The sequence below is a fragment of the Papio anubis genome, chromosome 15 (genome assembly GCF_008728515.1).
Source record: "Papio anubis isolate 15944 chromosome 15, Panubis1.0, whole genome shotgun sequence".
Lineage (NCBI taxonomy): Eukaryota > Metazoa > Chordata > Mammalia > Primates > Cercopithecidae > Papio > Papio anubis.
Genome location: NC_044990.1, coordinates 56,402,235 through 56,474,323, shown reverse-complemented (window position 1 = coordinate 56,474,323; position 72,089 = coordinate 56,402,235). Strand labels below are relative to the sequence as shown.

The 72,089-nt window shown below is 37.4% G+C and overlaps 1 long non-coding RNA gene across 1 annotated transcript; it reads right to left on the bottom strand.

The window, feature by feature from the left end:
- Positions 1 to 15,394: 15,394 nt before the first annotated feature.
- On the bottom strand, positions 15,395 to 48,627 carry LOC116270603. The gene is made up of 4 exons (XR_004178754.1): positions 42,421 to 48,627; positions 25,114 to 25,272; positions 23,188 to 23,308; positions 15,395 to 17,974 (listed from the first exon to the last, which is right to left on the bottom strand). It is a non-coding gene; the product is annotated as an uncharacterized LOC116270603 (long non-coding RNA).
- Between the last annotated feature and the right edge of the window lie 23,462 nt (positions 48,628 to 72,089).

Below are 72,089 nucleotides of genomic sequence, written 5' to 3'. Positions count from 1 at the left end.
AGATTTCTTAAAGATCTTAAAACAGAACTACCGTTTGATCCAGCAATTCCATTACTGTGTGTATACCTAAAAGAGAATAAATCATTCTCCCAAAAAGACAGCTGCACACATATGTTCACTGCAGCACTATTCATAATAGCAAAGTTATGGAATCAACCCAGGTGCCCATCAGTGGTTGATTGAATAAAGAAAACATGGTACATATGCACCATGGAATACTATGCAGCAATCAAAAAGAAGAAAATCATGTCCTTTGCAGCAACATGAATGCAGCTGGAGGCCATTATTCTAAACAATTAATGTAGGAACAGAAAACCAAATACCACATATTCTCAATTATAAGTGGGAGCTAAACATTCAGTATAACATGGACATAAAGATGGCAATCAATAGACACTGGGAACTACTAGAGCAGAGAAGGAGGGAGGAGGTCAAGGGTTGAGAAACCATTGGGTACTATGCTAACTACCTGGGTGATGTGATCAGTGATACCCCAAACCTCAGCAGCATGCAATATACCCATGTAACGAACCTGCACATGCATCCCTGAATCTACAATAAAAGTTGAAATTATTTTAAAAATATTACAAATAAAGTCTTTTGGCTGGGTGAGGTGGCTCATGCCTGTAATCCCAGCACTTTGGGAGGCCTAGATGTGCGGATCGCCTGAGGTCAGGAGTTCGAGACCAGCCTGGCCAACAAGGTGAAACCTCATCTCTACTAAAAATACAAATATTAGCTGGGCATGGTGGCAGGTGCCTGTAATCCCAGCTACTCAGGAGTCTGAGGCAGGAGAATCACTTGAACCCAAGAGGCAAAGAATGCAATGAGCTGAGATAGTGCCATTGCACTCCAGTATGAAGAGTGATACTCCTTCTAAAAAAAAAAATGCTTTTAATACTAATGTAAAAGTTAGCTTTGAGCCCCTATTTCTTCAGTAATCGTGGAGCAGCCATGGCGTTTAGAAGATCTGAAATCCCAGGCTTTCTTTTACTTGTTCTTTTATGCCTTGGTCTCACAATTCTCCCTTTAACATTACACGTCCAGTGTTATGGATGCTTTGAGATTGTCCTCATTTTTTTTTTCTTTTTATAAGATTGGACTCATTGAATAAGATGAAAGTTTCCTAATTTAACTTAGTCTCAATTTTGGTAAATTTTTTCTCCCTTACTTTATCCCCATAAATTACTTCTACCAATGATTTTGTTGGTAAAAATTCCTTACAACAACGATAACTGTTTAACAACTTGAATTCTTGTTTGAAGAAAAGTTGGTTCACATGCTACATAAAATGTTAACTGTCAACTTCAGAAAAACAGGAGATTTTTTAAATGGTATATATGAAATTGTTCTGCGTGGAAGATGTTTGTTTTTGCCAAGTGCAATAAGAATTTATCAAACATTTTACCTTTCAAGCCCCTTTGAAGATTATCTGAATCATGACCCTTACATTTCCATTACAAGCATATTGTCAAACATGATATTCTCATAACATCAAGAGCAAAATGGCAACTTCTCATGTTGTACTTATTGTGGTTGTATCCCATGTATTCCTGTATATCTTTGTATACTATAAATTCACAATAAACCTTACAATATACAAAACTCCAATAACTCTGAGACTAATGTATTATAATAATCATTTTCTGACAATAAGGAACTTTTTTTTCCCTAAGAAAAGAACATTCTGTACATTATCCAGGGTGGGGCATGGGAAATGAGTCTCAAGGTTAAGTTATCTCTGGTTCCCGGACATCTATAATTCCTTTTCTGACAAGTTCATTTGTAACATACAATACACATTGATAAGTTATCAGTCACGTGAAAATTTGAAGGAAGAAAAAAAAAGTACCCATTGAATGAAAGATCATTAATCTTTTATAACAAGGTTTCAAAGTATATTTAAAGTATATTTTGGTCCTGCTCGCTGAATGTCACATTGAGAACATCTGATCTTTGGCAGACAATGAGGTATCAAGCCCAGGTTTCCAACAAATAAAATTAAATAAAATGTCATTAAATTCAGCAAACAAATATTTGGAATCAACAAGGTATATGTAACAAAGTATGTATTTCAAAAAGTAACTTAGCAGTCTTACTTTCATTATACAGAGGAAATTGCACCAAACTCTTATTTCATTCTCCATCCAAGGGTCACTGAACCACTTGCCTAAGTAAGAGTAGCATGAGCATCACTACTAGCAACTGTGATATCCACAATACTAATTAGTTTAATGAAATATATCTGCCATTTCCACTTTATCAAAAAATGAACAGTATCCAGTTCCTGTGTTATAAATTCACACCCATTTCCCATCAGAATTTTAATTGAAGCAAAATACAGGAAATCAGAAAGATAAAACCACTTTCAAAGACAAAATATCCATGTTCTGGATCAGAAATAGAAATGAAACACAAAGTAGATGGGGCTTGCTGGTTCCAGAAATGCAAGCAAATAGAGCCTGCTGGCAGTTTGGGTTCCAGTGCATGATAAAAACTGAAAGTGCCCCACTGGAGATGGGACTAAGTAAGACTCACAACCTCAAATGAGGTGCTTCAGTGGGGCTCTCCCCACCATGATGGAAGCTTAGAACAGTGGTGCCCACCATGTATGTGAATCAATGGTTAGAGCTATTATAAATTTGCATCACTAGGAGGAAAAGAGGAAGTAGATAATGCCAAGAAATGAGGCGAAGCCTACACCACCCAATAGCTTGGCATCTGGATTGCTCTATTTACAATATCGATGTGCTATAGAGGCCCCCTAGCCACACTACAGAACATGACAGGCTTCCAGTCAAGATGGATCTGGAAACTGGTTTCCCAAAATTCATGAAGAATACCAATTTAGGAGCAGCAGCTTTCAGTCTAGATAAAATATGAAAATGTAATAGAGAAATATGAAAATCAGTTTGAAGCATATATGTTAAGGATCTTCAAAGAGATATAAAAAGTACAAGACCACTGGGGGAAAAAAAGAAAATATAAAATAGCAAAAAAGAACAGAAAAAAATAGGGAAGTAAAAATCTAACAAATAATATAGTAAATGAAATAAAAATCAAAACAGAAAACCTCTCAATTAGTTCTAGTAATAGAAACAGCTAGTGAACATGAGAAAATCCTGAGGCATTCTGCCAGAATATTGCAGAAGTATAAAGAGACTAAAAATATTAAAAAGTGGTTAATGGAGATGGAAAAGAGTTTGAGAAGACTCAACACATTCTAATTGGCACTCAAAAAAAAAAAAAAAAAAGGAAGGAAAGAAAGAAAATAGAGGGAATGGCAGAAAAATGATATTTAGAAAGTGAATAGCTAAGAACTTTTAGATTTGAAGAAAGATACAAACTCAGACCATGAACATCAAGTACCAAGAGGGTTAAATAAAAATAAGCCTGTGTTTAAATATACCACGGCAAAAAATAAAGGTTATTAAGGGTAAAGAGAAAACTCTTATAAAGTGATACAGACATCATATTCGGAGATACATGGAGATAGGGGTGCAGAATAGGAGGAAGGTTTAATGTAGTACCTTGTCTTGTTTAAGAATCAGCAGGAGGCTGGGTGCAGTGGCTCAGAGTGTAATCCCAGCATTTTGGGAGGCCGAGGCTGGGAGATTACCTGAGGTCAGGAGTTTGAGACCAGTCTGGCCAACATGATGAAACTCTGTCTCTATTAAAAATATACAAATTAGCCAGACGTGGCGGTGTGTGCCTGTAGTTCCAGCTACTTAGGAGGCTGAGGCTGGAGAATCGCTTGAACCCAGGAGGTGGAGGTTGCAGTGAGCTGAGATCATGCCACTGGAATCCAGCCTGGGCGACAGAGTGAGACTCTGTCAAAATAAATAAATTAAATAAATAAATCAGCTAGAGATATAGAATAGCTTCTGAGTTATAGAAAGTTAGAGTCAAATATGTATGTGATAATAAAATATAAATACAATGTATGGTTTCCAAACTGGTAGAGGGAATAAAGGAGAAAAATATTACCAATTTAACAGAAAGCAAGAAAGAAGAGAGGAAAAATTTTAAAAAACCATCAAAATTAAGCAAATCAGAAACAAAGAGAAAACAGAAAAATTAGTAGGTAGAATTTCAAATAAATGAGTAAGCACAATAAAACTTGGTGGATTAAATTTTCTGATTAAAAGGTCAATTATTGGATGACACTGTTAAAAAGTAAATACACTTCTAAAATGAAATGACTCAAAAAGTTAATAAAAAAGAGAAGGAAAACAACACGCCGCATAAATAACAAGAAACAAAAATTGAATGATCAATATTATTGTTGGAGGCAGAATCTAAGATATTTCTAACAGTGGAATACCATTTGTCTATATCCAAGTATAGAGACTGATTTCATGGTGTTTGCTTCATCACCAATTCACAAGTACGGCTTTGAAATGAACAGTTAATTTCACAAGAAGTAAGGTTCAGCTTTGTGTGTGTGTGTTTCAGGGGGTTTCTGAGAAAGGAAGGAGCAAAGGACACTTATGATGACAAGCATATTTTAAAATACAGCATTCAAAGCATTTTAAAATTTGATACAAAATGTTCTTAATCTGAGCATTGGTTAGCTTTCTTCTCCTGGTATCATCAAGTTTTTAAAAATAATACTGAGTCAAACTATCTGTAATTGTATTGTGTTTTCAATTAATTTCAGTAAAAGCTCTTGTTCTCCATCTACCCCTGTACTCATTCCCTGTGACAAGAGATGTTTGCAGTCTGACTAAAGAGGATTATGTATCCCCACCCCCTAGACTTTGGTTTCTGTCTTGTGACTTGACTTGCAATGGAGTGTTATTGGATGTCACATGAGCAACAACATGAAAAGTGCTTGTATTCTTGAGCTAGCTCTCATTCGCCTTTGCCACTGCCACAAGAAAAACATGCTTGTTTGGGAAGAAGAATTCAGTCAATCCAGCCACATAAAACCTACAAGAACTCACCTCCAGCTGAACCCTAGACAAAGACCAAGCCCACTTGAGATCAACAGAGCCATACAGCTGAGCCCATCAGTGAGCCCACAAATCTATAAGATTAATTATGGCTGTCTTCAGTCCCTGGCATTTGTGAGTAGCTGGTTATGCAGCATCTTTGGCAGACAATGAGGTATCAATAGCTAACTGACACACACTGCACTATATTCAACTATGGTAGCAATAGTTAACCGACACGTACTGCACTATATTCAACAATCTTTTATTCTGCCAAAGATTTTCACTGACAAATGCTAATTAGAGGCTTAGAATTTGGCTTCAACCGTTACCTAATAGCCAAACAGAATTTTTAAAAATCAAGAACTGAATCACAGAATACAGAGTATATAATAACTACATTAAAGAAAATGACACTTAAAATTTTCTCTCTCCATAGCATTTAACTCAAGAAACTAGAAAAAGAACAACGAAGTAAACCTCAAAAAAGTAGAAGGAAGGAAATTATAAAGTAAGAGTAAACCCCCCAAAAAAAAGAAAACAAAAAAGCTGTTAAAATGTCAATAAAAACTAAAAGTTGATTGTTTGAATAAAGTGATAAAATACATCTAGCATCACCTATTGAGAAAAAAGAAATTAATTAAAAACACAGCAAAGAACGGAGGAATATAAATGCAGATACAGTAAAGAAAAATGAATAACTGTAATGGAGGTAAAAATAATTGGTGAGCTAAGCATTTATGAAATAACATTTTGCACCTTCTCACCTTGACATATACACCCTCCCTAAGTAATCTTCCTTATCCACATAATTTCAATGACTGTATATATTCTAAAAGTTATAAAATATTTACATCCAGAACATACTTCTAAGATCTGGATCTACAATTCCGATTACTACTTATTGGACAACTAAAATTGAACGTAAAACAGTATCTCAAAACCAACGTATTTTTCCATCTCTACTCTCCTTTCCCCTAATTATTTCTTGAATTTTCAATCTGGGTTTCAGTCTGGGTTAATGAGATGACCACCTGTTTACCCACACCAATAGATAAAACCTTAATTAACTCCTCTCACGCTGACTTCATCAATTTGGTAATTTGGTTCTTTGGATTCTTTAATTAGCTTTTACAAAAAACAGTTTCTCAATACTTAATAAACTGCAGTGTACAAAATATGCACTGACAATATGAAAAATTTTTTGATGACAACCTATAATATCCTTATGTTTTATTTAGATAGTGTGGATTTAATGTAGCTTTTGTTCTTTAAAAAGACATTTTGCTTTCAAAGAAGTGAATGGTATATTAAAAACTAAACAAAATTAAATCTACGCCTCACTGACTTAACCTTAAATATTTGCAATTATCTCTTTATAGATTACTCACAATGCTAAATATTCCTTCCATGTTGCCAAGATAAAGCAATTGAAGCCGGGCGCGGTGGCTCAAGCCTGTAATCCCAGCACTTTGGGAGGCCGAGACGGGCGGATCACGAGGTCAGGAGATCGAGACCATCCTGGCTAACACGGTGAAACCCCGTCTCTACTAAAAAATACAAAAAACTAGCCGGGCGAGGTGGCGGGCGCCTGTAGTCCCAGCTACTCGGGAGGCTGAGGCAGGAGAATGGCGGGAACCCGGGAGGCGGAGCTTGCAGTGAGCTGAGATCCGGCCACAGCACTCCAGCCTGGGAGACAGAGCAAGACTCCGTCTCAAAAAAAAAAAAAAAAAAAGCAATTGAAAAATACATTAAACCACTTTAAACAAATTTGGAGGAGCGGTGCATTTAGGTGGAAAAAATTTCCTGTTGTTCATTTATTAGCGTATTTTTCCATTCAAAGTCAGTGAATATTATATCCTAGGTATTGACTTAATGGAGATTACATCTTAGTCCTATGAGACAAACAAATATACAAATACATGTATACTATATTTGATGGGGATAGTGTAATGAAGGAAAATGAAACAGGGTAAGAGAGAAAGAGTTTTGGAAGAAGTAGTATACGTAGTGTGGTTTAGGAGGCCTTTCTGATCAAGGGATATTTTAAGCAAAAGCTCGAAGAAAATGAGGCAGCCAGCCATCCGGATGACGGAAGGAAAAGTATCCCAATCATGAGGGTAGCAATTGCAAAGGCCTTGAGTGCTTGGCACGTTTGAAGAAAAGGAAATCAGTCCATGTGGCCAATAAGAGTAAGATACGGGGGAGGGGGATGGAAAATGATGTTGGGTAGATCATGGGTGATGGGGGACTGAAACAGCTGGATCAATCATGAAAGACCCGACAGACCACAGTTAGAGTGTTGCCTTTTTTACTGAGTTAGATGGGAATCTATTGATAATCCAGATACAATTATTTAGGTCATACTAGAGTGAATTACCAGAAAGAAACCAGATCATGAGATATTTGAACACTCTTGGATATGTATTTAGTATTTTAGATGTAAATGTACAAGTATGTTTATTGACTATACCAACTAGAAAAAAAGTCTTTCAACAATACAAATATAGCTTTCTTTACAACAAACCGGTATTTTTCTTTTAATTATCATAAGACAGTGTTGAACAAAGGTTTTGATTTAGAATAATCAGCCTATTAAACCCACCAAATATTTCCTTCCTGAAAAAAGCACATAGAGATATAACAAAGATAAAAGCTGAGCAACAGTGAAATAAAAGAGGACACAAACAAAAGGAAGAACATACCATACTCATGGATAGGAAGAATCAATATCGTGAAAATGGCCATACTGCCCAAGGTAATTTATAGATTCAATGCCATGCCCATCAAGCTACCAATGAGTTTCTTCACAGAAATGGAAAAAATTGCTTTAAAGTTCATATGGAACCAAAAAAGAGCCCGCATTGCCAAGACAATCCTAAGTCAAAAGAACAAAGCTGGAGGCATCACGCTACCTGACTTCAAACTATACTACAAGGCTACAGTAACCAAAATAGCATGGTACTGGTACCAAAACAGAGATATAGACCAATGGAACAGAACAGAGCCCTCAGAAATAATACCACACATCTACAGCCATCTGATCTTTGACAAACCTCAGAAAAACAAGAAATGGGGAAAGGATTCCCTATTTCATAAATGGTGCTGGGAAAATTGGCTAGCCATAAGCAGAAAGCTGAAACTGGATCCTTTCCTTACTCCTTATACGAAAATTAATTCAAGATGGATTAGAAATGTTAGACCTAATACCATAAAAACCCTAGAAGAAAACCTAGGTAATACCATTCAGGACATAGGCATGGGTAAGGACTTCATGTCTAAAACACCAAAAGCAACGGCAACAAAAGCCAAAATTGACAAATGGGATCTAATTAAACTAAAGAGCTTCTACACAGCAAAAGAAACTACCATCAGAGTGAACAGGCGACCTACAGAATGGGAGAAAATTTTTGCAATCTACTCATCTGACAAAGGGCTAATATCCAGAACCTACAAAGAACTCAAACAAATTTACAAGAAAAAAACAAACAACCCCATCAAAAAGTGGGCAAAGGATATGAACAGACATTTCTCAAAAGAAGACATTCATACAGCCAACAGACACATGAAAAAATGCTCATCATCACTGGCCATCAGAGAAATACAAATCAAAACCACAATGAGATACCATCTCACACCAGTTAGAATGGCAATCATTAAAAAGTCAGGAAGCAACAGGTGCTGGAGAGGATGTGGAGAAATAGGAACACTCCTACACTATTGGTGGGATTGTAAACTAGTTCAACCATTGTGGAAAACAGTATGGCGATTCCTCAAGGATCTAGAACTAGAAATACCATATGACCTAGCCATTGCATTACTGGGTATATACCCAAAGGATTATAAATCATGCTGCTATAAAGATATATGCACATGTATGTTTATTGTGGCACTATTCACAATAGCAAAGACTTAGAATCAACCCAAATGTCCATCAGTGACAGACTAGATTAAGAAAATGTGGCACATATACACCATGGAATACTACGCAGCCATAAAAAAGGATGAGTTCGTGTCCTTTGTAGGAACATGGATGCAGCTGGAAACCATCACTCTCAGCAAACTTTCACAAGAACAGAAAACCAAACACCGCATGTTCTTACTCATAGGTGGGAACTGAACAATGAGATTACTTGGACATGGGAAGGTGAACATCACACACCGGGGCCTATTATGGGGAGGGGGGAGGGATGGCATTGGGAGTTATAACTGATGTAAAGGACGAGTTGATGGGTGCTGACGAGTTGATAGGTGCAGCACACCAACATGGCACATGTATACATATGTAACAAACCTGCACGTTATGCACATGTACCCTAGAACTTAAAGTATAATAAAAAATAAAATAATAAAATAAAATAACAGAAATGTATTCTCTCACGAAAAAAAAAAGCTGAGCAAAAATCAGGAATATTGTATTTATGAAAATAAAATTTGAGCAATGTAGTGTATCTGTATATTATCTCCTATTGGACAAGCTCATATAAATTTTATCCACGCAGCTGGCCGTAGTGATCTGCATTGATTGTATAATAAGGCTTCAGCTAACCAGACAGCAAATAAGCTGAATTACTCACAATGTAGCCCCAGAGAACGAGCGAGGAGACTGCACACAAATTGTATCATAATGTAGTAATCATACTTTTTAATTAAAAATATAAAAAAAATTTCTCAATATATTTCTCAGACAGTTCAAATGCTGATGGATCCAATTCAAAACCAGATATTTGGACACTCTACTCTTAAATAATTCTTAAGTTTATTTGTTTCTCATCAACCACTCTTTTACCTATTCTATTTCAATAGTCCCTTCACCCATCCCTGATCCTCTGCACTACAGTAGAATGTACCCAGGCAGTGACATGTAGAAGTTAAGAGAGCAGGCTTTGTTTAAACAGCCCTGGTTTAAAATCCCAACACGCTGTCACTTAATAGATGGATGATGTTGGACACATTCCTTAACTCCTTTATTTATAAAATGTGAATAATGGTAGTATTTCATTCACAGTGTGTTTTTAAAGATTAACTATGATAATGCATATAAGCAAGCATTCAACTGATAACTTGATGATGATTGCCAAAACAATTTTTTAAAATATAAATTCAGTCCAGCCCTCCTTTGCTTAAAAAAAAAAAAAAATCCTTCAATGGCTTTCCATCACCAAGAGACAAATAACAAATCCCATGGCAGGTAGAGTCCCTCGTGATTGAGAGGTATCTTCTCTTTGAGCCCCTTCCATCATTGTTTTCCCTATTAAGCACATGTCAGCCACACTGAATTACTATACTTGTACCTGTTTGGGTGAAGGAGAAAGGACAAGATGAAGGAAGGTGAACAAGAAGGCATAATCCATGTTGCTTCCGGGTTCTTCCTCACCAACTTTCCCGCGCGCGGGAAGATGCAGATCAACCGAGCATGCGCCAGGTGATGTCAATCCGAAGAGATCGAAACTTACCTGGCCACGCCTACGGAGACGCCCCTATCACGCCCTTATCCTGCCCACTGCCCTCCCCCTTCCAGTACCAAAGCATAAAAGTCTGCCACTGGCAGGAGCCAGTGTGACTTCTTCGGCCCCCGCATTTGTGGACCGGAGAACATCACCCGAGAGCGCCAGCGCAACTTCCCTGGCCCCCCACACCTGAGGACCAGAGAACTTCGCCCGAGAGTGTGTGCATATTTGCAATAAAAGACTGCCACTTTCTTATGTACTTTGGCCTCATGTTTAATTACTTAGCTCTCCTAAATTAAGTTACATTAAATTAAATCAAAACAGTACCCTATCACTTCATACATACTACCTTTGTACATACCATTCATTTTATTTGGAATGTCCTCTCTCCACTCTGCTTCTTCTACACGGCAAAACTAACATTACAAATTTAACTTAAACATACTTTCTCATTGAGGAGAGTTCCCTGAATTATTGGAACCTCTCTCGGTCTCTCTAGAGGACTCTATGTTTCCCATATCCACATTCTCATTATCTGGTAGACTGCCAGACATATACTACACACCTGATTATTGTCTATGGAATGAATTTAGGCTTCAAACATCAGTGAAGTTTTTTTCCTAAAGAGAAATTTATCTTATGAACAGCTGTTAGATCTCAGAACAATTTTAAAGATGTGTTGAGTTTCATTAACACCTCTGCTATCTAAACTGATAGAAATTATAAAACAACAACAACACAGATATGTTTTCTAAAAATGTTGAGAAATAATTTGCATATTAGGCATGTTTATGTTGGGGTCCGCGTGTTTCCTAAACAAAGGAATGAACACACAAGACAACACAAGACAAGACAAACATGGCGGCCGACTCGAATGGCGCGCTCCGCTTTATTTTATACAGTCGTTTGTGGAATGTTGCCAAGTCACAAGACACATTGTTGTTTTTCTGACCTTTCCCTGACTTTCTGGATTTTCAAGATGTTTACATATAAACAGGCCCCCAACGCCCTGCTTCATTTGCAAGAGCAGGACATGTCGGGAACGCCCTGCTTCATTTGCGAGAGCAGGACTTATGGGGAACACCCTGTTTGTGAGCACGTAGTCCTCTACATTTCCCCTTTCCTTATTTACAAGTTTGAATTTTTTTTAAAACCATCATTACATGTTGGGCTCGCTGGGATTCGGTGTTTGCCCTTTGGCACCGTCTCCAGCAGACTGTGAAAAATGACAAAGGCAAGAACAGCAATCAATACATTACTAGAAACAGAGGACAGCAAAGTTTTTACAGGACTCATAGGGTTCAAAGACGTCAAACTTTGTGCAATACCAGTCATCAAATCTGCACCAGTCAGCAACAGTAACTGATTGCGAAATGTTTCAGAAATGTTCTGTGTTAATTCTTGTATTTCTAGGGAAAGATTATTATGACCAATTAAAAGTCTCTTTATCTCAGTCCAATTATGTACAGTGCTGTTAAAAGGAACAGGAGTAATACAAAATTGGGTAGTGTTCCAATCACATTTCAACAAAGCTCGGGTATTCAACACTGTTAGCTGATATCCCAACCAAGAAACCACTTGTTCCAGATTATCTACTCGTTCAGTCAAATGAGCATCTATGTCTCGTTGCTGCTGCCACAACAAATGTGATTGTTCATGCCATTGTTGCACAAATTCTGCATTTTGTATATTCTGGTGTAGAGCTAATTCAGCAACAGCGGCGGTGGAAGCAATTGCTACAAGTCCTATCACTGCGGTCACGACAATTCCAACCATCCTCCGACTGCAGTGGACAAGATCTTGCATAACCTTGTAAATTTGAGTAACCCCAGCAGATTCACTCCAAGTATGTGTTAAGTTTACAGGTAGCCAGGTTTCTTTTCTGGCTCTTAGTATATATAAATCGGAATGAGACTCATTCCAATTATTATTCCACCAAGTAGTATTTATACAACTTAAGAATGTACAATTGTTTGTACAGTTAACTACCCCTGTATTATTATCCCATTTAAAAATTCCTGTCAACAACAAGTAAGGCTTTCTTACACATGCAATAACATATCTAGAACTATTTCGATGCAAAGATATATGGAAAGGGTTAGCAATATTAGTAAGATTTAAGGACATGTTTCCCGTGAAAGTGAACATTGGTTTACCAGCAGCTAGCAACTTCCAAATATGACCTTGTATTTGTGAGGTATTAGCCAAATGTGGCAAGGGGGTGATAGACCACCATCATGCCAAATAATAGTTTCATTGCCATCTGCAGAAATGCTGTGATTACCTTATGCCAACGCAGGTTGACATGGCTGAATTTAGTCTGAAAATCTCCATGTACACTCCAATCTGTAACAAAGTATTTACGACTCTTCCCTTTTACTTCTAACAACAATTGTGGCCCACTACTTCTACATCTAGTCCACTCTAGTTGGGAAACACCTCCGGACACATCAGGGATAGGGCATAAAGATAATGTACTTCGCAGAGTTTCATTAAGTACTGCAGTATGATTATACTTGAAACTTTGAGCCACAACAATCATAGTAAAGGCAGAGATATGACTATGGTTATAGCGAACAGCCCAAGCCTCATGAGAAAGATGCAGACAATGCGGACTACCCCCAAGACATATAGGTAACCCTTCAACCCCAAATTGATATGAACTATTTACTGTGCCAGTGTCTAATTCAGGATCCTGGTTTAAAAAAGGCGATGGCATCCAAGCAGTATCATTAGTAAATACTGGGATTTCTCTGTCTCCCCAGGCCACACCTTGATATAAGGGTGGAAAAGGAATATAAGCCCAGTATGTAAATTCTCCAGCTGTTACCTGACAATTTACTATGGCCAGCACAGCCAGGAATAAAGTCAGTGGGGTTTTGGGCTGCCCAGCTTGTTGAACAACCCCTTTAGCTTCTTAACTGTTTCAGTTGTCCCCATGTTGGGGGCTCCGCACGTCGAGTTCCGAAGGTGAATGTTCTCTGAGCACTCAGATTTAGCTCCTGGAATTCCTTCAGGAACTCTTTGGATCGGCTTCTCTTCGCCATGGCACTGTTTCAACAGTCGAGATGGAAACCAATCGTCTCCGGCACCTGTACGGACAAGAGCATAGCCTCGGTCCCATTGTAAAACGTTTCCTTTTAAATATTTCCCTTGTAATGAAGGATAATACACCCACAGATTACTGTTTTGTGGCTTTTCTAAAGGCTGTTGAAAATGTTTCACCGCTGCAGACTGCTGTAATTGGCGCCAATGGTTGGGAAAATTTAAAGTAAAAAGGGCTTTCAGAATTTGATGTTTTGGGGAATCTCGCCCATTTCCCCCTTTTTGCTTTAAAAGTTGTAATTTTAAGGTAGCATTGGCTCTTTCAATAATTGCTTGACCTTGACTGTTAAATGGAATACCAGTGGAATGATAAATATGGTATAAAGAGAGGAAGGCAGCCAATTTGCGAGAGCAATAAGCAGGGGCATTATCAGTTTTTAATTCAGCAGGGACTCCCATAACTGCAAAGCAAGTAAGTAAATGAGTAATAACAGAGTCAGCCTTTTCAGAGGGTATGGCGTAGCCCACTGGAAATGTGACCACGTATCAATAGTATGATGAACATATTTTAAACGACCAAAGGAAGGAACGTAAGTTACATCCATTTGCCAAATGTGATTTTGTTGAATGCCTCGAGGATTAATACCTGGACTTAAAAAAGGTGCAATAATAGGAGCACAAGATGGGTAGGCTCTGACAATAGCTTGGGCTTGACGGCGTGTTATAGAAAATCGCCGTTGTAATCCTAAACTATTAGTATGATGTAGTTGGTGCTCATCCTGAGCCCATTGGACACTGCCAATAAGTAAAGAATCAATCTGACTATTGCCAAAAGATAAAGGTCCTGGCAAAGCTGAATGAGAACGAATATGAGTGATAAAAAGGGGGGCAGTGCGGGAAGTAAGAGTTACAAATAATAAAGAAAATAATTTTTGTAAAGGAGTTTGAGGAAATAATGGTAAAGAAGTCTGAGAAATATATTTAGTTACATATACAGCATATTGGGAATCACTAACTATATTACAAGGGGTTTGAGGCCAGTCTTGTAGAACCATAAGAATGGCAAAAAGTTCTCCTTGTTGTACTGATTCAAATGGATAGTGAGAAATTTTTGAATTGTCTGAAGTCCAGTATCCAGCCTTTCCATTGCTTGAAGCATCAGTAAAAAAGGTGGGACCTTTAACTGGAGTGTAAGAGATAGGATTATATGGCAGTAAAGAATATTGTTGCAGAAAAGCAAACAATTTATTACTATGATAATGCTGAGAAAAAGAACCAGTATACTCAGCGCAAGCCACTTGCCAACCCTCATGAGTTTCCAGCAGAGATTCAATGTATTGATTAGATAATCGGGTAATAATTTTTACAGGGTCAGCACCAAGCAACTGACGAGCTCGATGTCGTCCTTTAATAATTAATTCAGCCAATTTATCAATATATGGGTGAATTTTCTTAATGGCTTTATTAGCCAAAAACAGCCACTCCAGAATATCATTATCTTGGTGTAAAACGGCCCTTGGCGAATGGGGAGTATGAAAAAGACACAATGAAAGTGGAAGATTGGGTGCAATATAATCAAGGTGAGCTTCACTAATTCTATTTTCTACAAATGACAATTCTTCTTCTGCTACAGGGGATAAAGTCCCCATAGGTTGAATACAAGTATTTACAGCTCTAAGATCAATTAATAAGTGCCATTTTCCTTTTTTTTTTTTTTTTTTTTGACAAGACAAACACAGGGGAATTCCATGCAGAAGTACTTGGTTCAATATGCCCCTCGGCCAATTGTTCCTTAATTAAATTATTTAAAGCCTTAAGTGTTTCTTTAGATAATGGCCACTGTTCCACCCGAACAGGAGTTGTAGTTTTCCACTTCAATTGTAAAGCTTGAGGCTTGTGGACAGTGGCTAAGAGTTTAAAGGATTGTAGCCCATTTTGAACATCATATTTTTGGCAGCTGAAAAAATATGAGGAATGCTTAAAAAGGCACCAAATTGTTGTAAAAGATCACGGCCCCAAAGGTTAATATTAATGGGAACAATATAAAAGTACACTTTTCCTTGTTGTCCTTCAGGTCCTACACAGCTCAGGGGCTCGACAGTTTGGTAGACTATAGAAGCAGTACCTAGGCCGGATAGAGTAACCAATACTTGTTTCTTTTTCCAATGATCAGGCCATTGAGCCAAACATTATTATATACATCCGCTCCTTTGTCGACTAAGCCCTCAAAAAGTATCCCATTAATTTGCAATGAACATAAAGATTTTTGATCAGAAACTAAAGTTTCCCAGAAAACAGTTTTCCCAGTACTACCGAAACCTCCTTGACGAGACACATCTCTAGATAAGAAAGGAAAAAAAGGCAATAAAAGCAATTATGCAATACATTCCCCTGCCTCTAGGCGCATAAGTTGTGAGACTTGTACCATAATAAGGATTTCATCAGTAAAATCAGGATCAATAATTCCTGGGACCACCATTAACCCCCGCATAGCGTTGCTGCTTTAACCTAGTAAAAGTCCTACATGTCCCTTTGGCAAAGGACCACACACTCCGGTAGCCAACTTATATATTCCTCTATTAGGAGATAAAGTATAAGGTTGGACAATAGCTAGGTCAGCAGCGGCACTCTGCTTAGTGGCAGCAAAAAGCTGAGAAACTGGGGTAGGGTAAGATGTCTTTAAGGAGGACTCGAGGTCATTCCTTGATGTTGTAAGCCACTGCTCACTGGGTACTGGGGTAGGCCTGCATTGTAGTTGTTGGGGCCCCAAGCCTGCGGGCCCCGGCTTCCGTTTCCCGAGAGGGGTGACAGTACATTCCCACTCTTATCAGTTTTTGAACGGCATTCATTGGTCCAATGTCGACCCTTGCCACATCGTTTACACATATTAGATGGTAACCTTTTTTTCTTTTAGAGCAGAAGAGCCTAATTTTTTCCAGCATTCCTTTTTAAAATGACCGGGTTTCCCACATTGATAGCATATACCTTGTTTAGAATTGCCTTTTAAAGCCTTAGAAAGTGCCCCAGCAAACAATTGAGCATTGTAAATAGCTCCTCCAACACCTGCACAAGCCCGAATGTATTCAGCTAAATTAGCTCCACTAGCTTTTAGAGGACGCAGCAATTTTTGGCACTCAGGATTAGCACTCTCAAAAGCCAGAGTATCCAAAAGAATTTTAGCAGCAAGGCCTGAACCTACAGTCTTTAATACAGCATCTTGAAGACGGGCTACAAAATCTGGATACGCTCAGTGGCTCCTTGTAGGATCTTTACAAAAGATAAAAGAAGTTTTACCCACTATTTCAACCTTAGTCCACGCTTTTATAAACAAGGCTTTGATCTGAGTGAGAGCAATATCATCTAGGCCTGCCCGAGCATTAAGAGTGGCGTATTGTCCTGAACCCGTAAGCTGCTCTTCAGTAGCCCTGGGGGATTTTGCGTAGCATTTTTTCTAGCTTGTACTTTTGCTTCCTCTTACCACCAACTTTTTAATTGAAGCCATTGCGAACGATCAAGGACAGCCTGTCCCAACGTTTCCCAGTCAATAGGAATCATCATATGTTCTGAAGAGAAGGAATCGAGAAGGCCAAGGACAAACGGTGATTGAGATCCATAATTAGAAATTGTAGCTTTCATTTCTTTCAAAAATTTAAATTGTAAGGCTGTAAAAGTCACATTCTGGCCACCGTTTGGGAACTGAGCATTGGGGCCAAAAGCAGCCCGTGTTATTGGGAATAAATCTAATTCCTCGAAATCATCCTTTTCCTTCGATTCCTTCTTTTCTCCTACCGGAGGAGGAGGCACAGAGAAAACCTGACCTGACATAGGCAAAGAGGTTGGAGGTGGAGGCAAAGGGAAATCCTTTTAGCAGAAGGGAAGGTAACAGGGAAGGCTCATGGCGGAGAGATAGGAGAAACAGGAGCAGCGGTATCTTGCAATTTTAACAACTGTTGTAACATCTCTAAAATGCGCTGCAAATCAGAATTTCCTTCAGATGAAGAAGGCATTAGCTCTTTTTCCAATTCCTTGTCCTCAACAACCAGGACATAAACATGTTCCTCTCTAAGATCATTCCTCTCTAAAGCTTCAGATGCCTCACCTCCTGTGGCAGTACCGCCACGCTCCGAGTCAGTTTCAAGTAACTCTAATGCCTGAGTAATGGAACTACACACAAAGTCCACAAAGTCAGAGGCATCATTTGCCCTCGCTGATGAGCTCGACGCAGTACTTTAACCACTTGTAACCATTCCTTTCGATTTAACTGCACTTTGGTTTGATATTGAAACCAATAACAATGTTGTTCAACATGGGCAAACAATCACTTCAAAGTCTTATGTTCCTTAACTAACTACTACTCCTATAGACATCAACAGTCCCTGGAGTAACCGCAAATATTCAGAGGCCAGAGAGGTGGAATTCCCCATAATTTTCCCGTGGGTCCCCCTTTCTTTATTTACCTGCCCGGGGTGTTCCCCCTCCGGTTCCTTGCTCTCGTGGAGCCACGGACCCTGCTCACTGCGCCAGATGTTGGGGTCCGCGTGTTTCCTAAACAAAGGAATGAACACACAAGACAACACAAGACAAGACAAACATGGCGGCCGACTCGAATGGCGCGCTCCGCTTTATTTTATACAGTCGTTTGTGGAATGTTGCCAAGTCACAAGACACATTGTTGTTTTTCTGACCTTTCCCTGACTTTCTGGATTTTCAAGATGTTTACATATAAACAGGCCCCCAACGCCCTGCTTCATTTGCAAGAGCAGGACTTATTGGGAACGCCCTGCTTCGTTTGCAAGAGCAGGACTTGTCGGGAACACCCTGCTTCGTTTGCGAGAGCAGGACTTATGGGGAACACCCTGTTTGTGAGCACGTAGTCCTCTACATGTTTAAACACTGACTATTGCTCAAGACGAAGTTGACTAAAAATTCTTGAACATTGCTATCGTTTTGATGAGAATCATAAAAATAAAGGACAAATTGATTAAATGCCAGAATAATAGACACAATTAAATGATACAGCTATTCTATTCTTTTTTAAATATTAGTTTTAGCAGCTATTTAGACTTTAAAGAACAAGCTTGCTATACTGTTCTGTAGAAAGCACCAATTTATAGTCCCCAGAGATATTATGAAACTAAAAGTAGCATAGATCTTTTAAAACAGTATTTTTTTCCTCTCTAAAGAGTAGTGAGATTCAGGAGTCACCTGTTTTTTGGGGTTTTTTTTTTTAAAGACATTATAAAATAACTTGAAGAAAATAAATTTCATTTTAACTGTTTTGCTGGTAAATTTTAAAGTTTCCTAAAATGATGCATATCTTGAATAACAGTTCATTAAAATTTTTAATATGCCAGCTAGAGCTAGTCACGTTAAAACTTTGGGCATATGATGACTGCAATTTTTAGATCTTTTAACTGTGCAAAGGCCAAATAACAAGGTTCAATAGAAAAATAATATCTAGTGTTTAAGTTATGTAATGCAAAAATATTAAGAATTTTTTGACCACACATAGGATAGGATAGTGGGATTCTTGATCCTCAAAGCATACAAAATCATCCCACTATGAATGTCGCTGCATGGAAAGACAAAACACAAGCTCTTTGTCTCCATGGCCTGCCTGAAAATGCGTTTACCCAGCCAAGGCTGTAGTTACAGAGGAATTAACTTTCCCTTCTTCAGACCACTGGAAGTTTGAGAGGTGGGCTACTCATGTGGGAGTTAACTGGCAGCACTGGCAGCTCCCTTTGCCTTCCTTAAATCTCAGGAAAAGTGAAGCGAGTGGTGTCCTGGCAGAGTGAAACTCAATCCCAACCCCATCCCTCAAACTTCCTCTGCACTTGCAATGCACATCGCTTTGTGTAAAATAAGGCAATGGAGAATGAGGATTTACTAAAACAGGAATTGCACCTTCTAGTCAATGAGAATGAACATATCCTATTCAACGTATTGAGAAATATCAGAGCTGTATTAAGATGCTTGTTGTTTAACCAGGCAAACAGAAAACTATGGAACTAAGCGTTCTTACAAGTTCTGGTTAATGCCTGTTCCCCATCTGAGATATGCCAGTTACGTTGTGCCTATGTTGACACTTCTGTTCTCTATGTGGTTTATATTTGGGTCTTAAATTGAGTTAATTGTAGCCAGGTTAATTATATTAGCCATACATATGTACATACAGACATTATAATGGGAGGGAAAAAACAAGATCTTTGATGTTTGTAAATGATAATATTGACCATAAAGAGGCTGTCTTTATTGAATAGGAAGCCGACCACAACCACCATCTACATATAAACATCTGCCCAAGTACACAGTTTACAGAACAAAATCTATTCATAGTCCTCACGTAAACAAGATTTCTTCCTAAACAATTTTGTCAATATTTCTTGGCACTCACATCTGTCACCAACAAAATTTTCTACATGCTCAAACTGTCTTCTGAGTGTTCCCTTCACTTTCCTTATGTGAGGGAAACCTGGCTCTCCCCTGAAATTCTTTCCCTGGCAGCTCTCTCAAATGGAGCATTGTTTCCTCCCACAATCATCTCGTCTTTAGATCCGACAATCTAAAGATCACCAGAGAAGTTATTACTGATAATTACCATTTCCAAATGCTTACCTTCCTTACTCCCTAAAAAACCTCATTTTTGAAGCTCTTTCTGTCCTATTATAAGATTTGCCACAGTGCATTTCCCTGGGCTATTCCTGTCATTTGTTAAAAGTTTCTTTTAGCAGAGGACTGTCACTCTATCCTATGTGATTGTCATTGTTCTTAGCAATTTCAGTATCTATGTGGACTGTTTTTCCAACATCTTGGCCTCTCAGTTCCTTGACTTCTCTGCTCCAAAGATCTTGCCCTCTATCCCACACTAGCTACCCACTCTCATGCTAATATCCTAATATTGATGCTTCCAATAACTGTACCCCTTCTATTATCTCAGGTGCAATCATCCTACTTTTTGACTAATGGTAATACTTCCTATTTTTCTAGCTCACTGTCTCTAGTACTCAAATTCCAATAATTCCTTGATTATACTGGAATTTTCTACTTTGTCTTTGACCCTAATTCCATTGAAATTTTTACTTTCCTGTTTTAAGTTTATATTCCTTGAACTCTGCGTATAACTTCCTATTATATATCCTCAGTCACCTGCCACTGTGCTCTTAGACATACTCTCCTCACCAAACTCCAAACTTAGTTGGATCCAACTCTTTGCCTACTCTATGTATAACAATGCCCTAAACATTACTGGAGAAAAGTACTCAACCATGCTGATCTTAATTTATATTCATTTCTTTTATTTATAGTATTTTTATTCCATCTTATTTCTTACTCTCCAATTTTGACATTCTATAATTACTTTTCTTGCTGTTGATGTTTTTTTCATAAAGCCTGTGATGATGTAAATGAGCCCTCATGTTAACCAATATGTCTATATTAATAAAATCATACAGCGTATATTCTTTTTTGGCTGGCTTCCCCTACTTGGCATAATTATTTTTAGATTCACTCATACTGTATCATGTATTAATTGTTTATTCATTTTGTTGGTGAGTAGTATTTCATTGTAACATAATTTGTTCCTCCATTCAGCTGTTGATGGATACTTAGATTGTTTCTAGTTTTTAAATATTTTAAATAAAGCTACAATGCACATTTATCTACAAGTTTTTTGGGGGCTCAGGCGACCCTTCTGCCTTGCCCTCCCAAAGTTCTGGGATTACATGTGTGAGCTATGGCACCCAGCCAGATCACATCTTTTTATCACTAAGTAACTTGAAACCCATGAGTGGTAATTACTCAGTAAGATCACTGGGTAATTATCTGGATATACTGCAGTTTGTTTATCTATTCACTTATTGCAGGATATCTTGCTTCCTTCCAAGTTTTGGCAATTATGAATAAAGCTTCTGTAAATACTTACGTGCATATTTTTGTATGAATAGAAGTTTTCAACTTATTTGGTTAAATACCTAGAAATGTGATTGCTGGATCCTACAGTAAGACTATATTTAGCTTTGTAAGTAATCACCAAGCCGTCTTCCAAAGTGGCTGTACCATTTTGTATTCCCACCAGCAATGAATGACAGTTTCTCTTGTTCCACATCTTCATCAGCATTTGATGTTAGCAGTGTTTGGATTTTCACCATTATAATATGCATGTAGTAGTGTTGCATCAGTGTTTTACTTTGCAATTCCTTAATGACATAATGTTCATCATATCTTCATAGCTTCTTTGCCATTGGTATATCCTCTTTGGCGAGGTGTCTATTCAGATTTTTTTGCCAATTTTTCAACTTACATAGTTTTCTTAAAAAAATTGTTGAATTTTAATAGTTACTTGTGCATTTTGGATACAAATCCTAATTTTTTATTATGAGTTGATGCTTTATCTGTAGGTATACTGTGAGGTCTAGGGGGAAAATGTGTCATCATTGACTAGAATTGTGCTTGCTTCTGTTCTACTCCGTGGGGCAGAACAGATCCCTGATAAATTCAGTTTCTTAACTAGATGTCAACTAGACATCTCTGTTGTAGTAAATTCAAATTCTATAGCTGAATGAGAAAAGATTGTAACTGCAAGTTTTTGGGAGGAACCTATTTTCCCATCCTTAGCTGGGGCTGAAACTGACAAAGGCCCCAATGTATTAGACAGGGCCCACCAGAGAGACCGAACCCACAACATCAACAGCAACAACTATATATATATATATATATAAAATATATATTTTAAAAATATTTTTTCCTTTCTTTTTTTTTTTTTTGAGACAAAGTCTCGCTCTGTCGCCCAGGCTGGAGTGCAGTGATACAATCTCGGCTCACTGCACTCTCTGCCTCCCGTGTTCAAGTGATTCTCCTGCCTCAGTCTCCCAAGTAGCTGGGATTACAGGCACCCACCACCATGCCCGGCTAAATTTTGTATTTTTAGTAGGGATGGGGTTTCACCATGTTGGCCAGGTTGGTCTGGAACTCCTGACCTCAGGTGATCCACCTGCCTTGGTCTCCCAAAGTGCTGGGATTACAGGCATGAGCCACCACGCCTGATCTAAGTCTGATTTCTCTTAAACCTTTGCAGTCCTTACACAGAGTAGGCATTCAATAAAGGTTGTTTGACTTTTAAAAAGTCTAATATTGAATGATGAAATAAACGAACGATGTGGTTGACCCATCATATAGCTAAGCCAAATAGATCCTTAAAATAAAGTTTACTTTTAAGCTGAGAGCTTGCATTCTCACTAGTAATTCAAAATACAGCCTTCAAATACAGCTGGGCATTTCTATTTGGGGAATAGCTTGTGAAGCTCGGGAACAATGTTATATATTAATTCTCTGGGAATGCTTGGTATACAACCACCATACAGGTGTTTCCTGTTGAGACTCCAAGTTCCCATGCAAGAACTTAGAGGACAACTGAGAACAAAACTTAGCCTGCTTAATTATATCTGCCAAATGTGCTGCATAAAAAAGTCATTGACCAAAAATAACATGTTTAAGTAATGTTCAAGTTGAGATACAGAGCAGCAGCAGTCAGGAAATTCAAAATTAAATCTGATCTCCACCCTTCACTTGCCTCATTGTGCCCAGGCAGCACCAAGGTCAGAAATTAATTGGAGAAACTGCAAAACACATAGCCTGCAATATTTCAGCACAGTAAGGTCAAGGGGAAAATTTAGTTAAAACCTTATTACAGTAGTTTACAGAAACACATTACTGTGAATATGAAATTAGAGTCTTGGCTTGATGGATGTGTCACCTACCAGGGTAATTTGTTGGGAATAATTTGAAATGTAAGTGAACATAATTAAGCTTCTGTTTTATGGTAGTCTGGTCATTTGTCTCCAGGTGCACTTGTCTCTGTAGATTTGACACTGCAGATGCCTAGAATATAATGAGGCATGTTTCAGTCACTCAGTTTTAAGTTAGTATTTGGGCAACTGTGGATTAAAAGAGGACCTTAGAGTTGACCATAAAGTTGCAGTTAATATTTTCATGCATAATTTTTTTTCTGTAGAATCCTAAGTATAGGATAAAATCTCAAGGGTAATATTACCTTGAAAGCCAGTGGAATACTACAATACTACAGTGAAGCCCTTAGTCAGACTTCCCTAAAATGAAGGAAGCCACACCTACCTGGAATTATAAATGACTACCTGATTATTAAGTATGTGAAGAAAAGTATTCTCTGGATTTTAGACCACCCTTTAGGTATATTAGTACTTTTCTTTTAGAAGTCTTTGTAATTCTGGCCACGTTTATCAATGTCTTTCTATTTATTTGAGACACTGCTGCTTAGTGTTAATTGCAGTATCTTCTTTAACTACAGAAAACAATATATCTTTTCTTTAAGAAGCTTAAGGAAAAGAGTAAAAGGGAAACAGTTGTAGAAAATCAGAGAGTATCAGAATTTGATTTCTTTCATACAACGTTTAGTCATCTATGATATACTAATTGAAGATTGTTATTTGATTTACACTAAAGATTCCAATTATGCCTACAAAGGTTGAAAGTGAAGATAAATATACCGTTAACTCAGAATAGCTGTTTCCTAAATCATTGTTATTTCTCTTTTCATTATAAAATTTAAACTAGAATAATTTATTTTGAGTTTAAATCACCTTTATTTATTTTTAATTATTCAAAATAAACATTGTCCCAAAAATAGATTTAGGTAACTTTTTTAAAGACATATTAATTGATATTCATATTTGTAATGTGTCTTTCAAAGTGAGATTGAACATTTCTAATACATTGTGCTCCAATTAGCAACTGTTCATGGATGTTGCAACTGCCTATATTACTTGGTATGGAAAAGATAAAATAAACCAGAAAAAGTACCATAAATTAAATATTCCTTTAAAAGTCAGATTAAGTAAGAAAATATATTTCATTGCTCTACAATATTTTTTAAAATACAGATAAACCTAAACTTGTTTCAGAATTAAATCTGTTGTTTAATTTCTACATCACATGTATGAATGAGTTTGACTACCGGGGTTGCTGTGTTTATTCTTTTCTCAAGAGATCTGGGAGAAGGGATCATTATGAGGTTGTGCCATGTTGCTAGGCAGACGGGTTCAGCATTCAGATATTCTAGCTGTTCTAGCGACTTTTCAGTTCTCTGACTTTCTCATTAAATTTTTGTCTACTGTCTTCTATACTTCTAAATAGCAGACACACACATAATGATAAATGTGTTATGGGAATGACTAGTTCCCTCTCTACCAGGGAATTACATAAGAACAATTCTGTATTCACCATTTTCAGGCACAAAAGCAGAATAAAAGCCTACCCCAGTGTGACCTGCTGCACAAAATACCTTTTGTTATCAACTTAAGTGCTCTTCTGAATCCTCAAACCACCCATTGACAGATTTTCTTTTTCCCACATACATAATTTATAAGTCGTCTAATTAATTTTTCATAAGTTAAACAACTGTTAATATTAGTTCCTGGCCTTCATGAATGGCAAAAATTAATTTTTTCCCTAAATGCATTTGCAGTGCCTTCTTCACTTTCTCCAATGCTATACAGAGCGGAGACTTGAATATTTGGAGCTTTAAGTTGAGGAGTGGTTTTAGAATTCAGTCTCTGGGCAGACAAAGGCTTTCACACTGTGAGCGAGTCTTAGCGGAAGATTGCTGAAGGGAAAATCCTGTACCACATGATATATCACTGACCACTGACCTTTCTCCTCTGTCCTTGTTACATAGAGAACTGAACCCCTTCTCTGTCTCCATTTATGAAGTATTTGACAGTGACTGATACTTTTGTGGTTTTCGTAGTTGCCATTGCATTAAAATGCAGTTGCTGTTACATGGAGTCTCAGAGAGCGACAGAGTAAATCTGAAAGGAGCAAGGAAAAAATAATACAAAACCTTCATGTGTCAGAATACATCAAAACACACCATCTCAAATTATGAGTAACTCTTAAGTTTCTGGTACATAGCAGGAACGAGGAAAAAGCATCGACTACAGAAAATAAAACTATTTGAAATACAAACTTGGGATGGTCTCCTGGCTCCTGGGTTGAAGGGGAGAGGTTAGATGTTAGACCACATTGAGAGACTTTGATGGCTTTTCTCTTCTCATTTGGGTCTGAGATAGGACTAAAATCCTCAGTTTGAGATCAGACAAGGGGCTAGTAACCTGATCCCAAGAGTTAAGTAGAAACCCACTCAAAAAGTGGTTAGAAAGTACAAGAAGACCTCAGCTCCTGCCTCTCCTCTCTAAAGTCACTAAATCCAATGGACACCCTAATGTGTCTCTTGAATCTGTTTGCTTCTTTCATACTCACAGCCACTACTCCAGTTTGGCCACCATAATCTCTTCCCTGGATTCATTCCATCACTGGTAACCTGACAGCCCATCTCTTCTTTCCCTACTCTCTTACATGAATAAACATCCTGCAGCACAAAACTGTGTCTCTATCCTGCTTAAAACCCTTTATTAGCTTTCCAGTGCTCCTAGGATGAAGACCAAAACCCTCCACGTGACTTATAAGGCTGTGTGTACTAACTCCTGTTCACACCTTGTTCCAGCAGTGAGAAGGTCTACACAAACCTACCTCCAACAGCCCAGGAAGCTGAGACACTGAAGAAAGAGACTGACAAATACACTTTCTTAGAAATAAATATTTAATAGGGACATATGAACAGAAGCCACGTCTGCATCTCGGTTGACCCTGAGACAAGATGTTGGATCTTCTCACTGTTACCTCGTATACTCAGGGTTTATAAACCATAGAGAAGGAATGTGTAGGATAATTGAACTGGACCCCTCAATGAAAGGCAAGAATGCTATGTTAATCTGCCTAAGGGCAGGATGTATGGTCAAGGTTGTTGTGACCTCAGGGCAGAATTTACAGTGACAGCAGATGAAGTAGAAATCTCAGAGGCATTCTCAGAATCAATGTTAATTAGAAGTCAACATGGCAGATTTGCATCCAAGATGGAGTTGCTTTAGTCTTCACGCACTGTAACCTGGATGTTCCACGTTGCCCTCAACCCCTGCTGTACTCTCTCCTAAGAAACCTCCTTCCTTGACTCTGCACCTGGCCACCTTTTCATCAGCACCTGGGCTTTAATACAAACACAATTTCTTCAAGGAGATTTCTGACCTCTCAGTCTGGGTTACCTGCTTCTTCCATTACATGCTTCCTTATCATTGTTTGTGCTCTCTGTAGTGCGCTACATCATACTGCATTATAATTGCTACTTTACTTGTTACTTGCCTGTTCTACCCACTACACCGCAAAGAATTTAGTTTTCAAACCATTTGAAAGCAACACCTGCCCTTCCAGAGAAGGCTATAATGAATCAGGACATAAAACTCAAAGGCAAATTAAGTAATAGTAAAACATTGTTATTATCAACTTTTATCCATTGACATTCTTATATAAGAAAATATATTTGAATTTATCAGATTATCCCACTTCAATTTTTCTGATTCTTAAACTTCTTTCACAATAATATGTAGTCTTATGAGTTCTCTGAAAAGTTTCTTATATCATTTCATATTTCTGAGTGGCATATGGTAAAGAAGTGGCCTTTAGTAAAGAAAACACAAACTATTTTGTTTTATATTCATTCATTAATAAAGATTCATTATAGGGCTTATTTTATAACTTTTGGACCTTTCAACACAGTTAAAGAAAATTCTGGACTTTTTTCTATTTAAGTGATGCATGCTTATTGATTTTTTAAAAATTAGTTAAGAAGAAAGCATTACTTGTTGACTACACATTTTTGTTGAATTTTTTGGTTATATCATTTTTGTTTGAGGGACAAATATTTATTAAAGAAGATTGAAATTTATGTGTTATGACATCAACAACAGATAAATTATGGAAGCAGAAACTGTTTACTAGAGCTAAAATAATTATCTGGTTATGTTTTTTAATGATAAAAGAATACAAGCAATGGTCTACACATTGCAAGTAAAGATCTGCTTCATTTTTCTCAAAATAAAAACCAAAATTGAAAATGACTTTCATTTCACTTTCTGTTTGTAACATGAGTTTAAAATACTAGTGACATCTTGATGCCTGATAAGAGGATTTTGATTAGATGCATGAAATTTTCAGATTATAAAGATCATTATAAGCAACTGTTCAGAATGACTATATTTTATACTTTACACACACACACATGCACACACGCACGCACATCTGTTACTTTAACACAATGAAATTTACTTGACCTTTGTTATAGTCCAATGTATGTGTTCCTAGTCAGCCTGCCGTCTTCCATGTGGTTATTTGGGGACTCAGACTAGAGCCTAAGAATCCTCTGCCTATGGCTAGCAGATAAAGAAAAGAAACCAGACAATGTACATTGTCTATAAGTGAGACCAAGTTACACAGCCACACTTGACTGTAAGGGGTGCTGGGAAATGCAGTCCTGGCCTAGGTAGCTGCCTCTCAGTGACACGTTTGAAAGAAGACACACAAATATTTGGTAGACAGTTGCCATGTCTACTGCAAAGAGAGAAAGAGAGAGAAAGAGAAAGAGAGCCAGAGAGAGAGGGAGAAAGACCATAAGCATGTACATATTTTTGATGTATAGTTAAAGGATGTGACTTTACTAGTAACAAGTTTGTGTCACTTCTTGATGATCTGATAGTACACCACAAATAATTTAGTTTTCAAAAAATCCTCCAGAAAATGATGTTGAAAGTACTTAATGTAAACTCCCCATACAAATGTGTCACACACCAAATTCTAACGTATTAGAGACACCCAGTGGGTGAACATGCACTGCCAAGTCGGCTTGTTTTGGAATATTTATTCCCTAGAAGTTTTTCCAACTACTATATAGTATATATTCCGTATCAAAATGATGTCATTGATTAGAATGTTGCTAGTTCTGCACTGGCTCTTTTAAAAATAATTTACCACCACACACATTCACTGACTTAAAACAGTGCTCACAAGAACATTCCCACAACCCAGGTGCACATGATCAGTTAAATACTAATTATAACCCAGGCAGGTATATCTTTTCAGCTCACATTTGTATTTGTGCATTAGGAGGAGGACACCAATATCTCATAATTGCATGATACTGTATTTATTTTGTGTTAATTGGAGATTTGGGATGCTTTTTTATAAGAATGAATTTGAGCAAATATTAGATATTATTCATTATGCAATGTTCCAGCTTAAGTCGTCAATGATTCTATATTGATACAGACAACAAATTTATGTGCTCTATGTCAGTTAGTCATGTAGCTTCCAGGTGTGTGCTGTCTTATTACAGGGAAGAGAAACAGTAGGAACTAGGGCTGAAGATGCTTGTTTTCACACAGAAGAAAAGATCTGGTTTAACTCTCCAGACAGGACCCAGTTCCACCTCTTCTCTTTACATGAATGAATAACTGAAAGCCGGGGTTTTGCAGAGTTATCTTTGTATACCTCCGGTCACAGTGCCTGGGATGTCATACGCACATTAGTTTTCTAACAATGAGTTACAACTTACCACAACTTATTGGCTCACACCACTACCCACTCATTATCTCACAGTTCTGTAGGTCAGAAGGAGGGAGAGATTCAACTGGGTTCTCTTCTTAGAGACTCACATGACCAAAATTAAGGTATCAGGCAAGCTGTCCTGTTATCTGGAAGCTCTGGAGAACAACACACCTCCAAACTCATTCAGGGTGTGGGCCAAATTCAGTCCCTTGTGCTTGTAGGACTAACATCCCCATTTCCTTGCTGGCCTGTTTTCTTTGCCACGTGGCTCCCTCCATCTTCAAGCCAGCAGTAGTGCATCAAATCCTCACGTTTGCAATCTCTCTGACTTCCTCCTCTGCCACCAGGAGAAAACTCTCTGCTTTTAAAGAACCCGTGTGATTAGGTTAGGCACACCCAGTACTCTCTATTTTAACGTCAACAGATCAGTAACCTTATATCTGCAAAACACCTTTTGCCACATAGCATAACTTAATCAAAGGAGTAACACCACGTAACAAGGGGCATGGGAGTCATGATAGAATTCCACTTAGCACAGTAGAGGTAGGGTTTGTAACTCCTCCCACTGTAGTGCTTTGTAGTGGATATCATCTTGTGGAAAAGGAAGAAATTCTTCCTGATGTCCAAGGTACAGGGGTATGCCTTATGTAGATTAGCACTACTGTCCCAAAGCAAGCATAATATTTCTCCTCTGCATCATACAGGGAACCTCCTACTCTCGGATTTATACTGTTGTACCTGGAGAAGCTTCCTGAGACAAGTTGACCTTTCTGTTCAATTCCTAGCACGTTTCTACTTAGGGATCAATTGGTCAAAATTCCTTATAAGTCTTCAAAACTTCTTTTCTTCTCTGTCTAAACATCTTCTTCTAGGTAATCTCAACCTGACCCCAGTTTTAAATACAAGTATATACTGTGACTATACTATATAGTTCTGATTCCTTTTCTGAAATCTATTCCACCTTCTTGAGATGTCCACCTGGATATTTATAAGATATATAATCCTTCACTCTTATTTTCCACATACCCTAAAACTGCTCTGAGCCTTCTCCAAACCAGTAATTGGCAATACCATCAACCTAACTTTTTAAGCCAAAAGCATGAGTCATTCTCAATTTTTCTCTTTCTCTTCCTCTCATCAGAATTCCATCAGCAAGTCTTATCTATGCTATGTCGAAAATATGTTTCAAAGCCATCTATTTCTAAATAATTGAATTACATTATCACTATTTTGCAACTGCTAATTTAGAGATCTGAGTGATGATTATCAACAATTGTTAACATCCCGGAAAGAGACACTCAGATATTGTGTGCCTCCTGATGGAAGGACATTTGGCAAAGAAAAGAAAAAAAAATTAAACCTGAATCCAATTAAACTTTTAGCTCTAACTTCTTACAGAAAACACAGGGGTTAGAGGAACACATAAAATAACACCCTTATGAGGCAATTAGGTCAGTCCAAATTGACATACACTCTTAATGAAGCCACACAAATTCTTTAATGAATAAGTTACAAGGAAAAGAAAATAACAAGAGAGACATAAATGTGACATCAACCAAATGCAATATATGAACATAAGAACCTTGACTCAAATAAATCATTAAAAAGTCATAAGACAAAGAAATTTGAACACTGACAGGATATTTGATAACACTAGGGTAGAGGGGAATAGGGAATGAAGACAGAATAGAACAATTCATAAGTTACTAGCATAAATAAAAGATAAATATTTAAGGTGAGGGGCATTCCAATTACCATGATTTGACCTTTACACATTATATGAATGTATTAAAATATCACATTTACCCTTAAAATATGTACATCTATTATGTATCAATAAAAAATACATACATACATACATAAAATTAGACATATTAGCAGTAAAGTTGTACTTGATAAAAGTTGTTACCGATTAAAATCTAACAGAAGAACTGAAAAAAAGGTAAGGATTATTGTCCATCTTTAGGCATAAATTAGTATAGTATTCAAAATATAAATCCTTGTCTATTAAACATTTACATTGTAATATTTATGGGTGAAATGATATAACATTTGATATTTGCTGCAAAATAATCTGGAAAATTTGGTGAGCTATAAAAGAAACACAACTGGCAACAAGTTGGTAATGGTCAAATGTGAGTGATGGGTGTGTCAGAGTTTGTTTTACGATTTTTTTCTAAATTTGTATACATTTGACATTTTCCTTAATAAAAAGGCCTTTAAGACCATCACTTCTTGCCAGCTCCACTATTGCCACCTCATCAGTGCTGCCATCCTTTCTTACCTGTGAGGCATATGGGAGTGCCTACCTGGGTACTCCCTTTATCCATGGTAGCCTCCTTTAATCCAGCCTCTTCATAGTCAGAGTGATCATTTACAACTCAAATCAGCCAGGTGTGGTGGCTCATGCCTATAATCCCAGCATTTTGGGAGGCCGAGGTGGGTGGATCACCTGACACCAGGATTTCAAGACCAGCCTGGCCAACATGGTGAAACCCTGTCTCTACTAAGAATACAAAAATTAGCCGGGTACGGTGGCACACGCCTGTAATCCCAGCTATCTGGGAGATTAAGGCAGGAGAATCGCTCGAACTCAGGAGGTGGAGGTTGCAGTGAGCCAAGATTGCACCACTGCACTCCAGCCTGGACAACAAAAGAGAAACTCTGTCAAAAACAACAACAGCAATCATATCCCATCTTCTTCACCTTGTCTCCTTTAATGACCTTCCCCAAACTTCTCATTCAACTGAAATAAAATCTAAACCCCAGACCCACAAGGTCCTTTGTAATCTGGACCCTGAACGTCTCTTCAAACTCATCCTACATGTCTCTTCCTGATCCTCTGGTCACCCGGAGGTTCTTTCTGTCTCTCAAACATGCAAGCTATTTCCTTCTCAGGGCCTTTGTCCTGGCAGTTCCCTCTACCTGAAAGACTCTTCCCCGAGCCCTCTGAGGGGCCTGCTTCTTCCTGTTCTGGTTTCAGGGAGGCCTTTCCTGGTACCGCCAAGCAAAAGGGCCATTCTGTCATTGTCCATCACACAAGTCTGTTTCTTTGCTATTATTTTATCACTGATATTTAGGTAGCCAGTTTGCTCATCTATTTTTACCCACTAAAACATAAGCCTTATTTGCACCAAAAAGAGGACCTTTTTCTATGATATCCCCTGTACCTAGAGCTGCCACTCAGCAAATACTATTTGAATAAATCAATGAATTAATTTATACAAGATCTAAGTTTCTGTTTCAGTTCTACATTTGTATGAGTCTTGTTTTAGTTAGCATGTGACCAGGAAGACTATACAGAAGAGTTGAGCTTTCATCTTGTAGGCCTGTGACTTTGGGAATTAGCTTCTCCACACTTCTGCCTATTTCTCTGTAAAAGGAGGCTTCTGCTAGGTTATGAACATTAAATAAAATTTTATCCTTCATCTATCTATATTCCAAGTACCCCTTTCTATTGTCAGTAGTACTTAACACATTTTAAACTACATGTGAATTTATATTTGTTTAAGTTATATACATTATATAATTAATATCTAACTCATCCTTGCTGTGAGAGCAAGGACCATATTTGTTTTCACTTGCGGTTGTATCCTAGTAAGTATCACAGTAATTGGCACATTCTAAGCTCAGTACTCATATATAGAATAAAGGAATAAGTGAGTAAGTGGATACCTATACTATGCCCAATATATAACAATTCCTCAATAAAGGGTACTTTTGTTATAATGGAAATGGTGACAGTTCTCTTACCATTAACCCAAAGGATCTGGTGACTGAGGCCATACAACTAGATCTCTGAAATGATCATGTATCTCAAATGCCCCCGTTGCAGGCAAAGAATTAGATGATAGGTTTCCCACACACCCACTGTAATCTCTGATGCCAACACTCCTGGTTTGACAGCTGAATTCTCATTTCCTTTGTCTCTGAGTCTGCCATGATCATCTAAGTCAGCTGGCCTGTGTGGCTTACTGCTCTCACTTCCTCTTTGCTTACTCATTATTAAACCATTTCCTGACTTCTATGTTTTTACCTCAGCCTGGGAACCTAAAACTGACTTTTCTTTAATTACTACCTGGCTTTCTAGGGCTTAAAATCCTGCCCTAACCTCTAAGTGCATGACAGCTTTCTGACAAGAATAAAATAATGAAATAGAGTGGTAGAAACAAACACAATCCTCTTCTTTTATAGAATAAAATAGTAAGGAATGCTTCCTAGTACCTAACATATTTGGTTGGATCACAATATCACATTGCTGCATTTCATAAAAGCATTCTATTTATACTGCCTATTAAGTGCATTGGCATCAAAATGTACTTTTTATTGTATCTAACTAGATTTGTGTTTAAACTTTTTTTGCCCTCATCCACCTTAGATTGGCCCTTACTAATATCTTTTTTTAAATGAACCAATTTTCTCAAGGTCATTTTGTATTTTGTTTCTGATTTCTAGAATACTGGCACTGTCACTTAGGGTAATATTTTCTCTCAAGTATAATTTCTATTACTTTCATTCATTGAAATTACTATGCGTTTGAGCAGTATGTCTGTCTAAATTTGGAGAAGATCAATTATGTTAAATACTTCAAATATTTGAAAATGGAATTAAAGAATCTTTCAATAACAGTAAAATGTTCTCTCTCTTGAAACATATCTGAATTTGCCTACCATCAGAGACTTAAATGTAGAATAGACAAAACATAAGAAAAATTATTTAAGGAATATTTGTTTATTATCTACAAGGACTAGGTTAACTGATATAGGATATGCTTTTTTAGTTTTACTTTGTGATTTTATAAGTCTTATTTATAGCATCTCTAGGACTTTCTATCTGAATACAATTCATTTAATTGCATCCAAGTTATTCTCCTATTTAACACACAGGAGTTTTCATACTAATGTAGCATACTGATTTAACATTCCTTTTAAATACCATTTCATAATCTTAAGTTTATTTCTGAAAAGTTGATAAAATATCTTAAAGTTGGGTTATGTACATGTCCCACTCAAAATTTATATAGAAGGCACAAGAAATAGCTTCATTCACTGCAGAACAATTTTGACATCCTTGATAAGAAAGCAAGAAGCCAAACTGCATGCTGGGGTAGTCTTTCTTGAAAACAGTCCATGTTTTCACCCAAAGAGTCATCTGCAAAGACGCACAGACAGCTGCAGACCTGTTCTGCCCAGAGAAGAGCCTTCCACAGAATCCTGATGAGGCTGCTGCCTGTAGTCCATGGGGTAATGGCTGACCTCCGACCCTGCCTGACAGCCAGCACTTTTGTGATCTTTCTGTGCAACAAGCCGAATTAGGCTATAATTGCTGCACAGACAATAGGCTGTAATTACACATTCACGTCCCAGAGTCTGGTAGGAGGGAGATGATTGAGGCTGGAAGGGGACAAGGAGAAGTCAAAAAGTCAAAAGACAAACCCACTTTTTGATACTTTTCTCCAAAGTGTGGCTGTACTGTGGACTCCTCAAAGAGGAGAAAGAATCAAACCACACTGGAGAGCAACCACTCTTATTCAAAATACCATAAAGACCTTACTTTCATGGACTTTAGTAGGTATGATACACCAGATAAAAGCAAGGACAACCGTGGATCCCACAACTGTGGTTCTCTGCAGTTCTCTGCAGATGCTGTGTACGGTGACTAATCTATTTTAACTGGAAAGAGAAGGAAAAATGGAGCTATATAGGACTTAGGAGAGACAGGACACGCAGTCATATTTTTCAATATGTTTTACCATATCAACTACTTTAATTCTGGGAGTTATTCATTAGAGTGAGTCAAAGTTATTCTAAAAAAAAATTAAGCCTTATTTTTAAATATGCAAAACATTTACAGTAGCAAATTAAGTACCCTGAACAGCTTAAAAACACCCATAAAAATAGGTCTGCCTTTGCTGCCTTTGAGACCATCTGCAAAATTATTGGCACTTTTCACCCTCCCTATCCAAAGCTGTGGATCTACCAAGTAAGTTATAGTTTTCTCAGGAATGAGATAGCTTGTATTTGTTTCTGACATTTCTTTTCTGACATTTGCTTTTCCAGCATCTTCTTGAATGCCTTTAGAGCTAAACACTGACCTCCTAATGAGGCAGCCCATGCCATCTTGAAATAGTTCTGTTTGTTAAAAATATCTTCCTCAAGTTAAAAGAAAATGTTCTGGTTTAGTTATCATTCATTCACCCTAACCCTATAGTTTGTATACCAGTCCTTGGTCACATTCCACTTGGAAAATCATTTAATATTTAAAGATAGCTATAATACTATCCCACCCTCACCCCAGCAAACATTCTCTGTTTGTTTTCTCTATGACATGACTTCAACTCTTTTAGCAGTCTAATATGAATATATACCCATATGCTTTAAGGCATCTAGAACTTAAAACAATATTCCAGAAGTGATCTGATCAGGGCAAACAGTCTGGCACTGTTTGCACCATTTTTCTATTGTTCTGTTAATAAGCCTGTGATCACAGAGATTCTCTGAGCACCCACACCAAAGTGTTGCCTCTCTTGAAGTTTACTATAAGCCAAAGCCTCAGAGTGTTTTGTCTACATGCTAAACCAAATGTATACCTTCTCTCACCTGTTTTTACTTTGCTTTCTTGGACCCAAGGGCCAGTTCTTACATTTATCTTCATTAAATTTCATATTGTTCACATCAACCTAATAATACCAACTTTCACTATCATCCTAGACCATGATTCTGCCATTCAAAGTATAAGTACCAATCGAACGCTATTAATAGAATAAATTAAGCAAAACTGTCAGTAATACAAATGATCTATACTTTTGTACCAGAGGTTAGATAAAAATTATATGATTATACAATAAGTCATTGGGACTGCCTTCTATATTTCATTCAAGGAAGTAGTTAAATGAACTAATCAGAGCCAAAGTCAACACTAGACATCTGCTAACATGATATTAATCCAGTGTTGGGGCATATGGCTTTGGAGTCAACCATCTTTTCATATACTGGCATCTCCTTTTACTTGCTTAGTGACCTTGAAAACTTTAATCTCTAATCTGCATTTTCTTTGTCTGTAAAATGACAATATATCTCTCATAGATTATATTAAGTGAAATAATGTGTACATTTAATACAATGCTGGCACATAGTAAGTGCTCAATAAAAGGTAGCTACTAGATTATTATTATATAAACATTCCTTGAGTAAAATCATTCAACTCCTTTTAAATATATTTGTTTTATATCTAGTTCGTATTTTTCAATCTCATTCATTAAAATCTCATAAGAAAACTTGTCAAATGCCTTGCTAATGTCCCTAAACATTTGTCATTTATCTGCTATACATTCCTGATCTTTTAGTCAGGTAAGCCCATAAAAGCTGAACAAGAGTGTAGCTTAATGTGACTTCTTCCAAATGTCTTTGGGAATCCATGTGATAGCTTGGTAATTTTGCTTTAAATATGTATAGTCCTTTAAATGCCCACTGAGATGAATATTAAGTTCGTGTTTGAAATAAATATCCTTACAAAAAGTGTAAATTAGTTCAAGTTGTTTTCTAAATATTCATTCCCATATATAGTTCTTTAACCAAAAATCTTCTTAAAACTTATTTTAATGAGATGAAACAAAGAGTATATTCAGCATTTTATAATCATCTACTATACAACTTCTCATAAAATTATTTTCAGAATCCACCACAAAATTATATTTCAATCAGATTTCTTCTTCTACAAACCAGAGTAGGTATCCAACACGGGCAAATATGCTGACTGGAAGAATTAATTCATGGACTGATTTCAGTGAGATTGAGTATTGTGTACAATCTCCACAACTTCTGGCAAATATCTTAATTCATGAATTGATTTCAGTGCAATGAGTTAATCCCTAATGGAGCAAGTCCCAAGACTTGAGAATAATTAATGTTACAAATTTAGGTAAACATAAAAATATATTGTATATACTCATCATCTGCCAACAAACCTCAAAATATCTAAGCAAATTTTAGTGTTATGCACCAAGGAGTGCACTGACAGAAGATCTGGGTTTAGCCACCATCGTTCAATGGATTTTCACCTTGAAGACACATATTTCTCATAAATTAAATGAAATAAAATGTTTGGACAAAATAGAATTGAAAAAAATTCATATTAATGACAAAATTCATAACTATTATGTAATTACTGCCATTTCTTCCAGTTCTAAATTTTTGTCTTTGATTTTGTGACTTCCATGGACAAAATGACTCAGAGCTAATCGAGCACAAGTTAGAAGACATCTTTCACCTTGTCCAAGACTGATATGTCAATGTTTGTGCATCCTTTTCTGCCTACTTATCAAAACATACAAATATATAAAGATAGATGCATAGAGGAAAAGGGAGAATATTGAATTCTTAATCGCAAAGCATTCCTCCATTAATCTCCATTGCTCTTCTCTAGTGATTTTTTTTTTTTACATTTCAACAAGTAAAGTTCAATACTACCTTCCCACCCTGACCTTGTCTACCTCCCACCCCTTCCTTGTGACCACTATTTCCTCCCCAAATTGCAAAAAAAAAAAAAAAAAAAAAAAATCAGGAAAACAGTATAGCATGATTGAATAAAGATGGAGATCAAAGTAAAGCCAGATGAATTGTCATGAGCGTGATTTATTCAACCAGGAAAAATGGTGGTGGGGGCAGTAATGTTACAGAACCTTCAATTCTGGTTGCAACTGACTGAATACTTTATGGAAGATAATAACGTCTCACTCTAGGAGAAAGAAAAGCCGGCTGGGCACAGTGGCTCACACCTGTAATCCCTGCACTTTGGGAGGCCAAGGTAGGTGGATTAAGAGGTCAGGAGTTCAAGAGCAGCCTAACCTAGATGGTGAAACCCCGTCTCTACTAAAAGTACAAAAATTAGCCAGGTGCAGTGGCAGGTGCCTGCAATACCAGCAACTTGGGAGGCTGAGGCAGGAAAATCTCTTGAACCCAGGAGGCAGAGGTTGCAGTGAGCCAAGATCGCACCACTGCACTCTAGCTTGGGTGACAGAGCAAGAGTCCATCTCAAAATAAATAAATAAATAAATAAGTAAAATAAAGAAAAAAGAAAATTACCAACAATAAAATGTCTAGGACCAGATGGATTCATAGCTGAATTCTATCAGACATTCAAAGAAGGATAGGTACCAATCCTATTGACACTATTCCACAATATAGAGAAAGAGGGTATCTTCCCTAAATCATTATATGAAGCCAGTATAACCTTAATATCAAAACTGGGAAAGGACATAACAAAAAAAAAAAGAAAGAAAAAAAAAAAAGAAAACTGCAGACCAATATCCCTTGGGAACATAGATGCAAAACTCCTTGGCAAAATACTAGCTAACAGAATCCAATGGCATATCGAAAAGATAATCCACCATGATCAAGTTAGTTTCATACCAGGGATGCAAGGATGGTTTAATATACACAAGTCAATAAATGTGATACACCACATAAAAAGAATTAAAAACAAAAATCACATGATCATCTCAACAGATGCAGAATAAAATCTAGCATTGTTTTATGATTAAAACCCTCAGCAAAACTGATATACAAGGAACATACCTCAGGCCGGGCGCGGTGGCTCAAGCCTGTAATCCCAGCACTTTGGGAGGCCGAGACGGGCGGATCACAAGGTCAGGAGATCAAGACCATCCTGGCTAACACGGTGAAACCCCGTCTCTACTAAAAAATACAAAAAACTAGCCGGGCGAGGTGGCGGGCGCCTGTAGTCCCAGCTACTCGGGAGGCTGAGGCAGGAGAATGGCGGGAACCCGGGAGGCGGAGCTTGCAGTGAGCTGAGATCCGGCCACAGCACTCCAGCCTGGGCGACAGAGCAAGACTCCGTCTCAAAAAAAAAAAAAAAAAAGGAACATACCTCAATGTAGTAAAAGTCATCTGTAACAAACCCACAGCCAGCATAACACTGAAAAGGGAAAAGGGAAAAGCATTCCCTTTCAGAATTGGAACAAAACAAGGATGCTCACTCTCACCATGTCTGTTCAACATAGTACTGGAAGTCCTTGCCAGAGCCATCAGGCAAGAGAAAGAAATAAAGGGCATCCAAATCAGTAAAGAGGATGTCAAACTCACTGTTTGCATAGGATATGTTTGTATACCTAGAAAACCCTAAAGACTCGTCCAAAAAGCTCCTAGAACTGATAAATGAATTCAACAAAATTTCAGGATGCAAGATAAATGTATACAAATCAGTAGGTCTGCTATACACCAACACAAACCAAGCTGTGAATCAAATCACGAATTCAACTCCTTTTACAATAGCTGCAAAAAATAAAATAAAATACTTAGGAATATACCTAAGCAAGGAGGTGAAAGACCTCTAGAAGGAAAACTACAAAACACTGCTGAAAGAAATCATAGACAACACAAACAAATAGAAAAACATTCCATGCTCACGGATGGGTAGAATCGATACTGTGAAAATGACCATACTGCCAAAAGGAATCTACAAATTCAATGCAATTCACATCAAAATGTCACCATCATTCTTCACAGAACTAAAAAAAAACAATTCTAAAACGTATATGGGACCGAGAAAGAGCCTGCATAGCCAAAGTAAGACTAAGCAAAAAGAACAAATCTGGAGGCATCACATTAACTGGCTTCAAACTATACTGTAAGACCATAGTCACCAAAACAGCATAGTACTGATATAAAAATTGGCACATAGACCAATGGAATATAACAGCGAACCCATAAATAAACTCAAATGTGTACAGTGAACTGATCTTCAACAAAGCAAACAAAAACATAAAAGTGGGGAAAGGATCCCCTACTCAACAAACAATGCTGGGATAATTGGCAAGCCAAGTGCAGGAAAATAAAACTGGATCCTCATCTCTCACCTTATACAAAAATCAACCAAGATGGATCAAGAACTTAAATCTAAGACACGAAACTATAAAAGTTCTAGAAGATAACATTGGAAAAACCCTTCTAGACATTTGGCTTAGGCAAAGACTTCATGAGCAAGAACCCAAAAGCAAATGCAACAAAAACAAAGATAAACAGGTGGGACTTAATTAAACTAAATTAAACTAAAGAGCTTCTGCACAAAAAAAGGAAAAGTCAGCCATTAGAGTAAAAGACAACCCACAGAGTGGGAGAAAGTCTTCATCATCTATGCATCTGACAAAGGACTAATATCTACAAGGAAGTCAAACAAATTAACAAGAAAAAAAAATCCCATCAAAAAGTGGGCTAAGGACATGAATAGACAATTCTCAAAAGAAGATATACAAATGGTCTTCAAACATATGAAAAAATGCTCAACATCACTAATGTTCAGGGAAATGCAAATCAAAACCACAATGTGACACCACCACCTTACTCCTGCAATAATGGCCATAATCAAACAATCAAAAAATAATAAATGCTGGTGTGGATGCGATGGAAAGGAAACACTTCTACACCACTGATGGGAATGTAAACTAGAACTAGTACAACCGCTATGCAACACAGTGTGGAGATTCCTTAAAGATCTAAAAATGGAACTACCATTTGATTCAGCAATCCCACTGCTGGGTTTCTACCTGTAGGAAAAGAAGTCATTATACGAAAAAGATACTTGTACCCACGATTATAGCAGCAAAATTTGAAATTGCAAAAATATGAAACCAGCCCAAATGCCCATCAATCAATGAGTGGATAAAAAAATTGTGGAATATATATATATATATATTCCATATATATATATTCCTATATATATATATATTCCACAATTTTATGGAATTAAATGTGTATATATACAATTTCACTGTGTGTGTATATATATGTGTGTGTGTGTGTTCTCACTCATGAGTAGAAGCTAATTTATGAAGATGTAAAGGTGTGAGAATGATACAATGGACTTTGGGGACTTACGGGTCAAGAAATCCCTTTACTGTTTGATACGGGTTGGCTCTGTGTACCCACCCAAATCTTATCTGCAACTGTACTCTCATAATTTCCACAAGTTGTGGGAGGGACCCTGGGGGAGATAATTGAATCATGGGGGTGATTCCCCCATACTGTTTTCATGGCAGTGAATAAGTCTCAGGAGATCTGATGGTTTTATCAGGAATCTCTGCTTTTGCATCTTCCTCCTTCTGTCTTTGCTTGCTGCCAACTATGTAAGATGGGACTTGCTCCTTCTTGCCTTGCACCATGATTGTGAGGCTTCTTTGTAAGTCCAATTAAACCTCTTTCTTTTGTAAATTGCCCAGTCTTTCTTTATCTACAGCTTGAAAACGAACTAATACACTGTTCCTCTATACTTTTACTTACAGTTTGTTTCCAATTGTTTGTTATAAATCATACTGTGGTGAACATATTGAGACACAATTTGTTCTCATTATTTCCTAATGATATATTCTCAAAAGTGGAATTGCTGGGCCACAGTTATATGTTAAGCAGCATAGTAAGGTTAACAGACAATGTAATTAAAACTCCAGATATGGGAGTTCAAATTCCAGCACTTTTTTCTAAATTACTTTGTAACATTGGTCAAATGAGTTCATTGATCTGGTCTTCAGTTTCCTCACCTACAATATAAGAAGGTTAGACTAAATTATTCGTATTTTAGGGTGCCTACCTTTGTTATCTATGAGTGCATAACAAATTATCCACAAAACTGTGGCTAAACCAACAATTATTCTGTTATTTTCGATGATTCTGTGGGTTGACTGTGTCTCAGCTGTATCATCTTCTGCTGGTCTTGCTCATAAATCCTTACACAACTGCAGTCAGATGGGAGCTCCATATTCAATATCCAAGATGGAATGTCCAAGATGGATACACTCATGTAGCTAGCACCTTAGCAGGGATAGCTGGGATCAGCTGGGATCCTAGGAAAACTGGGCTTCCTTCTCTCTCCCTGTAGCCTCGGGGTGTCCCGTCTTCATATGACCTCTCTATAGAGTATTTTCATGTTGTCTCTCCATGTGGTCTCTCCTTCAGGGCAACAGAACTTCTTATGTGGAAACTCTGGCTCTCAGAAATTCAAATATATCATCACTTCTACCACCTTCTCTTGCAACAGCAAGTCACAGGATCAGCTCAGCTTCAAAATGAGAGGGACAATGCGAAGGCATGGATACTAGAGGCCATCTTTGGCAAACAGCTATCACATAGTACCTGACTGCAATAGGGTCCTTAGAGCTCTAGGACTTTAATTATGTGAAAATTTGCAATCCGTATGTGGCAAGTGCTATGACAGTCTGCGTATCACATTAGGGACAATGTAGTGAATCTCTCTTATCAAGGATGTTTATTTTACTAGAACACTCAATTTATCAACCCTTCCAGGAAAGAAGTGAAAGTATTCACAGAAAGAATACCGGAAGCATTCTTTTACTTTTGGGAAAAAAAATAGAGAAGATTTACTCTACTTGTATTAAAATAATTGCACTATCCTCTTTGTGCTGACAATCTCTACATTTACATGTTAGCTATCTGCTGCACAGAAGATATACATCAATTGAAACTTCCCACACCCTACCCCAAGAAGAGTACCTGGTGGAAGATCCAACAGAGTCTGGGAGTAATGGAGTTTTCTCGCATGGAGTTCAGAAGACAGTAATTCTGACTGGGTTTTACTGACACTCCATATGACTGGGGAAACCAAAAAGAGATTAACCAGAAATGAGCCTTCAGAGCAATGAAAAATGAATCTCTTTTGCCCATCCTCACCTAATAAAATATTCTGTTCCTTTCAACAGATTAATTTTATTATGCAATAGCTGGGTATATACACTAAGCCCTAGAACTAAAACTTCCAGGCTGTGATAAAACCAAATAACCATTGTTACAGACGACAAAGCCAGACTCAATAATATTTTATTAATCCTCAATGCCAAATTATAAATGCTTGAGAAAAATATCCTTTTTCTCTCATACTATGGGAAAATGTCAGCTTTTCATTAAGTCTATCTCTTAACACTTAAACATTTGCTCTTTTTGCTGCCTAGCAGTGAGAACTGAAGCTTCAAGAGTGTTTTATTTATTTATATGGCATTTGCCTTGATGTTGCCCAAGTAATAATACATAGTAACAGAGACAGATGAGAGTTCTGTATCATCCTTTCCCGCAGGGCAAACCAGGCACAAATAGACCTCTAATGAAAAAATCCACAGAGCAGAACAATAAGTAACATGGAATAAAATGAGAAAAAACTTTCTAAACGCAGGCTTTGAAAATTACAGAACAGAAAAATCTCCTACTCAAAGTGGAGTAAGGCCTCTTCAGCTTTCACATTATACAGTGGGTTTTAGTTTCATTACTTGAATGAAGCACTTTAGCATTAACCAGGTTACCTCTAAATCTAATGTAACCTTTTTTGGCTTCAAGGAATAGCAATGACTTCAATGGTGCTTTACTCATAAAATGGTACTGATTCCTAAGTAGCAGCTGAAATAGAGTTTTTTGGTATACATTTAGAGGGTACAAATGCCGTTTTGATTCATGAGTATATTGCACAGTAATGAAGTCTGGACTTTTAGTGTAACCATCATCCAAGGAGTGTGTGTTGTAATTTCTCATCCTTCACCCCCCTTTCTCATCCTTCACCCCCCAACACACACACAATTCCAAGTCTCCAATGTCCATTTTTACACACCCTGTATCCATGTGTACATATGACTTAGTTCCCATGCATAACTGAGAACATGTGGAATTTGACTTTTTGTTTCTGAGTTGAGATATAGAGATTTAAACAAAATATAAATATGATTACCCCAGATGTGCTTATTTCCTGCAAAGCAACTACCGATTTATTCAACAAATACCCTGTGATTGCCAACTACATGCCAGACACCATGTTAGATCCTAGGAATACATGAGAGAATAAGATATTGCTTTTGTCCTCAGGAAATGTTAGTCCAAAAGAAGCAATAGACCACTAAGCAGGCTGGGGCCCAGGGAAGTGATATCCAGTCAGTCTAGAGCTTCAGGGAAGGAGACCCAGAACTAATAGGTTCTGAGAAAGGAAAGATTCAGGAAAATTGGTCAAGGAAAGAGGAATGAGGTGAGTGAGCTGTAGGTAGCTGTAGGGGTACTGGCCCTCAGGGAGGAAGTTTCAAGCAAAGGAACATGAAGTGTAAAGGTGCTACGAGCCAAAGATGGCTCTGGGTGACCTCTAGACTTCTTAGATTCAGAAGCTAACACCTACCAGTGTGTACTTCAAAATATTCTATTCTATTTTATGTCTGAGAACAGAAATCACACATCCGTAAGGAGCCCTAAACATGGGTACATACCCATTGTTGTTTTTATCCTTATGTAAGTAAATCATGTTTCACCAGCTTGTCTCCTCACTGGCTACTAAAGGACCCTTTGTCTTCCACAAAATCCACTCCCTTGACCTTGTGCCATTATTTCTGTAGATCACCAGAGGGAATTAAAACTGTCCTCATATATTACTGCTTTCCAACCAGGGATGTTTTGCTTCCCAGGGGACATTGGGCTATGTTGATGAGAAAACATGTTTGGGTAGAAGCCAGGGATGCTGCTAAATATCCTTTAGTATGTAAGACAACTACTACCTCAAAGAAGTATCTGGCCCAAAACATCAACAGTCAAGTGCTGTGGGCCATCACAGGTACTTCTGGAATATTGGGCAAGTCTAAACGCAGGACCTCTTACCTGGTATTCCATCCATGCGGCTATTTGGAGCTATTCCCCAGACCCTGGGGCTACAGGCCTCCTGTCGTCTGCTCTTGAGTGCGTGTCACTGGTGGCTTATGCCACGTTGGGTTTCATACCTCTGATGCCTCCACATGTCCTTAGCCTTTGCCTCTAGAGGAGCTGCTTGCCCAGTATCTGCAGTTCCCACAGGTAATATGGTTTAAGTGGGCTTCATTAAGACATAAAATAATAATTAGGCTTTCCAGGGCATGTATTCCTTGCCGTATTTTGTCAAAATGCTTTAAAGGTACAATTTCCTTTCTTCCTAGAGCAAAACAATACTTTTTATTTATTTTACAAACAAAGCTATCAACACTGATAGAAGTTAGGTAGTTTTCCCATCTTATACTGCTAATTTGAAAAACCCGAGCTTTAGATTACAACCAGCTCTGTTTGACTCTTAAACTGTGTTCTCAATCAGTTCACTAAACTGCATGAATTCCAGAGAGGTGTCCATCCTCCATGATTGGTTTTGGCTTAGCCAAAGTCCATAAACAGACTCTTCTCACATTCCCTAACCCTCATTCTAAAAGAGACCCAGCTTAACTAAATGCTAGCAAATAATATAGTTTGTGGAAAATTGAAAATTTTTTCTCTGTGATATATTTTTAATTTCCTTTAAACTATATTTGCTCTTTTGCAAGGCCCATTTTAAAGCAAATTTCGGTCCTTCTTAACTGCACTGATCTGTCCAGTAAACAAATAATCTCTGTAATCTCTTTTATTGTCCTAAGCAATTTAGCTTCAACTCTCAGCTTTGTTCTATTGTCCTGAGCAATTTGGCTTTGACTTTCAGCTTGCAAACCTCAAGTGAAAAAAATAAAATAAAGTAAGATGTTCTTTTCTACCTTAAAAGGCATGCCATCCATTGTTTCTTAAGACTGGCTGTTGGGGGTTTCTGTCTCAGACCTCATCAAAGTCTTCATTCAAAAAAATTTTTTTTCTTTATAGTATTTAGGGAATAGGGGAATGGAAGAAGATTTCATTGCTAATTTTTAAAAAATTCTTTTTATAATTTTTTCACACATAATTTATCCAACCTCTAAATTAGCTTTTAAGATTTGCTCCACTGAGCATAAGTTCCTTAAGGAATAATGGTAATCATATAAGCCACTACTCATGATGTTCCAGGCATCGAGTTAATTCATTTATGTAAGACAAAGGTCAGCGAACAACAGACCACAGGCCACATGTGATTCATTGCCTGTTTATGTATGGCCCACAAGCCAAGGATGACTTTTACATTTTTAAATAGATAATACTTTAAACTAAAAGTGTTTAAAAACAAATGAAAGTTTAGAAAGCATATTCTGAAAAGGATCAGCTATTATGATGATATAAAGATATGTGCCATGCACTGTAATTTTCTATTTTTATAAATTTTAAAACAAGTTATATCTTGATGTGAGCTTGGTAAAGATCTCTCCTCCTCTCCACACTTTTTTTTTTCCCCAAATAGCTATGAATTCCAACTTCTTTTTATGTAAGTACAATTTAAAATGTCAAGCCATGTAACATAATTAATAAAATTGACTTTCTTTGTATTGTCTAGACATTTGTTTAGAGACAAAGAGTAAAGCAAGATAATTGAGTTGAGTTGCTACTACATAGCCAAGAAAAGTGTGAATGTGCTGCAGTGATGGGATGGTCCCAAGGGCAACACACTCAGCCAGACTGAAAAAAAAAAACAGGAAAGGAAAAGAATGAAGACAAGACATTTTTTTGTCCTACTGAGTCTCTGTATGTTCTTTCTGGCTGTCTGTACCCCTTCTCAATGGCATATTAGCTAGATCTTTTCCTTAATGCTTCAGTTCCGTTTCTCTGCCTATGTAAAGTTTCTCTCTCACACACATTTTGGGACCTCAAGGTCTTCTACTCTGACTAACAAAATTTTGAAAATGTAATTAGCATAGGCCATTCTTGGAAATGTAACCCTATCTAAAGGAACCCATCTCTTATGGTGGAAATCTAGTACATGGCAGGCAATGAGAAAGCTTTTCCTAGGAAAGGGGTGCTGCTCAGATCACCCTGAGGGCTTCATTGGTCCTCTGTGCTGGTGAAGATGGAACTGACTACATCACATGGGTTACTCAGACTATAAAACAATAGGAGACGGGAGAAAAGGAGAGGAAGAGAAATCTCCTTTTTGCTTACTACCTATAAAACATTCCTTTTGCCTCTAGTGGGAGGTGTGTGAAAACAGGATGTACTTGGTATATGCAATAATTGGGGATTGGCCGGAGTGGGAGAGGTTCCAACTATTATATGGCATATATTAAGTTTATTTTATTGTGAATAATTTTGCTTGTGAGGCACTAAAAAAGGGAGAGAGAAAATCACATCTATTATCTATTTTCAGTTATAGTATCTTAATAATGGTCATGTAATTGGTAACTTAGCAATATATTACAGTATTATCTTTAATTTGCCTTTCTAATTTATTTAATATGACCAGATTTAAAAAAAACAAAAAACAAAATCCACAACCCCACACATGCTCTTTCAAGGGTTCTGCTTATGGAAAAATACAGAACCCTAATATATTTGTAGAACTTTCTAATACCCTGCCTCATCTATGTTAAATACAGATTTTTTTTAAAAAAGAATATAAATCTGAAAGTGTGCTTATGACTAGTAATGTTTTGGGATAAAAAATTTATTTAAAAGTCATTAAACTTTAAATGCTTTGTTCTTGTAAACTCTTTATGTACTCAACATTTTCTCTTGGAAAGAAATGTGTGAAATAAGGACAGTATTCTTTTTAAAAACTGCTGACATGAACTGTGGCATGAAATACATGCCTTCAGACAGCTCACTGCTTTAACTCTTCAGAGAAAATTTAAGCTTTCACATAATTTCCATTTAATGTCACATTAATTGCATTTCCTTAAGTTATAAAAATATGTGGGATGCTGTAAAATATATCACAATGCTCAATATGGCTCTGGGACATTGCTTTAAGCCAGAGAAGCAACCCAGGGTGAAGGTACAGGACTGGCAACAGCTAGCTATAGTTGAGGGATCCAATCTTCAAGAAGCCAGTACCAGGAAACCAATCATCAGCCATAGCGAGGTATTTACAAATGAGAGTCCCAGCCTCTGCGGTGGGATTTAGGCATGAACCTCTAGGACATTTTAGGTGGAGTGAGCCTGACAACGGCAGGGGTGATCCTATAGGGAGAGAGAGACAATAAGACTCTGTAAATTACTAACAAGTCTGAAGTCTAATTTCCATAAACAGAAATGAACTTTCCCAGAATAAGGCTAAAACCTAGTTTCCAGTGCTAGGTCAAACACTGATGTTGGATTACAACACCAGTGCCTGAGTTCCACAAGTATAGATCACACTCTGAAATTCTTTCTCAACAAGGCTAAGATAAGTCTTAGAAGCTTGGATGGAGTTGAGGCTGCAAGGGATGATTAGGTAGCCCCAGCTGTGGTAAAAGGCAGATGTAATGTTCAAAGCTGGACAGTCTCTGGCAGCAGAAAATCAAATACACATGAAATTATATTTCTTACTGGAGAATGGAAAAGATGGTATTGCATGGGAAGCTTTTAAGGATGGGTGGAATTGAGATAAACAAAGAAAAGTGGGAAAGGGCATTCCAGGTGGAATGACTAACATAAGCAATGGGATAAGGAGTCGCTGTTGAGAAATGACAAATTTTATTATGTGGTTGAGCAAAGGGTGATCAGAAATAGGATGGGCCCCGGTGGTGGTAAGTGAGGTTTTCAGGAGGTTGCATTTGAGGAATGACAGGTAAATAAGGGGTGAAAGGAGGAATACATGAAAGCAGAATGGGCCCAAATAATGACATGCTTTGAGTGCCAGCTTGAGGAACTTAGGGTTTATCTAAAGGCACCAGTTGGCATTCAACATTTGGGGAGGGAATTAATTGAACTTAACTCTCTTTTTGGAGGGTAACTTTGGAGACAGTGTGATGAATTTGCATTCTAGTGGTAGCAAAACATAAGTCTCAAACTAGGAGAGAGCAATAGCAGTACCATAAATCATTTGAAGAAATGTAACTTCAGTATAAAAAATGCATAATTAAGATAACTCAAAACAGTTAAAATTCAAGAAGAAAAACATCTGTTCCCAAATTCTATCACTTGATAAGATGTTCCAGAATTTCCCAGATGCTGGAACCTACCACCAAGATTCTGATTAGTAACTCCTGGAAGGGAGTTGGGAATCCCCATTTTGAACAACGATTTAGGAACAACAGTTGCATACAATGCTTAGTGTCCAACATGTCAAGTGGATAGAAAAGACATAGGGGGCAATTTATTGACCTGGAAAAGTTTACATTGTTGTGTTCTATTTGTGATCATTCTTAAAATGTGTACTATTTACATACTTTTTTCTACATATTTTAAGTTTCAATTAAAGTTATTAAAATACTTAAATTGAATAGAGTGCTTAAATAACCAAATAAGAATTTAAATTCGTATTTATTTTAGTTTTTATGTTCTAATTTAATATTTAATTCTGTTAATCAATAGAAACATACTGTGATGGCTAGTTTTCTGCATCAACTTCACTGTGCTAAGAGATGCCCAGATAGCTGGCAAAACATTATTTCCTGCTGTATCTGTGAGGGTAATCACAATATGGGCAGGCATCACCAAATCTTTTGAGGGGCTGAGTAGAACAAAAAGTGGAGAAAGGGCAAATTTACTCTCTGTCTGAGCTGAGACATTTATCTTCTCCTGGTTCTTGGACTTAGTACAGGTTTACACAACCACTGCCTCCCTTCTCCTCACCCTCCATTCTCAGACCTTCAGAATATGACTGAATCACATGCCTGGCTTTCCTGGTTCTACCGCTTGCAGACAGCAGTCTGTGGGACCTCCAAGCTTTCATAACCACAATACTCAATTCTTACAATAAGTAACCTCTTCTACATATATTTATATGTATTCTAATGATTCTGTTTTTCTTGAGAACTCTGACTACTAGACATATCTATGTGGAAATTTGGATCTTACAAATATTTAGAAATTCACCATTTTTTGTGCCATTTGAATATTGTCAAACATTATATTTATTAAGTTCACAATAAACCTACCAAGAAACTGCTTCTTTTCAAATTTTTTTAATATTACTTTAAGTTCGGGATACAGGTGGAGAAGGTGCAGGTTTGCTACATAGGTACACATGTGCCATGGTGGTTGCTGCACCTATCAACACATCATCTAGATTTTAAGCCGCTCATGCATTAGGTATTTGTCCTAATGCTCTCTCTCCCCTTGCCCCCTAACCGTTTACAGACCCCAGTGTGTGATGTTCCCCTCCCTGTGTCCATATGTTCTCATTGTTCACCTCCCACTTATGAGCAAGGACATGTGGTGTTTGGTTTTCTGCTCCTGGGTTAGTTTGCTGAGAATGATGGTTTCCAGCTTCATCCATGTCCCTGCAAAAGACATGAACTCATTCCTTTTTATGGCTACATAGTATTCCATGGTGTATATGTTCCACATTTTCTTTATCTAGTCTATTATTGATGGGCATGTGGGTTGGTTGCATGTCTTTGCTATTGTGAATAGTGCTGCAGTAAAGATGTGTGTGCATGTCTTTATAGTAGAATGATTTATAATCCTTGTTTTTAAGATAACTAGTTAATGTATATTCTAAGTGTAAGGTGATGGTAATTCTTCAAAAGAAGAATTGATAAGATTTGGTGACAAATCGTAGTACAAATTACGGAGAAGAGAACAAAAAGATTTCTTGGCAGGTACATAAACATGCTGTCTATTTTAAATATATTTAAAGTATTGATCCTAGTCTCACGTGTAATAAGAGATGCCTCACAAATATCTGTTGAGCTGAAATGTCCATTAAGAAATTGTAGGACCGGCCGGGCGCGGTGGCTCAAGCCTGTAATCCCAGCACTTTGGGAGGCCAAGATGGGCGGATCACAAGGTCAGGAGATCGAGACGATCCTGGCTAACACGGTGAAACCCCGTCTCTACTAAAAAATACAAAAAAACTAGCTGGGCGCGGTGTCGGGCACCTGTAGTCCCAGCTACTCGGGAGGCTGAGGCAGGAGAATGGCGTGAACCCGGGAGGCGGAGCTTGTAGTGAGCTGAGATCGCGCCACTGCACTCCAGCCTGGGCGACAGAGCGAGACTCCGTCTCAAAAAAAAAAACAAAACAAAAAAAAACTCCTTTGTGGCCAGGCATGGTGGTTCACACCTGTAATCCCAGCACTTTGGGAGACCAAGGTGGGTGGGTCACCTGAGGTCAGGAGTTCAAGACCAACCTGGCCACCATGGTGAAACCCCATCTCTACCCAGAATACAAAATTAGCCAGGCATGGTGGCAGGTGCCTGTAATTCCAGCTACTCGGGAAGCTAAGGCAGGAGAATCACTTGAACCCAGGAGGCAGAGGTTGCAGTGAGCCAAGATTGCACCACTGCACTCCAGCCTGGGTGACAGAGCCAGATCCCATCTCAAAAAACAAAACAAAACAAAACAAAACCCATAAAACTGTGTGTTCAAGAGACCCCTATTAAAATGCAGAGCATCTAGTGAGCTAACAGGGGCTTAAACAGTACTAGCCAACATCTCAGAGAGACTTTGCTTTTTACTGAAATAGGCCACCTAACAATGTCAAGGCAGCGAAAGAAGCTTCTTGGCAGTGTGTGAATGATGAAAGGAAGCTGCATTTGAATTGGTGAACTCAGTAAAACAAATGACCCTCCCCAATATGTGCAGACATCACCAAATCTTTTGAGGGGCTGAGTAGAACAAAAAGTGGAGAAAGGGCAAATTTACTCTCTGTCTGAGCTGAGACATTTATCTTCTGCTGCTCTACGACAGCAGCACTCCTGGTTCTTGGACTTAGTACAGGTTTACACAACCACTGCCTCCCTTCTCCTCACCCTCCATTCTCAGACCTTCAGAATATGACTGAATCACATGCCTGGCTTTCCTGGTTCTACCGCTTGCAGACAGCAGTCTGTGGGACCTCCAAGCTTTCATAACCACAATACTCAATTCTTACAATAAGCCATCCCTTCTACATATATTTATATGTATTCTAATGATTCTGTTTTTCTTGAGAACTCTAATAGACATATCTATGTGGAAATTTGGATCTTACAAATATTTAGAAATTCACCATTTTTTGTGCCATTTGAATATTGCCAAACATTATATTTATTAAGTTCACAATAAAACCATCAAGAAACTGCTTCTTTTAAAAATTTTTTGTATTACTTTAAGTTCGGGATACAGGTGGAGAAAGTGCAGGTTTGTTACATAGGTACACATGTGCCATGGTGGTTGCTGCACCTATCAACACATCATCTAGATTTTAAACCCCACATGTATCAGGTATTTGTCCTAATGCTCTCCCTCCCCTTGTCCTCCACCCCCTAACAGGCCCTGGTGTGTGATGTTCCCCTCCCTATGTCTATGTGTTCTCATTGTTCAACTCCCATTTATGAGTGAGAACATGCAGCTTTTGGTTTTCTGTTGCTGTGTTAGTTTGCTGAGAATGTTGATTTCCAGCTTCATCCATGTCCCTGCAAAGGACATGAACTCATTACTTTTTATGGCTACATAGTATTCCATGGTGTATATGTTCCACATTTTCTTTATCCAGACTACCATTGATGGGCATTAGGGTTGGTTCCAAGTCTTTGCTATTGTAAATAGTACTGCAGTAAACATATGTGTGCATGTGTCTTTATAATAGAATGGTTTATAATCCTTTGGGTATATACTCAGTAATGGGATTGCTGTGTCAAATGGTATTTCTGGTTCTAGATCCTTGAGGAATTGCCACACTGTCTTCTACAATGGTTGAATTAATTTGCACTCCCAACAACAATGTAAAAGTATTCCTCTTTCTCCACATCCTTGCCAGCATCTGTTGTTTCCTGACTTTATAATGATCACCATTCTAACTGGCGTGAGATGGTATCTCCTTGTGGTTTTGATTTGCATTTCTCTAATGACCAGTGATGATGAGCTTTTTTTAGTATGTTTGTTGGCCACATAAATATGTTGTTTGAGAAGTGTCTGTTCATATATTTCACCCACTTTTTGATGGGGTTGTTTTTTTCTTGTAAATTTGCTTAAGTTCCTTGTAGATTCTGCATACTAGCCCTTTGTCAGATGAGTAGATTGCAAAATTTTTTCTCCCATTCTGTAGGTTGCCTGTTCTCTCTGATGATAGTTTATTTTGCTGTGCAGAAGTCTTTAGTTTAATTAGATCCCATTTGTCAATTTTGGCTTTTGTTGCCATTGCTTTTGGTGTTTTAGTCATGAAGTCTTTGCCCATGCCTGTGTCTTGAATGGTATTGCCTAGGTTTTCTCCTAGCATTGTTATGGTTTTAGGTTTTATGTTTAAGTCTTTAATCTATCTTGAGTTAATTTTTGTACAAGGTGTAGGGAAGGGGGCCAGTTTCTGTTTTCTGCATATGGCTAGCCAGTTTTCCCAGCACCATTTATTAAATAGAGAATCCTTTCCCCATTGCTTGTTTTTGTCAGGTTTGTCAAAGATCAGATGGTTGTAGATGTGTGGTGTTATTTCTGAGGCCTCTGTCTGTTCCATTGGTCTATATCTCTGTTTTGGTACCAGTACCATGCTGTTTTGGTTACTGTAGCCTTGTAGTATAGTTTGAAGTCAGGTAGCAGGATGACTTCAGCTTCATTCTTTTTGCTTAAGATTGTATTGGCTATATGGGCTCTTTTTTTGGTTCCATATGAAATTGAAAGTAGCTTTTTCTAATTCTGTGAAGAAAGTCGATGGTAGCTTGATGTGAATAGCATTGAATCTATGAATTAATTTGGGCAGTATGGCCATTTTCACAATATTGCTTCTTTCTATCCATGAGCCTGGAATGTTTTGCCATTTTTTTGTGTGTCCTCTCTTATTCCCTTGAGCAGTGGTTTGTAGTTCTCCTTAAACAGGTCCTTCACATCCCATGTAAGTTGTATTCCTAGGTATTTTATTCTTTTTGTAGCAATTGTGAATGGGAGTTCATTCATGATTTGGATCTCTGCTTGTCTATTGTTGGTGTATAGGAATGCTTGTGATTTTTGCACATTGATTTTGTATCCTGAGACTCCGCTGAAGTTGCTTATCAGCTTAAGGATTTTGGGGCTTAGATAATGGGGTTTTCTAAATATACAATTATATCATCTGCAAACAGAGACAATTTGACTTCCTCTCTTCCTATTTGAATACTCTTTATTTCTTCTTCTTGCCTTATTGCCCTGGCCAGAATTTCCAGTACAATGTTGAATAGGAGTGGTGAGAAAGGGCATCCTTGTCTTGTGCCGGTTTTCAAAGGGAATGCTTCCAGCTTTTGCCCATTTAGTGATATTGGCTATGGGTTTGTCATAAATAGCTCTTATTATTTTGAGATATGTTCCATCAATACTTAGTTTATTGAGAGTTTTTAGCATGAAGGGGTGTTGACTTTTTCTGCATCTACTGAGATAATCATGTAGTTTTTGTCATTGGTTCTGTTTATGTGGTGGATTACATTTATTGATTTGTGTATGTTGAACCAGACTTGCATTCCAGGAATGAATCTGACTTAATCATGGTGGATAAACTTTTTGATGTGCTGCTGGATTCAGTTTGCCAGTAGTTTATTGCAGATGTTCACATTGATGTTCATCAGGGATACTGGGCTGAAATTTGCTTTTTCTGTTGTGTCTCTGCCAGGTTTTGGAATCAGGGTGATGCTGGCCTCATAAAATGAGTTAGGGAGGAGTCTCTCTTTTTCTATTGTTTGGAATAGTTTCATAAGGAATGGTAGCAGTTCTTCGTTGTTCGGCTGTGAATTGTCTGGTCCTGGGCATTTTTTGGTTGGTGGGCTATTGATTACTGCCTCAATTTCAGACCTTGTTATTGGTCTATTCAGGTATTTGACTTCATACTGGTTTAGTCTTGGAAGGGTGTATGTGTCCAGGAATGTATCCATTTCTTCTAGATTTTCCAGTTGATTTGTATAGAGGTGTTTATATTATTCTTTGATGGCAATTTGTGTTTCTGTGGGATCAGTGGTAATCTCCCTTTATCATTTTTTATTGTGTCGTTTTGATTCTTCTCTCTTTTCTTCTTTATTAGTCTGGTTAGTAGTCTACCTATTTTGTTAATCTTTTCAAAAACCCAGCTCCTGAATTCATTGAACTTTTGAAGGGTTTTTCGTGTCTCTATCTCCTTCAGTTCTGCTCTGGTCTTAGTTATTTCTTGTCTTCTGCTAGCTTTTGAATTTGTTTGCTCTTGCTTCTCAATTTCTTTTAATTGTGGTGTTAGGGTGTTCATTTCAGATCTTTCCCACTTTGTGATGTGAACATCTAGTGATATAAATTTCCCTATTAACATTGCTTTAGTTGTGTCCCAGAGATTCTGGTACATTTTCTCTTTGTTCTCATTGGTTTTCAAAGAACTTATTTCTTTCTGCCTTATTTCGTTATTTACCCAGTAGTCATTCAGGAGCAGGTTGTTCAGTTTCCATGTATCTGTGCAGTTTTGAGTGAGTTTCTTAATCCTGAGTTCTAATCTTATTACACTGTGGTCTGAGAGACTGTTTGTTATGATTTCCATTCTTTTGCATTTGCTGGGAAGTGTTTTACTTCAAATTATGTGGTCAATTTTAGAATAAGTGCTACGTGGCACTGAAAAGAATGTATGTTCTGTTATTTTGTGGTGGAGAGTTCTGTAGATGTCTATCAGGTCTGCTTGGTCCAGAGCTGAGTTGAAATTCTGAATGTCCTTGTTAATTCTCTGTTCCCTTGATCTAATATTGACAGTGGGGTGTTAAAGTCTCCCACTATTATTGTGTGGGAGTCGAAGTCTCTTTGTATGTCTCTAAGAACTTGTTTTATGAATCTGAGTGCTCCTGTATTGATTGCATATATATGTAGGATAGTTAGCTCTTCTTGTGGCATTGATCCTTTTACCATTATGTAATCTACTTTGTCTTTTTTGATCTTTGTTGGTTTAAAGTCTGTTTTATCAAAGACTAGGATTGCCATCCCTTTTCTTTTCTTTCCATTTGCTTGTTAAATATTCCTCCATCCCTTTATTTTGAGCCTTTGTGTGTCTTTGCACGTGATATGGGTCTCCTGAAGACAGTACACTGATGGGTCTTGACTCTTTATCCAATTTACCAGTCTGTATCTTTTAATTGGGGCATTTAGCCTGTTTACATTTAAGGTTAATATCGTTATGTATGAATTTGATCCAGTCATCATGATGCTAGCTGGTTATTTTGCACATTGGTTGATGCAGTGAGAAACTGCTACTTTAATATCACAAACAAGAAAATATGATGTCTTCTTTCACCACAATGCAAAATAAAACTAAAAACTAATTACATGTATAATTTTATATATTTTCATGATTAAAACTGAAGAAGTTAATAAGTTTTAATGCAAGAAGTCAAAAAACAAAACAAAAGGGATAGTAAGGCAAAGTAGGAGAAGATAATTATCAATGAGTTTGGAAACAGGAAGAAAAGAAGATTTATGTGAATAAAATAGTGTTTTTTGTCTTTGTAGTTATCTATTACTCCAGTATACAAAAATGGCTTGACAGAGTTTAATCAAATTAAAAAGTGTGTATTACATGGCACTCACAAAATTAAATGTATAGGTGTCATATTAAGCATGTCATGAGTTAGGCATTCATTCCCCAGAGCACTTGTAATACAGGAAGGTAAAAGAGGCCCACACAATTGCAGATTGGGAAAGATATGCCACGAAAATTAATTTGCATTGGGAAGAGACAGCAAATAATGGATCACATACAAGTCATCGAATAGAAATCATATTAACTCATGATATTTTACTTGACAATGAGCTGCTTCTCAAATAGGTGATGTAAGTTATATGCTTTAGGTGACAAGTAGCTAGAATTTATGCTTGTTAATGGTTTTCCTAAGCAGTTAAGTAATTCTCATACAACATAACCCCAATTTTTAGGAAAAACAATCAAATCTGCACGTGCACAGAGCAATATATATATGTTTATATAAATATATTGTTCTATATATATAACAAGTATTCTATACTGCCTTATTATGTATATGTTTATATATAATTATATAGGACATCAGCACTCCTGGTTCTTGGCCTTAGTAATATATAAAATATGTATACAATAACGTTTTATATATGTAAGATATATATATGTAAGCACATATATAAAATATAGATATAAATTAATATTATAAAAGTATAAAATAATTGTGAACATATATAAAATAATGTATAAACATATACATAATAAAGTATTTGTATCAAATATATGAAAACCTTTAACATGTCAATGAGAAGAAACAACACAATAAACAATCATCAAAATTTGAAAGAAGGCATACACAAAACAGATGAGCACATAAAAAGATGTTCTAGTATCATTAGTCATTTTACAAATGCCCATTAAAGCCGCAGTAAGATACCACTCCATAACCACTAGAATGGCTAAAATTAAAAAGATCATGAATAACAAGATTTGGTGAGGATATAAAACATGAGGAAGTCTCACACACTGTTGGTTGGAACAGTCTGGACGTTTCTTATGGAGTTAAAGATACACTTAAAACACTGAGGAATCATCCTGCCTGGGTACACAAGAAAAATGTAAAGATACGGCCACAAAATAACTTGTACCTGAATGTTCATAATATATTTATTAGCCAAAAACTAGAGGCAAGTTGATCTTTCTTCAAATAACTAATAGATAAACAACAAGGATGAATTTCCAAAATATTATACTAAGTGAAAAAGCCCAGACATAAAAGACTACAGGATGAATTCATTTATCTGAAATTGAAGCCAAGAAGTGCTCTACTGACTGAATGCATGTCAGGGCTTTCCAGAGGCTGGAGAGGTCTAAAAGGAATTGACTGCAGAGGAATACAAGGACGCTTTTTTGTGGCGATAGAAATGCTCTAATCTGGATGATGGTGGTAGTTACATGACAAGCACATTTGTCAAAACCCCTCAAATTTACACTTAAAGTAGATAACATTTCTTCCATATACATTATTCCACAATTAAACTGCTTATTTTAAAGTCTGCTTAAACAGATAATCTCCATAACAATGGATATTTCCTAAATGCCAAATAGCTAAATGAATTATGATTTATCTTTTGGTCACTGAAATTTTATCATCCCAAACTGATAATTCTTTTTGAAGACTTTTAATTGGAAAGGTTAAACAAACAAAATAATTCTCATAAAACATAATCTCAATTTTAAAGAGAAACAATCAAATCTGTACATGCACATATTTAGAAGAAAATATGAAAGGAGCATTAACAGTTATTTCTCAATGTGATAATATTAGTGATTATTTTATTTTCTTCATTTGCTTTCCAATGTCTTTCTAATTTTACATAATATACTTGTATTACTATTTTAAACAAAAATAAATGAACAAAATTTAAAAAAAAATTTTAAGAAACTCTAGCTTATAGAATGAAAATAAAATGTCTTAGAATGGCATCCAATGCCCTCTCACCTCTAGCTCTGGCCTCAGTTTCCCCCCTACCCACACAGAAATTGTACTCCTTCCCTGCCATCTGAATTCTCTCTAGGCTTCCAAGTCTTTGTATGTGCTATTCGCTATTTGGGAAAATGCTTGTTCTCACACCTCATCCACCTCAAACCTTCTTGTTGTCCTTTCAGAATCAACTCAAGTACTTCCTCTGTTCTCATTTGGAACAGTTTTCTACTTCAAAACATTAGTATATGCTATCATGCTATGCCTATGATACAGGATCCCAGATTTCTTTTTCGGTATTGGGTAGGATTGACCAGGGGGTAGTAAATAACTCCTAAATTTCATGTGACTTGCCACAGCAAAACTTTTCTTCTTTCACGTTTCCATGTCCCACATGAATTTGCAGAGGCTTTGTTGCACATGGTCTCTCAGAACCTCAGGCTGTTGGAAGTTCCACCATCTTGTAGCTGCTCCCAGTGGCAAAGAGCAACCAAAGAGCTACATGTAAGTGTTTCACTGCTTCATCCCAGAGAAGGCACAATATCAATATTGCCCCCATTTCATGACCAGATCATATCATATTAGCCTCCCCACTGGTAAGGAAGCTGGGAACTTTGGGGGAATATGAGCTTTACTGTCTCTACCACACTTCCACCACTTGATGAGTTCTCAAAAGATGAGGACTGTGCTACGCTCACTGAGCTTTGTATCTCCTGCACTGAATATAAGGCCTGGCTTTTAGTAGATGCTTAAGAGCACCTTGGTGAATGAATGTATAAATGAAAGTATGTTGTGTGACTTAAAAATAAACAAAAAGATATGTTCCTGAATGAGAGAAGTTGAAATTTAGTAAGAAATAGTAAATATTAGGAAAAAACACATAACTAAGCATTGATCTATATTCCAACTTCAACAGATGGAGATCTACAAACTTAATAGTATGTCTCAAAGAGATTGAGTAGAATTTAGACAAAAAAAAAAAAAAAAAAGGAAAAATTTGAGGAAGGAGAATGTAAATAGGTAAAGGGTAAAATGTAACCATGACCATAATAAGTCCGTGGGAATTTCAGGTAACTGACTATGGTATACTGAATAACAGTCCCCAAAAGATGCCCATATCCTAATTCCACAACCTGTGAATTTTACCTTATATAGCAAAATAGACTTGATAGATGTGCTTAAGGATCATGAGATGGGTACAGTATCCTGGGTTATCCAGATGATCCTAATAATATAATCACAAGGATCATTTAAAAGGAAATAGGAGATCAGAGTGAGTAGTAGATGTGATGACAAAAGCTTAAGATTGGAGTATGGTGAGGAAGGGGCCGCTATCTGAGGAATGCGGGCAGCCCCTAGAAGCCAGAAAAGGCAAGGAAATGGGTTTCCCCTGAGCCTCTAGAAGAAACAGACACCTTAGTGTTACTGATTTTGAACTTCTGACTTTCAGAACTGTAAGAAAATATATTTGCATTGGTTTAAGCCATTAAGTTTGTGGTAATTTGTTATAGCAGCCACAGAAAATGCACACACCCATCAATCTGCCTAGAAAACACAAAGTTGGTCCAGAAAAATAGAGATAAAATCATACAGGTAAGACTAAGAAAGACTGGTAAAGAAAAAAACATTGAACCAACTAGAACACAAAGAAAAAACTAGCATTATGGCATGCAAGTTGGCACTAGGCACAGTCCTTGGTACTTCACCAATGTTTTCTCCATCTAATCCATACACCAAGCTCCATGGAGGTTCACATCTCCATTTCACAAATGAGAATGTAGTGGTTCTGAGAGGTTAAGTAACCTAATATTCACGAGACTAATATGTGGAGGATTCAAGATTTGAACTCAAGTCTGTCGCACCACGTCAAGATGAGGTAGAAAACAAGAATACTATTCCTAACAGTGTGATATAAATATTTAATACATAAAATGATTTCCTATGCACCATTTGGACTAATCATTACAATAATCCTGTAAGGAAGGCAGGGTAGGTATTTTTCGTTATATTTTGTGGATAAATAAACCAAGGTGAAAACCACTATGCGTTGTTCAAAGTCACAGAGCTATAAAGTGGCAGAGCCCAGTGCCGCTGAGGCAAAGTAAGGAGGTGAAGGGAAGGGGATCAGTTCACACTTGCCACAGGGATCACATGGGAGCTGGAAGATTCTTATTTTTTTGGTTTGTTTGTTTTTATTTATTATACTTTAAGTTCTGGGATACATGCGCCATGGTGGTTTGCTGAACCTATCAACCCGTCATCTAGGTTTTAAGCCGCTCATGCATTAGGTATTTGTCCTAATGCTCTCTCTCCCTTTGCCCCCTAACCCCCTACATGCCCCACTATAGGATGTTCCCCTCGCTGCGTCCAAGGGTCCTCATTGTTCAACTCCCACTTATGAGCGAGAACATGTGGTGTTTGGTTTTCTGCTCCTGGGTTAGTTTGCTGAGAATGATGGTTTCCAGCTTCATCCATGTCCCTGCAAAAGACATGAACTCATTCTTTTTTATGGCTGCATAGTATTCCATGGTGTATATGTTCCACATTTTCTTTATCCAGTCTATCATTGATGAGCTTGTGGGTTGGTTCCATGTCTTTGCTATTGCGAATAGTGCTGCAGTACAGATGTGTGCATGTGTCTTTATAGTAGAATGATTTATAATCCTTGTTTTTAAGATAACTAGTTAATGTATCTTCCAAGTGTAAGGTGATGAGAATTCTTTAAAAGAAGAATTGATAGGACTTGGTGACAAATCATAGTACAAATTGATTACGGAGAACAAAAAGATTTCTTGGCAGGTACATAAACATGGTGTCTATTTTAAATACATTTAAAGTATTGATCCTAGTCTCACATGTAATAAGAGATGCCTCACAAATATCTGTTGAACTGAAATGTCCATTAAGAAATTGTAGGACCAAAACTTGGGAGAAAGAGACAGACATCTTTGACCTATATTTTTAAGGATAGTAACAATAAAAATGAAAGTTAATGTTGTAAGAATCGATGAACTTTCTGAGAGAGAGTAGCTACAGAGAAGACAGTCTGCCTCACAAGATAGCACAATTCTCCTGGGTTTAAAACTCCTGTGTGGGCTGGGCATGTTGGCTCACGCCTGTAATCCCAGCACTTTGAGAGGCCAAGGTAGGTGGATCACCTGAGTTCAGGAGTTCAAGACCAGCCTGGCCAACATGGTGAAATCCCATCTCTACCCAAAACACAAAATTAGCCAGGCATGATGGTGGGCACCTGTAATCCCAGCTACTTGGGAGCCTGAGAAGGAGAATCGCTTGAACCCGGGAGGCAGAGGTTGCAGTGAGCCGAGATTGCCCCACTGCACTCCAGCCTTGGTGACAGAGTGAGACTCCGTCTCAAAAAAAAAAAAGAAAAGAAAAAGAAAAAACCATAAAACTCCTGTGCATTCAAGAGACCCCTATTAAAATGCAGAGCATCTGGTGAGCTAACAGGTTCAAACAGTACCAGCCAACACTTCAGAGAGACTGTTTTTTACTGAAATAGGCCACCTAACAATGTCAAGGCAGTGAAAGAAGCTTCTGGGCAGTAAGTGTGTGAATGATGAAAGGAAGATGAATGGGAGGTAGGAAGATGGGAAAAACAGACTGAAGTAGTTTCCCATTTCTAACTCGGACCAGTCTTGCTCTTAAGTATAATGAATACCAGGTAATCTTATCAACATTTCTATGATAACTACTAGCCTAGTTTATTTTAGTCAACACTCAGCTCTGCTTAGAATGTCAACTATATTTTTAAGAAGCAATGAATTCTTTTGCAATTTGAAATGTATAGATAGGTTAACATGCTAGAATTTTGGAATGTAGACATTGGCCTGGCCTTGAGAATAAGAGCATTTTCCATTTTCCGGATGTTTAGCCCGTGTCCCCTGCTGTGTGTTGGCACGTGTCACAACCCTGCAGCATGTGAGTGAGTGGTGACCACGCTCATTTACAGGAGTCCAGACTCTGACTGGATGATGGTCTGAGGTTGCATGACTGGTAGTCATGGACTTGGGACAGATCTATCTGATTCCAAAGTCTCCATCATACTGTCTTCAACAGTGTGGCTATTTTTATTTTTGAAATAAGTTGGAATTCAAGACAGAAATAAATAAGAGACTGCAATACATTTCTAAACCTTCCAGCAGCTGCTATCCAGTCTAGCATATCATAGGTACCTGTTTTGTTTTATCGAATTGAATAGGTAAACTTCTGACTGATTTTAAGCCTGTCCTGACTCTTTTGTGATAACAAGCTACCCAAAATGGTTTAGTTAAATGAAGCTTCAGCACAAATCCTCATCTGGAAAAAATGTACAAAATTAATGATTCAACAGTAATCGTTATTGAAGTAATTTATAAGAAAATATTGCCTGATAGGTTATCTAACAAGAGAGAGGCTCAACACCTCTTTAGTGGGCTACATGCCGGATGCGGTGACTCATGCCTGTAATCCCAGCACTTTGGGAGGCCAAGGCAGGCGGATCACCTGAGGTCGGGAGTTTGAGACCAGCCTGACCAACACGGAGAAACTCTGTCTCTGCTAAAACTACAAAATTAGTCAGGCATGGTGGCGCATGCCTGTAATCCCAGCTACTTGGGAGGATTAGGCAGGAGAATCGCTTGAACCTGGGAGGTGGAGGTTATAGTGAGCTGAGATGGTGCCATTGCACTCCAGCCTGGGCAACAAGAGTGAAATTCCATCTCAAAAAATAAAGAATATGGTTATTATTATTTAGTATTTGTACAGTCCAAAAAGACATATGTATTTGGTAAGAACAAAATATTTGCTCAATGCTCTACACAGTTCCAGCCTCAACTAGGAAAACAAAATATATTAGGACCAAGATACAATACCCAAGGGGGTAGTCGAATGTCAGAGGTGTAGGACGAATTATTATTTATTTATTTTTCTGGCTCTGCTGTGGGAACCTTGGTCTTGACTCCTCTGAGTCCCAGAATCACAATCTTCAGGAAGAGATTCCAGCCACACCTCTTGTCCTAATCCCTAATCTTAGCTCAGGAAACCAATAAGCTTCAAATGTACATACCAGGATGTTTTCCTAACCCTCAGCAAGGACTCAACCATGAGAGTGTTGTTCACAAGGAGGGCCACGTCCCTCCTATGTTCTTTTTCTGGTTTAATACATCTGCCAAGGTGTCAATATATTCCCAGGATGAGCTTATTCTTGAGAACTAAATATGTTCTTCATTTTAACGTAAAGTTAGAATTCTCTATTCATGAATCAAGAAAAGAGACGTGAAGTTATCAGCCATGCTCAGATGACCAAGGGAACTGGGAAGGGTATTAGAAACAAAACAAAAGGGAAAAAAACTATTTTAAGGAATCACAACAGTAGAAAAAGTGCCTTGCTTTTTTCTCAGAAGGTAACATTTCTCAAGCAGAAAAATAATAATAATAATAGTCACTATACCTCCCAAAAAGAACATTTAAAATCTTGCTAGCAATAAAAGAAGTCACTATGTCTCCTATTAGTTTATAAACCATAAAATAGACTTTATGTCTGAAGCCTGAAAAACAGAATAAAAGCTATATTTCAACATTAGTCTTGCATTTGTTAAAAGAGGCAATACTTTTAAAATAATGAACCACTGGCATTTAAGTGTTTCTACAATGTTCTAAAAATGTACTCTGAATATTTTAGAGGAAAAGATGATTGGTAGGGCTACACCTTCTAATGCAAAACATATGTGCTTTTAAAATAAACTTGGATTTTAAATTTTTAAAATTTTATTTCTGTCTTGTCTAGATTTAGCTTTATGAGTAATTTCACTTTTGCAATATTAACTCTTCTTTTTGAAACCAGTTTGTCAACTGCTTTCGAGTTTTTAAAAATGCAACTAAAATTTTAAGCTTAAAACCTCAAATCTGTAAAATTCAGTGATTTTTTTTTACAACTCAGAAATGTGGCCTAGTATGATATTCACCCTTTAAATTCCTAACTTTAGAAAAATATTCTGTAATGTAGTCCTATATACCACCACACACATACACTCATATACACATGCATATATATCTCCAATTTCTATTTTATTATATAGTGTGTATACATATGTAAACACATATATAAACATATTTTTTCTGACAAATCTCTTTAATAATGCCCTAGAAATAAAATCAAATAATAGATTTATGGAGCAGTGATACAAATAGTTCCAATGAAAAGAAATTACTCCAAATAATTTTTCCCATTTGCATTACTGATATGTAAATTTGATATTTACCTTTATATGAACAAGAAATCTAATTCTGGCCAGGTGATTATCAACCCGGTAATAAATCAAAATTACACGCATGGAAGAGAGAGAGATATTACAAACCATGTTCAAAACCAATTATAGTATAATAAACCTTTCTATATGTTGGCAACCAGCTTATATTTTGATCAAGATTTTGCTTAACAGATCTTTTGAAATACCACTTTTCATTATGTTTTAACGTTCTCTCTCTCTGCATGTATGTGTGTGTGTATATATATACACTATTATATACAGTATATAATAGTATGTATATGTGTGTACGTGTATATGTACATAGACACATACACATACACACACACATACTCTTTTAACTAAGATCTCAGTGAATAAAGAAGTTGACAGCTAATTTGTTAGTTAATTACTTAGGAAAAGAGATGTAGAGCAGTAAACACAAACTTCTATTTTTTCAGTTATTAGGAGTCATGTTTGAAACAGAGACAGAAATTAATATTTGATTTAAACATATTGATGTTATAGTCTCAAAATAAATAAAAAATTTCAAGAGGCTCAGTTTATCATTTAAAGCGTGTGATAATTTTTAGTAGAGACCCAAATGCTGTTGTGTATTGATAAAGAAAAAGAAACATATGTTAATATAATAATAACAGATTTTCATTTTCTCCTATGGTGACAGAAAAATCTAAAGTGACTTTTCCCTGTCACTTTGAATAATAAACTAATCCTGGAATGTTGGAGGGAGAATTTAGCACAACATGTTAAGGAAATGCAGATGGAACTGATGTTTTATTAGATGTGCTAAAAATATCTTTATGCTAGGAACTCCTTTCTTATCAAACACCACGGGGGGCCAGTTTCTCATCCTATGAACACCAGTGTGCTTTGTGGGAAACAGCCTGTTCCCTTTATATTTAAAACTTGTATTGTGCTTTATCTGGAAACCTGAACAAAAAGTGTTGCTAAATTAGGAGATACATGGCATCTTCTCTCGTTGACATAGAGACCATGACTGTGATAAATATGGGCTAATATATTTTGAAGAAAAACAAATAGTCACAGGGGAAAAGTTTATACTCTCCTGGAGGAGAAAGGAAATAATTTCTAAACTTAAATATTTTGTGGGATAAACAATCACAAATCTTACCAAAGGTGATCTAGTAAGAACACTTTTTTTTTTCCTTGTGCAAAGAAGATTATAATCCTTATTTAACCTGAAAGGAAACTTTAGTTTTACCTTATAAAATAAGATAGAAATCTCTAGGGCAGGACACTGGCTGCCTCATCAGTTATTATAAATTTTATAAGAAATGACTCTCAAACTGTAGAGCATGAAATTAAGCAAAAACATTCTGCATATAAGAAGAGCATTCTTAGACCTTGCCCTTAAAGCAGATCTGTTATCATTCTAGATTTATCAGTGATGAAACTGGACACACTCGATTTTCATCCCACTGGTAATATTTGCAGTCAGCATGAATAGACTTTCTGAGTGCAGTTTTCAACTCCTGGCATAACAGTATCCTTCTTCCAAACTATTCCATAAATCACAGAAAAGTATCTCCTCATTTATTTGGGATGAGTTTTAATTCAGAAACAATTCATGGTAATATTCTAAGAGATTGACTGAATTTGGTTTCCCAACTGAAAAAGGAATCAACTATTTATTATTATTTAATGAAGCTTTGAAGAAGGAAGTCAATTATTCTTCAGTGCAGGTCAGTATTTCTTTTGAAATATTAGATATTGAAGAATAGTAACAATACCTTAATCTTATCAGACACCATTATTCTATGTACTTCTCGTTATTAACTCCTCAAAGTGCCATAATAACAAGATAAAGTAGGTACCATGAGTATCACCATTTAACAGATAAGGAAAATGAAGCAACCTGACCAATATTACATGAAGAACTCTGTGGAAAAGTCAGCTTTTGAAACCAAACGGTTAGGCTCAAACATCTATTCTCACAACCACTGTGCTAGTACATCTATGGCCGTTTAAAAGGCAATTGCTTATTTTCCTACCTTGTTGATGACATAATATTTTTGCTGTAAAGCAATGGTTGCTCATTTTATTTTTCAAAATGTTTCAGTGGAGTGCAAAGCCTGTGTTCCTCTTCTTTTATTTTATGACTCTGTTTCTTTTTTTCAACTGGATGTGATTTTTAAAATAATAAATGTTTTTTACACTCCAAAAAAAAAATGGAGTGAACTAGTGGGATCATACATAAATATTTGCGTGATTTTCAATTTTTATATGGCAGTTATCTTACTTTTATAATAAGATTTTGCAGGTTGTAAGCTCAGAATTTCATGCTGAAAAATGAGAAAAATCCAAGTTCTTGTCATTTCCAATCATCACAATTTGTTTCTTTCTCTTTATAACAGTCACTCCTGTACTGACATGAGTTTTGGATAATATTTTTATTTATTTCAAGCGATGTACAAAGGGGACTCCTGCATTTTCCCTGTTCCCTGAAGAGATTAAGAACTTCTGAGTGGAGACAAACAGGAAAAAATATTGTTGTGGAACTTTGCCTAGGCTTGATGAGAAGGAGGAAAGAGCTCTTAGAGCTAAAACTAATCAGTAACTGTGGTTTCTCCAAACATGGAAGAATTTTCCATCAACAGTCACAATGGGGGAGTGTCTAGTTGGACCATGATGGAAGGTGGATGTGAGTAAAATCAGATTATTTATTTATTATTTAAATGTAGAGACTTGACTTTAGTAGCATTTTGGGTGCTATAGGTATACATAATTCGGTGATCTAAATTAAAGTATTATCCAATAAAAGTTATACCTATTATTGTCATCCCTTCTACTGAAAATTCAAAAGAGAGAAAGAAAAGGAGAGGGGAATATGTTTGTGCTCTAATATTATGATTGTAAGAAACTGTTCCAAATATTTCCAGTAGATAGACTATTATCTAGTTTTTCTGATGTTTGTGCTGTTTAAATTCAGCAGAAAATAGCCTTTGCAAGTATATAAATAGACAATGACATTTCAGGCATAATAGGCATGCCTAGTAGTGGCTTTTGTTTTGTTTTGTTTTTCTCTGAAAATAATCTTCTATAGTTACTTTATGTAGCTACTATGAAACAGAAGATCCTCCATTTACCCCACTGGATAAATTTGAAAAGATCCCATTCCACCATCCTCTTTCATCCCTACCTGTCCCAAACTGTAGATGGCAGTTTTGTCATCATACCACCTGAATTAACCTATTAGAGAGAATAGAGAGCCTTAAATGTACATGTTTTATCAGAGTTGTGCACACCCATTGTTGTGATGTTCTGCTCATGTTCTTCTGAGTTTCCTTAGTGATCTGGGGAGTTTGGATGATGTAGCTGCAATGACAGAAAAGGACACTGTCCATTGTGGCCTTAAACAGACATAATCCATTCCCTGTGGCAGAACCTTATCATTCAGTCTGGACTGAAATCCAGTTGGCACTCATCGTCCCCCTGTCCTGCCTTGGCAGGGATTGCAGTACACTAGTGATGACACAGAAGCCACACTGAGGGGAGTAGTGCTAATTCGACTCTCATGGACACCCATCTGTGGTGTATCATTGGTGTTTGGTGGCTTTTGGAAATTCCAGTATATAGCACAGTCGTTTCTGTTCCTAAGAGGAGGAGACTCTTCAACTTAGCAAGAGTATAATGAAAAAGTGGGAGTTAGCAACCATTAAAGTTGTGATAGCTTCTGTTGGGCACCTAGAAACAAAGTCTAAAGATGAGAAAAGATCAATAAGCCCTGTGGTAGAATCATATGAAAACCTTACTTTGGGATATTTTTGTGCTTTTTAATGATTTCTGACTTTTAAATTTACTTTTCCAAAGCTACCATTCTTTCTCAGGCTCCAAACCACACTGAGAAGCAAGATTTAGGGGCACTGACCATGCATCTGTTAAGTCAATACTTCAGGAAACATGTACTAAGCCCTTTTATGTGACAGGCACTGGAGTAAGGAAAATGGGCAAACAGCACTTGCTTCAAGGAGAGAACAGCAACATGTCAGAAAGCCAAACTGAATTAAAGAGAGAAAATTAAATTTCTCATTTACCAGCTGTGACAATAACCTACAAATAAATTTACTGATCAATAAGGGATGTACTTTCAGGTAAGTTTTCAAACCCAGAAAGCAGTAGAACACTAACCAATACTGAAATAAAGCCAAAGGCTAACTGCAGAGCCACCAATTTTATTTTCTAATCAGATAATATTTCAGGGTTGTAGCCTTCTCGAAAACCTTTAAACATTAGCCTAATACTTAAATATATGCTTTGCCTGGGAGTTAATACTAGGCATGAATAAAATTACTTTTTATAGGAAAAAAAATGACAGGTAACAAACAGATATATTTATGGTATATAATTTATATACACATACATTCTGAATATGTATACAATGTGTTTGTGCATATATACACTTTCCTTAGAATTCCCTAGTAATTATGAATATGGTAATTGTTACCGTTAGTGTCAGAGAGGTATCTAATAGGCTGATTCCAAATGAGTGTGACTAGACTAAAATTTCAGGGGCTCTGGGAAATACTATCTTTTAATCAAGCATTCTTTATGAATATGCAGATAGTTTCTGATGTTCAATAAAATAAAATTATCTTTAAGAGATTTTAAAATATAAAAACATGTTTTGCAATACTTAGACTTACACACTCGAGGTTAAAATGCTGCACACTTTCAGAAAGTACCACAATCCCAATTTCCGAAGTTGATCTGTGTCTGGGAGAACGCCACTCCTTTTCACACGATGTGCAGGGGGAGGAAGGGGAGGAGCAGGACACTGATCAAAGTGCAACACACGTACACTCATTTCCTTTCCGCCCAGCGTTGGGTACCACTTTGGGGTGTGCAGATCCAGGTGAGGCACCACTCCATCCCAGGTCTGATGGATGCCCAGCCCCAACGGTCACCACCTCCTGCCCACCTGCCCTGGGAATGCCCCAAAAGGGCTGTGAAGGCCTTCTAAAAATGGGTTGAGCATTTTGTCCTGAAGCAGTAGGAGGCAGGAAATTCCTTGCTACCACACTGGGATTCATGCGGATCGGATCCAAACCTCCCTGGATGAGCACCCGAATCTGAGGGTTTGTGCCCTGGAGCATCCCAGAGAGCCTTGAACTCTAGCAGTGACCTCCACAGTGTATCAGTGTGCCAGCTGTCATTGTGTGGTCTCCCAGTAGCTTTCAGCACAATTTTCTCACAATAGCATAGAGCCTGAAACTCATGAAACTGGGCAACAATTAAAGCTCACCCTGAAGAACTAAGGTGGCACAGGGGCCAGTGCTAGTGGCTGCACAGAGCGACATCTCTGCGTTCCTCTCTCAGCTCATCTTCCCGAGGAAGAGAGATCCTGGTATCTCTCCACAAAGAACAGTTTCCATTCCTATCTGATGTGGTAACATTTGTTCCACACTTAGCATTTCAAATCTAAATTGCTCAGTCCCATATAAGATATCCTTGATTGACAGGAAGACTCAGATGTACTGTTAGCTGAAGCTCAGCCAGGAGCCACAGATTTCGAGGCCAGACTGCACTGCAGGAACTCAATCCCAGGACTCTTATATACCGTCCCAGAAGAACTCTGGAAGGACTTGGAGAACACAAATGACTTCTGCAGATGTACCACAACAATGCCTCTTACTTTATGTGTTAGCTCTTATCTCAGTGTCAACTTGATAACAATGGTAATAAAGGAAGTAAACACTTAGCTGGTATTTACTAGGTGCCAGGCCATTGTAAAAGTTTATTTCTTTGGTTTATTGAATTCTCATGTACAAGATGACAGGTACATTTTCTACCATACCCACTTTACAAGTAAGAAAACTGAGGCCCATTTCTCAAAATGTTTTGGAGAAAACAGTGCTCAGAGAATATGGATTCCTCTGAACAACTAAAGCAGATGCAGCCTCTTTTTAGAAGTTTTCTGAAGATCCTTATTCACTGGGCAAGACATACCACATCCTCTTGTGTACCACCCCAAATTTTAAGAGCTTTTCCCAAAAGTCTATTTTTTCAGGTCACAATGTTCTTTATTGTTCCTAGAGTTTATATTATAGCAGCAGCAGTGAAAGGATTGTCCTCTGGTTCATTCCCAAAATCCCAAACGAAAAGCACAACTTTTTTGTTCTGACGTCATAAAGTGCCCCCGAAGGGCACTTTACATGTTATAAAATGCCTCTGAAGTGCCCCAGGCTCTCATTTCCTTTATACCCCCACCCACGCCAGCCAAATTTAAACTGTTGTCTCAGCCTTATAATTTTATTTAACATTCTATTATAGTATTTTACTATTGCAAGAGAGTAATGTTGTTTTATAAATATTTATTAATAATCTGTGCTGAGCCAGACAATTAGACAACACAAGGAACGCGAACCAGACAGGTAAACGTTCACATACTCCCAAAGTTTTTTCATCTGGTGGGAGACTTAGACATTTAACAGATAATACAGCACACAAATGTGCTAGGAAAGGAGTAGTAGCAACCACGGGGAAAAGACATCTTTACAAAGATGATTTCTACGTTGAAACAATACAGTTGGCGAGAATATTGTCAGGTGAGGAGGCTAAGATGTGGAGACTGGAGGTAAGAGCTGGGTGGAAGGACGAAGCACTTAGGCAAGCAGAACATCATGTTCAGGGTCAGGAAAGTAGAGCATGAAGCACAGGTGAGGAAAGCAGCACCGTCTGGCTGAAGATAGAATTTATTCAAGAAATGAGATTGGAGAGGAAAGCAGGAGTGTATAACAAGGATGGTAAGCCACTTTAGGGAGCTGGCACTTTATCCTTGGGGCAATGTGGAATCACTGAATGATTTTAGGCAGAGAGTGATGGGATTTGAGTTATATGTTAGAAAGATCACTGTCTGAAATAATGCAATCAATTCAAAGAGAATATTCTAAAGTCAGAGACCTGTTTGAAAGGCTACTAGAGTTGTGCAGGCCATTTTTGCAAGGACCTAAACAAGGATTGTGGGCGTATGAATAGAGAGAGAAGTGGTTGCTTCCCAGAGCTATTTAGGACATAGCCTCTTTGGGAAATTGTGATCAGCAGTATATTGGGCAACAGGGTCTGTTGCTGAATGCCGTTAATGAAAGTAGGGGCACAGGAGGAGAGCAAGTTGGGAGGAAGATGAAAATCAATGAGTTCATACCAGGTATTTCAATTTTTAGCTGGAGTATCCAATTGCAGATGTCAAGTTAAAAGAAAATATATATGCATACTTAGAGTTCAAGGAATGATCTGAGATGGATTTATAATTTAGGAGTCAATAGCAGATTTAAACTGTAACCCATAGGAGAATATATGATTGTTTAAAGAAAATACAGAGAGTAAGAAAACTAAGAAGACCCAATAAAGACCCCCTCCCACTCATTATCTCCTGTATATTCATTCATTTATCTCATATTTATTGAGTGCAATTATTAGGTGAGTTGCTATGGAAGGAAAGCAATATATTCTATAAGAGAAACTGAGAACCAGAGAGGCTAAATAGCTTAAAAAGTGTGTGTAAAAACTGGGGCTAGTTCTCTTTCCTAGTTGAAAGATATTTCTATTACATCCATTTACTTCTAGTTTAAATTAGACGTGCTTTTCAGAACTAGTGGAAGTTCAAAATCCTCACTTCTCAATTCCTTGCCCTTTCACTCCTGTATTTTCATCGTTCTTACATTTGCTTTAATATCATGAATTTGCCACTGTCAGTAGGCAGCATAACGCTCCTGAGATAATATATGTTATGGACAC